This window comes from Eublepharis macularius, chromosome 9 (assembly GCF_028583425.1).
Source record: "Eublepharis macularius isolate TG4126 chromosome 9, MPM_Emac_v1.0, whole genome shotgun sequence".
Classification (NCBI taxonomy): domain Eukaryota; kingdom Metazoa; phylum Chordata; class Lepidosauria; order Squamata; family Eublepharidae; genus Eublepharis; species Eublepharis macularius.
The window spans coordinates 25,101,954-25,174,042 of NC_072798.1; the positions used below are offsets into that span (position 1 = coordinate 25,101,954).

The window sequence follows — 72,089 nt, forward strand, 5'->3', positions numbered from 1 at the left end:
GCCCTTGGAGAAAATGGTCACATGGCTGGTGGTCCCGCCCCCTGATCTCCAGACAGAGGGGAGTTTAGATCACCCTCTGTGCTGCTCGGCGGCATGGAGGGTGATCTAAACTCTCCTCTGGAGATCAGGGGGCAGGGCCACCAGCCATGTGACCATTTTCAAGAGGTTCCGGAACTCCGTTCCACCGCGTTCCTGCTGAAAAAAAGCCCTGATGAGAATGAACCAGGAAGTCTTTGGGCTCATATGTTTTGTTTGGGTTTCTTTCCAGCCTGCTAACCTAAAGAATTAAACAATAGTGTAGTATCTTTGAGTGTAGGTAAAGGAACAAAGCCCAGTTTTTAGTTTTTCTTGATTTGGACATTACAACATACTGCCAGTCAACTTAGATAAGAAAGGGGAGATGGAACTTGCAAGCTGAAGGTTTTCCTGGCTCATTCTTGTGAACAAACTTTGGTATGTCCATCACATGTGAATGCTGCTGTAGTAGCTTGCCCAAGGGCATAAATTAATAAGAACTTCCTACACTTCTAGTTTGGTTCCCAAGATAATACAGTATTGGGTGGGAGGTAGAATGCTCTATGGAGGAGGTCTGTATAGATTTTTGCATTGCCTAAACTTGGGATTGTCAACTTGTGATACTTAAAACAAAAGTATCTGTTTTCCTGGTACTCCCATCCAGTTTTAATAAAAGTGGATGTGTGAGAGAAATTGCAGTATTCAGAGAAATTTTTTCATTATAGTTTGTATATAATACTCCTGCAGATGAATTTTCAATGACTGTATTCAGAAGATTTTTTTTAAAACCCAACCTTTACAATATATATGGCCTTCAAGGAAACTTAACACAATCCATAAAACAGCATGACAAAATTAGGAAAACAGAACAGAGCGAAGAGCCATAAAACAATTACCAAGGAGACTTACATTTTGAGATCAGACTTCTTAATTAGGTTTCTCTGAGTGTCATGTGGTATTCATTAATGACTTCTGAGCACTCCAAATCCCAATAAATTAACCCATGTGTGTTCTTGTGCTGCCTCATGGGAATTTTTAGTCCTCTCCACATATATCTGCAAAAATCTTGTTTTTAAAACTTGGATACTAACAAAAACAGGTGTGTTTGGGGGCTTGTTTTGAACAAGTAGCAAAAGTGCCCTGTTTGGGATGAATTTGTGAAGGTTTGTTCTTGCGCTGGCAATGCTGTAGATCATGTACCACTTCACTTGTAGAATGCCCTACCCTTCTGCATGAAGACAAGTGAAATGGGTGTTGGATGTTGTTGCTTAATAACCCTGTACCTATCTCTGGATCTATCACTGATTTGTTGCAGATGGCTGCATTATCTTGATGAGAGCATAATCCCAGGAAAAGTACAGTAGTCAGTAAACACTGAAATAATATAACAAATAAGATGTCTGTTTCACAGTGGAATGATCAGGAGGCTCTGTTCTTTGATTGGTGCTAGTGTTATGCACAAAGGCTGCTATTCAACACAACCAGTGTCACCTCCCCTGAAATCTTGTACTTAACTCTGGCACAGTTCAGGCATAACAACAAACCTTGGTTTGGGTCCCAGATGTACACAAACGGTTTGTGCTTCCTAGGCTAATCTCTTTAGATACTATCCCAAAATACTCAGTGTCGCCCCTCCTACGCCTATATTAATGGTGTCCTTCCACCATAAAGGGTACCATAATAAAAGTCTTGGAGGAGAGTTTGGGTGGGTGAAATGTTTCAGCAGGTCACTGATCAGCTCTCCAGATGATCATTTTCTTTTAAAAAGTGACAGGGGAAAGAAGTGCCAAAGAGGTTTCATTCTCTCTCTCTCTCCTCAGCAAGCCTCCAAAGGAACAGTGATGAACCAAGCCATGGTTTAATGGTGGGAGTGTATTGTGTATCCCTCATTCCTAGGATGAGAGATCCAGTAATGCTTTCATATTAAGGAGCGTGAGTTTATTATGAGTGTAAACCCCTCCCCAAGATGTTACTAAATTAAGTGAACATACAGTTTCAGTTCACAAGTTCCAGTGTATACCATGCATCTCCCTACTTGGAAAAACACACACACACGTACCCCAGCATCTGAAAACTGATAGAAACAGAATCATTAAAATGTATGCCTGTTCATTGCACATCATGATGATGCCCTAAATATATGTCCTTCCAATGTATAATATAATTATTAGAATACCAGGGTAGAAGTAGAGGATCTGAGTTCCAATCCCCATTCAGTGACTGGGTGACCTTATGTTAGTTACTCTTTCTCAGCCTATCCTACCTCATAGAGTTGTTGTAAGGATAAAATAGAGGTGGGAAGTAACATGTATACCGGTCTGAGCTCCATAGCGGAAGGAAGAGAGGGAAGAAAATGTAGCATATGGAGAAGAATGAAAATGGCACAAAAACAGTAGAAAATCAAGCACATTACTTAGGAGCATCAGCAATAAAAATGGCAAAATATATAGATGGTACCTAACGCCGAAGAAAATAGCATATGGGAACAACAAAATGTCAGACAAGTGTTGGAAATGTAAAAACCATGAAGGTTCATTATATCATATGTGGTGGACCTGTGAGGTAGCAAAGCAGTTCTGAGGTGATATTACAGAAGCTATGACTGAAATTTTACATATCCCAATAAATAAGAACCCAGAACTACTGTTGTTAAATTTGAAATTAGAAGAGATTCCCAGGCAACAAAGAACTTTATTATTCTATATGACAACAGCGGCAAGAATTTTATATGCTCAGAAATGGAAGACGCAAGAAGTACCATCTATTGAAAATTGGATACAAAAATTGCTGTACATGGCAGAAATGGACAAAATGACAAGAAAGTTGAGAGAACAGAATCCAGAAGAATTTTTTAATGACGGGGGGAAGTTAAAACAGTATTTGGAAAAGAAGTGGGACGTAAAGGGAGAATTATGGTTGTTAGATAACTATTAAGCTTACAGAAAGGAAGAGATACTGATATTTACAAAAGAAGAGGGGAGATAAGTTAGAAATATAATGTAATTGATAGTTTGATGTTAGGTTTTGCTTAATTCAATATATATTATCTATCTCAGTAGCGTATTAAGACAGTTAAGAATAGAAAAGGAGATATAAGTAGTAGGTTTAGACAGTGGGTTGGAAAACTATTGGAAGTCTTAGATTAAGGGGGGGAAGGGTGGGAGAATATGGAAATGAGGGTTTCAATTGAAAATCTGTAATATTAATCTTTACTCACCCAATAAAAATTTCTTAAAAAAAAAAGCAATAAAAATGGCAAAACAAAAACGTTCAGAATGGCAGCATGAGAAGATAAGAAAATGATAAAGAGTGTATTCATACATCACAAATGACCCCTGCCCAGGTTGCCGCCAGAAGGTTGCTGTTTTAAAACACTGAAAGTAAAGCTTTCCATCTCTGCTCAATTTTTGCAGATCACAATAATATCAACAAGTTGAATAATTTTTTTATTAGCAAGCAATTTCTACAGTAAAAACATTTTCACTAGCAACAAAAGAGTATTTGGTTAAATGAATGATCTAGTGGAAAAGCAAAAAAAATATAGTACAATTATGTGGATTAATGTGGGGTTCTAGTCCATCTTTTTCTTTACATCTCGCTCACTTATTAAAACAGCACACATGTTCTAAAGGAAAATTTGTCGATCCAGAAGCTAAGTGTGGCCAGGTTCAGGGCTAGTTTAAGCCATGCTGATGCCCTAAACTCCGCCAAGTTTAACAGGCCCTACAGTATTGCCCCAAATGATAATTTATTCATTTTCTTTATTTTTATTCTTCGAGGCTCCTTATGAGACCTAAACTGTGGCTTACTTATTTTGTTACGGCTGCCAGGTAGGTTTCGGCGATCTCCTGGAATTACAACTGATCTCCAGACGACAGAGATCAGTTCCCTTGAGGGTGGGGGAAATGGCTGCTTTGAAAGGTGGACTTTATGGTGTCCACTGAGGTTGCTCCACAGGCTCCATCTTCAAATCTCAAGGAATTTCCCGACTCAGAATTGGCAACCTTATAGCTTGTGCATAAACCTAGCCTTGGCCAGCATTTGAACAGAGACACTCTTTTGTATGAAGAGATGCCTCAGAATGAGCTGCAAATTCTCTTATGGCAGTAGCTCTGAAATTGGAAGCAGTGGTTCATGAACTGCCATCATGCAGTCATGACACACGAAGCTGCCTTATACTGAGTACGATCATCAGTCCATCAAGGTCAGTATTATCTATTCAGACTGGCAACAGCTCTCCAGGGTCTCAGGCAGAGGTCCTTCATGTGTCCTACCTTTAAAACACTTTTTCTCAGGGATTGAACCTGGAACCCTTATGCAGATGCTCTATCAATGAGCAGTATTTACCCTTTCTAAATGGTGCTAACCTAGGCCCATCTCTCATACTTTCTTTTTTTGAAATGTCCTTTTCCTGTTAGGGTGTATCCAGCACCTTCTTCCTGCTGTATCTGCAGAAAGTGTCCAGAGGAAATCAGGTATATTTTTGAGGCCATTCCTTCCATAGTGTGACTCAGGAAGCTATCTGTGCAGATTGAAAGTGGTAATAGTCCCGGGCTTCTGTGTGGACTAGCATGAACTCAAGCCTCCTCTAATGTGAGGTTTAGATGTGTGTGCAGCAGCTTTCCACCTGACCAGAAGCTTTCTGCTGTAGCCAAAGTACCATTTTACTGGAATCTTAAATATATTAGAATCTTAAACAAATTGCAAAAAGGCTTCAAAAATGCAACGAATGGAAAGATTGTAGGATAGGTTTGAAAACGACAGGCATAATGAAACCTGATCAGTAGCTTTCCACCTGGAAAACTAAGGAACTGTTCTACTGGAACAAGACTGTTGAGAAGATACACTTAAGGACACTGCTGGTTCTCTTCAACCAAATCCCTTCTACTTTTCATTGAAATCTTGGAAGAGACCAACTTCCCTCAACCAAGTACTGTAGTCTATAAATATCTGTGTTAATACCATGCAGCTCAAACTTTGTCTCCAAAACCATTCTCTAGTACCAGACAGCTCACTTGGAAGATGAGAAACAGCTAATTTATCGTTCCAGTATTTTTAACTGATGGAGTAATTCAGTCCCTACTAGTCTTGCTGGTCCATAGTACCAATGGTGAGTGGCAGGAACCATGAAGTCTGCACAGGGACCTTTCTGCACTCATTAGGCGACTGACTGGAGGAATGAAAGATATCTACCTTTCCCCAAAGCTCCCAGATGCATAACTTAGTGCCAGACCAGGAGGAAAGAAAACAACTATCTGGAGGAGCTTATAAAAAGAACCACGCTATTTCAATACCACAGAGTAATTAGTAAATAGAGTAACTAGTAAACCATATACAATTTTCTACTTTTTTAAAAAAAATGTACAAATACATATAAACATATCCGTTAGAACCAACTTGATAAATGTAGGATGGTAGCCCATTTTTAGCTACATGAAATCTGAGATCTGGACTAGTGTAGCTGATAGTACATATATGCCAATAAGTAACACAGAAAGACTGCAGAGCAAAAGTAGGCTTTCTTTTGAAATGAAAGATGAGAGCTGGTGAAGCCAAAAAGCAAGTTCATTCCGTTATAGTTAAGTTCATTCCATTATAGTTTTGAGAGCTAATGAAGTTTAATAAAGTTTTTACTTGAGCACTAGATGGTGAAGGGAAGGTATGATCTTTGGGAGAATCTCCAGTAGAGTTTCTGCTTGGTTAGTTTGGGTTATTGGAACTATGTACACTCAAGTTTCTTCCTTTCTTTAGGTATGTGCAATTTAAATAAACATATGTCGCTCTAGTTTGCTGGTGGTTGAGCAAGTGTCACAGTTGACTATGATGGGCCAGTGACGTTGCTGACTATTGCCCAGTCTGGAAACGTATTCAGTTGAAAGAGGCTAATTCCCCAAGTATTTATTGCCACCATAACAACCACTAGACCAATCAGATTGACACCAAAGCCAGCTTTGACCTATGATGAGAAAGAAAACACAACATATTAATTAGGATCAAAACAAAGGTTCTTAAATTGGGGAAATAGGCTGTGTATTTGAGACACAGATGCACATATTTTCCAGGTCCCAGGGAATGCTTCGTTGGTTTGGCCAGAGTTGTGGGTCTTTTGGTACCTACTGAAGTGCAATAGCCAAAGGGTTCTTGCTCTTTTAATGGTCATTACTCTTACGTAAGTAAGCATGTGATACAGTCAAATACTGCTCATGCTTGCTTGGCAGTAAATCCCACTGGTTTAATGGCTGTTAGTGTTATACAAGGGTTACAGTCAAATCCTAGTTACGTTTGTTTAGAACTAAATCCTGCTAGTTTAAATGGAAGTTATTGTTATGCAAGTATGCATGGGATACATTCTCCAGTTAATATATTTCCACACTCCTGGTATTTCACAGGGGTTTTGACTTCTGACCACACAATTACAAAACACTATCCACTTTCAAACTTGAAGGGGAGGGGAAAATGTTTCAAACCTACAGCAGACAGTCACATTGTGAAACTCTCATTGTTACTGCTGCATTGAAGTGGAACACTCCATTCTTTCTGCATTGAGCTGGATTCCAGTTGCATCATAGGTAGTACTTACCATGTCCTTGATCTGGCAATGCCCATAATTGAAGACAATGGCATTTGGGGGATTGCCCACTGGTAGCATCACCGCAAAAGAGATACACATTGCAACTGGGATCAGGGTGTACAGAGGGTTGATTTGCAGGGTTTCTGACTGAGGGAAAAGAGAGAAGGAAATTGTTTGTGTATAGGTGATAGGGAAAAAAGACCCTAACAAAATTGCACTTCCCAAAACTCCTTGGAGGAAACTACAGCATTTAACTCTCCTCCACAAACTGCTATCGCTTCTACCAACAGTATAATAACAAAAGTCACCTGAAAATCTCTCATTTTTCTCAGGGGAGGTGGAGTGGCAGGAAGGCTGTAGAAGCTTTAATCAAAACACCGTGAAGGGGGATTCAGAGGTTTGTAATAGATGGGGGGAGTTGGCAAAAATCTCCCCCTCACTTTCTGTTAGCAGCATTTTCTGTTGGAAGCAGCAAGGATTGTTCAAAGACACACAGCTCAGTTCTGTCCCCATGCTAAAGCTCCCAGCATTTCCATGGCTTCACTGAACCAGGCAAGGGCTTTAGGTTAGAGCGCAAAGGATCAGTTGAAAATAGGGATCCCATTCCCCTGGTGGGGAAAATAGGGATCCCATTCCCCCGTGGGGAATCCCCCGCCTTCACCCCTCCACCCCCCTGCGGGGGAGAAGGGCGCAAGAACAAGGCTCCCAGGCGCACTCCCAGGGGCGGAGCAATGACGTCACTCCTGAGAGTGATGTCATTGCATCACTCCGAGAGTGCACGTGTGCTTTGCTGCAGGCCGAATTGGACCCATTTGAGGCCCAAATCGGCCCATTGTGAAGTGTGTGCGCGCTCCTGCACCCGTGTGATGATATCACCTGGAAGTGATGTAACCAGAAGTGACATCATCCCACGGGCATGGGGCCGGGTATGCACGAGTGAAGCATGCAGAGGCCACCAGGTCTCCAGCCTTCCTCCAGGACAGTAAGGGGGACCTGATAATCCTAGTTGAAAGCTCCCAGCGTCAAAGTACAGAGTAAAGGATCTAACAGTACTGGAAGCTCTGAGGCTAATCCTATGCTTTCTACGAGCATGCATGGCCAAATGTAGGATTGACCTGTCATCATCATAAAATTAGGAGTGCAGTGGCTTCTTAAAAACTCCCATATATACCACGTTATATTTAAATATAGTTATATTTTCTACCAAATTCATGTAAGTCCAAAATGTGTACTCACCATACTGCATAAAATAGGCAAGAAGATAGTTATGGTTGCTGGGTTACTAACAAACTCTGTCACTATGGACACCAGGATGCAGGCTAGCAGAGAGACGGCCCAAAAGGGAAGGCTACTTAGGGACAACATTTGCCGTCCGATCCATGCAGAAAGGCCAGATGTCTGGAAGCAAAGACATTGGTTTCAAATAAAAACTGACACGAAACAATGCTGTGGGCTCTACAGAACCTGGATCCTTCTATACTGGTAAGAGAGCCAGTTTGGTGTAGTGGGTAAGAACAGCAGGACTCTAATCTGGAGAACCAGGTTTGGTTCCCCACTCCTCCACTTGAAGCCAGCTGGGTGACCTTGGGTCAGTCACAGCTCTCTCAGAGCTCTCTCAGCACCACCCACCTCACAGGGTGATTGCCGTGAGGATAATAATAACACACTTTGTAAACAGCCCTGAGTGTGACATTAAGTTGTCCTGAAGGGTAGTATATAAATCAAATGTTGTTGTTGTTGTTGTTGTTGTTAATTGACTTTCCTGTTCTCCCCAACTTGGTCACTGCCCAAAGCTTATGTGACAAAACATTAGGTTTCTGACTTTGATCAGGTTGCATAATTTCAATCAGCAGTTGCTGTGACATTTGGAGACCAGAAAGAGGAAAGGAAAGAGGAAATGTGCTTGCAGCTGAATAGCTTAGGTGGCAGCAGAGGGCAGGAGAGGAAATGATCTGAGAGCCAAACTACAAGTGACGCCTGACACAGGTTGGACACTTGTCAGCTTCCCTCAAGTTCTGATGGGAAATATAGGCAGCTTGGCAGAATATTGGACAAGTGACAGTTGAAAAGTCCATTGGACAGCAGTCGGAGAGCCAAGCTGCAAGACCAGGACGCCTACATTTCCCATCAAAACTTGAGGGAAGCTGAAAAGTGTCCAACTAGTGTCAGGCATCACTTGTAATTTGGCTCTGAGTTCAATCAGTGTTCCTTTATGGAGCAAGGCACTGCTAGTAGGAAGAGAAGTACATTCAGTTTCATCATAGAGAGTCTCCACTTACCAGGAAGCAGCTATATTACCTTGCATCCCGCTGCTAATGCGTATCCTCCTCCAACAAGCACTACAATCTCCCAGGGCATGGTTTTCTGGAAGTCCTTCCAGGTGATAATCGGCTCTGTTGAGTTATCATCTTCAGAATTTGCAACATCTTTTGTGTCAAAATAAAATACAGGTGGAAAGATAAACTTCTTCCCACATCTCTTGGCATACCGTGTATGATGAACTTAGGCTGGTGGGAATCACGTATCCAAGAATTTTCACAGAGAAACGTATACTATTCTTAAACAGGAACAAAACAGCTTAGACCATCGTGCCAAATTAAATTCTTATCCAAATCTTCCAGTAGTATCAAAATTTAAATGGAAGTGCATATTAGAGCTGGGATAAAACTTGTTTCTGCACTCTACAAAATGCCAACACGGAAGGGGGAAAAAACTGCCACTGCTCTGGCTTCAATTCACTAAGAGGAGCATATGCTACATTTGTCATAGAATTTAATCGAAAAGAGTCCAGTAGCACCTTTAAGACTAACCAACTTTACTGTAGCGTAAGCTTTCAAGAATCACAGATGCACGCATCTGACGAAGAGAACTGTGATTCTCGAAAGCTTACGCTACAGTAAAGTTGGTTAGTCTTAAAGGTGCTACTGGACTCTCTTCAATTTTTGCTACTACAGACTAACATTGCTAACTCCTCTGGATCATTGAATTTAATGTCACTCATGTATATCTGTGTTTCCCAACCTGTGGGTCCTTCCTGACCCCAAAGTGGCTGTAAAGCCTGTGAAAGTGGGTCCCAGGCTTTTGCATTTCACTGGTTTGGCCACGCTTTGGTTTTTTAAGTGGGTCACCACACCAAGTAAATATGGACTTGTGGGTCGCCATATCAAAAAGGCAGAGAACACTGATGTAGGCTACATAATGCCTCTGTGCTTTTCATTGGTTTCATTTTATTTAGTTAGCATAGGTAGGCCTGAAATTGCATGGTTCACAGAATCTGATGATGAAAGTCCCTGGAAAGTTACAGTCGGGCATTTTTTCTCTCACTGTTTCAGCACACAGCACACAATTATTGCTTGCTACATTGTGAGTTCACAAGATAAACTTGAGTACCTGCTATTCTGAATTGCTGGAGCTACACCAAATGCTCTATGATGACAGATTATTGCTTTTTACTCACCTTAAGCAAATGCCGCAAATGGGAACCAATATGGGAAATAGCTCACTACATTGCAACTAATACTGGCCATTTGCAGGTGTGAACTCATCATGAGACGCTGGATAGGCTGAAGACTCTCTTAAGGAAGAGAGATGCATAAAGAGTCATTATTACCTGTTGAATTCCTCATACCTGTCCCTTTCTTCCCAAAGCAAGGTTTCTTTGCAGGAATCAAGAAGAGGAGAAAGCCAAGGAAGACAGAGACTGTGGCATCAGTCCGGTAGCCTTTTCTAGGGAAGAGACATGGAATTGTTTTATAAGAGAAAGAAATAACAGGTAATAATAATAATAACTGTGCCTATATACCGCTCTTCTAGACAGATTAGTGCCCCACTCAGAGCAGTAAACAAAGTCAGTGTTATTATCCCCACAATACAGCTAGGGAGTTTGGGCTGAGAGCAGAGGTTTAGCCAAGGCCACCTACTGAGCTCATGACAGTAGTGGGATTCGAACCAGCAGAGCGCTGATTCACAGCCAAACCACTTAACCACTGTGCTACTCAGTACAAAGGCAATCATTTTCCTTCTGTGTTATGCTTTCCTAGGGACCCATATGTTCCAGTTCATGTTTAATGACTGGCTTTTATATTTACAAAATTATTTTTTTCCTTCTCTGTCCCAGTTACCTCCACTAGATCTTGAAATCTGCTGTGAGCACAGCTCCATCTAATAGGATTAAGTCTGCAATACTTCCTGATAACTATTGCAAGAAGACCATGAGCAGCAGACACTGAGCTTTTCCATCTTGTCCTAAAATGTATCCCCACTCCTCTTTCAGGTGCTGAACATCTAGTTTTATGTTCTGGGAAACAGAAAATTTTGCAACAATTTGGTCCTAATGAAAAAGGACTGCTCTGTTGTTATAGTTATGTAAAGGAGCAGAGAATTCACTCCCAGAGACCTCCAGATTCTTGAAAGAATGTTTTTCCTGTGTTAATAATAATAACATTCGATTTATATATCGCCCTTCAGGACAAGGTAATGCCCACTCAGAACAGTTTACAAAGTATGCCATTATTATCCCCACAACAGAACACCCTGTGAGGTGGGTGGGGCTGAGGGAGCTCTTAGAAGCTGTGACCCAAGGTCACCCAGCTGGCTTCAAGTGGAGGAGTGGGGAATCGAACCCGATTCTCCAGATTAGAGTTCTGCGCTCTTAACCACTACACCAAACTGGCTCCCAGGGAAGCCAGATGATAGTGTTACAGGGAAGCCAGATGATAATACAATACAACTACTCGGCATTCATAGGAAAAGTGTTCTAGATGAAACGCTCAAAGAACTTTACATAACAAGCGCATTATATGATTGAGTGGGTTGAAATCTCATACCTTTCTCAGTAAAACTTCTACCACCTTTGTAAGCTGACAGTTTTATTATTTCCAGAAGCAGCCTCAGTCCAGCATACTTAGATGGCCACTGCTTAACAATGTGAACATATGAAGCTGACTTCAACTGAGCCAGACTACTAATGCAATAAACTCAGTATTGTCTCCTCTGACTCAAAGAAATTCTCCAAGGATTCAGGAAGAGATGTCTTCCCAGCTGAGCTACCTGAGATTCTTTTTAATTGGAGATACTCTACCATGACAGCCCTTATATCTGTCCTGTTACAGACTCTGAGATCGACCAAGGATGCCCTCAGCATAGGAAGGCAACAAAGACAGGAAATCCCACAGTGCTGCTACGGTCTTCAGGGTCTAGCACCACACAGGTGTGGCCAGTTATACAGGTCCTCCTCATCTGATTCTCACTCTCATTCCCTGCTGGAAATTTATTGCCAGAAGTCCTAGTCCAAGCAAATCCACTCACATGCCACAAGGTAGGAACTTACTTTTCAAACAAAGATGACCAGCCCGGAACAAACCCTGGCTCCCTAGTAAACCAGAGCAAGGTCATCAGGATGAAGAAGAATGCAGTCACCATCTCAGGATAGCTGGAAATATTTTTTTTTTAAATGAGAAAAACAGGAAAGTATTCAGTACAAGAGGACGGTATCTATGGATTCTGCTAATTCATTCTGTGATGGATACATGCTGTCCTGACAGTATTTTATATTAACTATGACATTTGGATTTGATGGATCTCAATATCCAAGGCCAGCCTGCTCTTGTTGATCTCAGAAGCTAAGCAGGGTCAGCCCTGGTTAGTACTTGAGTTGGAGGCCATCAAGGAAGTTTAGGGTCGCTATGCAGAGGCAACGGCAAAACTACTTCTGTTCATCTCTTGCCTTCAAAACTGCAAGGAGTTGCCCTAAGTCAACTATGACTTGGCAGCACTTTCCACCAGCACCAGTTCTTGTTTTGCGAAGAACATAAAAGCTCAGTTCAGACACTGCAAAACCATGATTTAATTAAACTCATTATGGTTAGTGTCATTTTATGAATACAAGCCATTCCACTAACTGTGGCTGATTAGTCTGGATCTGAAGTTGATTTATTAACTGCAATTATGAATCTGCATGATGTTTGAATACAGATATCCTGGCTTAATCCTGATTTGCTGTTGAGAACAAGAAAATGAAACCAGCACTTCTTGAGGCAAACCAGGATTTGAGAAATTATCTGTAAGGCTTCATGACTTCATGAACCAGCCACAGTTAAAGTTAACCATGCGTTGATGTTGTGTCTGAACTGAGCCATTGACTTCTGAGTCATTTTCACTGTCCCTGGTAACACCCAGAAGCCACTGATATCTTGACTGTTCGTTCTCTGCTGATAGTCAAGGTGGCAAGTGTCTGGTTGTTATGGGACATCATCTGACAACTGCAACAAGCTTATTATGTGAGGAATGTATATGAGGGTGGGCAGATTTGAATAGAATAATAACAACATTCGATTTATATACTGCCCTTCAGGATGACTTAACACCCACTCAGAGTGGTTTACAAAGTATATCATCATTATCCCCACACAACAAAACACCCTGTGAGGTGGGTGAGGCTGAGAGAGCTCTAAAAGAGCTGTGACTGACCCAAGGTCACCCAGCTGGCTTCAAGTGGAGGACTGAGGAATCAAACCTCGTTCCCCAGATTAGAGTCCCACACTCCTAACCACTACACCAAACTGGTGTAGTGAACCAGAAGAGAACCATGGGCTTGGTGGAGGGGAGAGAAAGCTGGGAGGGACAGACAACATGAGATTTGAATTAAAGCTCAAAGCTTTAATATATGCTAATATTTTCTGTAACTACATAATTTAACGAGGCCTACTGAAAGTAAACAAAATGGAATAGGTCTCCTTCTTGTGAAGTTTAAGTAAGTACAGACAAAAGAATTGGGCATCTTTTGCATAAAACACTTTCTTCAGCTTGCCTACGTATCCTCAGAAGGGCTATATGTGAGATTTCTAGTCCAAGGTTGCAAGTCAGCCCCTTCAGAATCTTTTTGACCCTAATGTCCACTTTTTGACCCTTTTTGACCCTGATCTCCACTTGGCTTCCTAGTCCATAGTCACATACACAGTCTATAAATTTGCTTTACCTGATACTTCCCAGTTTCTCATATTCTTCCTGGATTCTCTTCTCTGACATCTCCTCTCGCTTGGTCTTCTTCTTCTTGCTCACGGAACACGTCTCTTTGAAACTGAAGATAATTTGGAACATGGCGACAGAAGGCAATTAGAAGATAGTATGAGGATCCTTGTTTTCTGATTTCAGGATTTGCCTTGAAATTCACACATTGGACACAGTGAATTCTTGACAACATACTCACTAAACATTTGTGACATTTGTGTCGTTCTGAGCATCTTTCTGTGTCTGTGGTGGACAGTACACCTTGGTGCCTCTCCCACCTTTGCTTTCACTGCCCTCACCTTCATTTGCCCTCACAGACATTGTACGTGACTGGCTGCAGAGACCAACGTGGTTACTTATGGTGCTGTGCATCATAAGATATCACAGGTGTCAGCAAACAAAATGAGTGGCTCGCAACAGCCCATCAAGTTTAGTAAAGCATCAGAGAGGACAAGTGAATCCAAGGGCAGCAAAGTCAAAAGAAACACAGAAAAAAATGGAACAAGGAACAGCATTATCAAGGGGAAACGAAAGGGCTGAACACGGTCAAAATGTGCCAAAAGCACTCCCCCCCCACAAACTCTACACATTTTTAATACAAACATGAAATTAGGTTAGTAGTTTTGCAGCTCTACAACTGTTGGATGCTACATCCTATGTAAACAGGCTGATAAAGATTATCAACTGAACAAATTTTGAATATTTTTGTTGATTTTTATTGATTGTACTATGTGACTGTTTATTATGTTTATGGAGCTTTGGTTCTGCCTTGTATAAATAGGCATGTGGTTGTATTACACGAGGTTTATTATGCCTTTGTTGGTTTTTTAGACTACTGCCTGTTAATGTAGTTTGCTTGTTTTTAGTGCTGATTACTATTATTTTATTGTTGCTTTTATAAATGTGGCTTTACTGATTTTATTGATGTGTGATTATCAGTCTGAATGCAGGCCATAAATGTCATTATTTATTATAAATTATACTTCAAATGATTAAAAGTTGCCTTGCATGTATGTAGAGGAGAAGTGGAGACAAATATAGCCAATAAATATCTGCCAGATTAGTTAGCTAAGTGTGAAGCCTCGATTGGAGGAGGAGGCGGGGGGGGGGCGGGGTTTGCAGGAGGAAGTCTCTTTTTGCCACAGGAGAGCACGCCACTTAGCTGAATAGAGTAGTTAAGATTCAGCCTATTATTTGATACTTTGAATAATAAGCTATCAATGGTATCCAGAATGTAATATTCTTGTAAAGACAGAAATCTTTCTGTGGCTACCATTTTCTACTCTGATCCTGTAGTGATTCCTGGATATTCAGAGGTGGAGCCTGGGGGCAGAGTTTGAAGAGGGGAGGGAGCTCACCCTCTAAAGCTGCCATTTTCTCCAGAGGGATCTATAGTCTGGAGATCAGCCATAATCCCAGGACAACTCCATACCCCATCTGAAGGTTGGGAACCTTAGCCATTTACTTCCCAAGAGCAGATTTTATTCAAGGGCTATAATCGTCCCTCCAGCATGCAATCCATTAGGAACATCAGCTGGACAAATCCCTCAGAAATGAACGGGGCTTGCACAAGAATAGCCCCTTACATCTTGCAATGGCCCTATAAGGTAGGCCAGTGTTGTTATTCTCGTATTACATATGGAGGCTGAAAGAAAAAGGGATTGCCTAAGGCCACTTGGCAGTTGGTAGATGAGATTAGAAATAAAGTAATGAAATCCTCCATCACAGCTATGCTGTGCACGTGTGCTTCAAATGGAGTGATTTGCTCAGGGATCTGGCTGTTAAGAAGTTTGGAGCAGTACCTTCCCAGGCTGGCCATCTAGCCACATCACTACACTGTTTCCCAATTAAATCTTCAAATAAACACATCCAACAATAGTCAAAGACTGAGGTTATAGTCTTGAGGTCCATCAGCTGATGCCACTGCGAAGGTCTTTGTGCACCGAATTATTGTGCTGTGCTGTTCGACAAGAAGGTTATCAGAGGCTGCCCGATCTGACCTAGACTATTTACAGGCATGAGCAAGTGAGCTGTGAGTAATTGAAAACTCCACTTCACTGTAACTGAAGGGTAAATGTCACAACCAAACAGCTTCTGCCTTTTCCACGCCAGCAAGTAAATTTTATGCTTCTATTTACGAAAGGCAATAACAAGCACATTATACGGTTGAATGGGTTGAAATCTCATCTACATATATATGCAAATCAGGAGCATCCCTTGAGATCAAGGAGATCATCTTTGTGGTATCAAACAGACTGGACATCCCAATTTAACTGAAGCTGCTGCTTTCCTCCAACTTCCTTCGTCTTTCTTTGCCCTTGTGTTACTTGCAATTGTGCCAAAGAACACTGCAGCATTCTTCTCATGTCAGTTTGTTTGAGACAATGACCAATTCACCACCACCCCTTATGGAATTCTTTACGGCCGAGTTGCTCTCCACATTAGCTGCTGGGGTGGTGCGACGGGCCCTCCTGCACTTTACAGTGGGCTGATTTTGGCCCCAAATGGGCCCAATTTGGGGCCCTGCCAAGGAATGGCAATCCTAGTGGGTGGAACCCAAAAAAATGCAGGCCTTCACATTCACATGGTGTCCAAAGGTGCTTTGACTGCCCTCCCCCTTAAAGCAATCTAACAGACTGGGAGACCTGTTTTTGACTGCAGAGGCCTTCAAGGTTTAAATCCCCTCTTCTTCCTGTGCGGCCCAAATCCGAAGTATGGCTCTGCATGCACACATTTTACTTTGTAGAGACTTGTGGAATCCATCATTTCAGTCACACATGTTAGAAAAGTCTTTGTCTTAACTAACAATACTACCTAGTTTTTGGCCCCTCTGTTTTGACGTGAACGCTCCATTTCGATTTTGCTTTTCCTGTGTGCAAATCAAATCTATAGGTCATTATTTTCATGCTATTTTCTCTTTTCTCATGCCAAATTATATTTCCGCAATCTTGAATGTTAGTTTTGTGTCGACTGCCTGTAACTGGAATGTTAATGGTGAACAGCTGAAGCTGCGTTATAGTAGCTCTCTGCACACAACTCCTCTGTGATTGATTGACCATGTGGAGAGAGGGACTGGGCACGAATGCGCTGGTCCTGCCCAACTGCCACATTATAACCAATGGCTCATGAGCACAGTACCTATGCACAGAGGCAGCATCCACACATACGCTGCCTCCATGTGATTGGCAGCCTTCAGAAAGCAGCATCTCTGATCATGGGAGGGAGTATATGCACAGACTACGCCTCTGACTCCGTGCTCGTGAGCCAGTGATTATGTGGAAAGGGGGGGGTGAGGCCAGGATCAACATTCAGTCACCACAGAGAGGGATGTGCAGAGGTACTAAGTCAGACCACTGCTATATCCAGCTCAGTGTTTCTACTATGATGAGTTGTGAGTGACTTTCCAGGTTTTCCGGGCAAGGTCTTTCTTACCACATTCTACCCGATCCTTTAATGGAAGATGATGGGGATTAAACTGGGACCTTCTACATGCAGAGCAGATGCTCCACCACTGAGCCAATGCCCCATCCTATATATGCAAATATAAAGGTGTATATCATATAAATGCCACACAATCGTTGTGGAAAAAACCCCAAATGAACCTGGAATACCAGCAATGAAGATTCTCACAACATACAAAACTATATTTGTGAAGTCATCTTCACACACTTGGAAGGTGGTGATCAAAGTAGGTAGTTCCCTCAATTAATTTAGTAAGAATTACTGCCGCTCCGGCTTGTGCTTTCCCTGGGACTCCCCCTCTGCTGTAGAAAAGGCTTTCCAAGGACATGAGGAAGGCCCCAATTCTGCACAAGTTCCGGTGGCTCTGTGAAGAAGAGCTCTTGTCATGCCTTTACTGAAGTTCCTGACTTGCTTCCCTTTACTTGTGTCTTCTGTCGGAGTGATATTGTATTAGTTTTTAAATTTATGTATGCTGCTTCGAGTCCTGATCATTGGGAGGAAAGTGGGATATAAATATTTTAAATGAAGGAAAAATAATTAATTAAATACAAATAAAAGAGAAAGGGTATATTTGTACATCCTTTGTCTTCTTAGCCCTCACCCCGCCCGAAAAGTCTATGTGAACGTGACCGCATTTAACTGCATTCATCCCTTGTCTGATGTTTATATTTTCTCTTCTCCCTCTGTTCTCCCCCTTTGTCTAAATTTGGACTGTAAGCTTATCAGGAAAGTGGCTTGTTTTTTCTTTATTTTCCTCTGTAAAATATCAGGTACATTGATAATCCTGTCCAAAGAAATAAATGATCATTTATTGCAATCTTCCCATTTGTGGAAAGATCATGCAGTCCTGTGGTTGGACTGGAATCTAATGATTCTGACCTTACTGGGACACTTCAGTTAAGTTTCTTCAAGATTCATTTCCCTACTATGTAAAATACCAGGATCTTTCACAGGGCGAAGATGCAAAATGCAGATACCAAAATATAATCTTAGAAACCGATAAGATTCCATGGATTAGAGTAAGATGAATCCTGGGTTAAAGAAAACACCCTTTGGCTCCATTGCATATCTGCCACGCATGGACTATAAAGAGATTGCAGTGCTAAATTTATAACTGAAAACATTCTTGAATGAACAGCACAGAACAGGAATGAGAGATTAGGAAGCCTTGGAATCTGCTAATGTTTCATAATTAGTTGCTAGCACTTTAATTCTTGCACGTATTTAAAAAAAATGTGAGGCAAATCTTGGAATTGCAATGTAGAATTTAAATGCTCTTTGAGAAAGAGCTGAAAGAACTGTGAATCATGTTTGGACTTGCAGGAGGATTATAAATTATTTCTGATTTATTACAGCTCGTTTTTATTGGGAAACAGAAGACTCGGGAGACTGAACAGTAAAAGCCTACAGAGCAGTTCAAAACCAGATAAAGCTAGCCGTGACCGGAGGTCATTACCATCTTCCAGCTATTCATGTACTAACTAGTGTGAAACTATTTAATATAATTTTAATACCAGTTTTCCACTCAGAAAGCTCTCAGTGTGAGGTACACAGGAGAGACTGAAAAAACACTAAAAATAATGTATACAAAATACACTATTAAAAAATTAATACACCAGTTAAAATCAAGATTAACATCAAAATAGCAAAAATATCAATATTGGTAGCCTGGGAAAGCATGTGTATAGAATACCTATCAGTGGTAAGAGACTAAAGAAGTTGCTAGGTCTCTTTGGGCAGGAATCTCCTTGGGCAGGAATTGTGAAAAATGGATGCCCCACTTTTCATCACAACCAATCTTAGATCTGACAAACGACTATCATGGAACATGTTCTCTCTCACTAATCTGAAGAGGCAGAGAAGAATGTTTTGGAAAAACATTCTTATATCAGAGTGGACCTCGATCATGTAAGGTCATATCCACGGCCTTTTTTCTGGGAAAGGAGGTGGTGGAACTCAGTGGGTTGCCCTTGGAGAAAATGGTCACATGGCTGGTGGCCCTGCCCCCTGATCTCCAGACAGAGGGGAGTTTAGATTGCCCTCTGTGCTGCTCAGCAGCGCAGAGGGCAATCTAAACTCCCCTCTGTCTGGAGATCAGGGGGCGGGGCCACCAGCCATTTGACCATTTTCAAGAGGTTCCGGAACTCCATTCTACCATGTTTCTGCTGAAAAAAGCCCTGGTCATATCATGCTTATCATTTATCTATGTTCTTTTGAAAAACTGTGGTTCTTCTACATGTTATGTAGTGATCACAAGATGTTCTTTTGTGATGGTGTGAACTTCTCCATTCCCTCAGATCACGTTTGTAGCCATCTGCTCTGTAGGCTCCTTCCTTGAAGCTCTTTGCTTATAGCACTAGATTGCTGCTTGACATAGGAAAAGTGCATTGTGGTACCTTAGATTCCCTCCCTGACTTCCTTACGCGCTACAGGATAAAGCAGTGTTCTCCAATGTGGTCCCCACTGGCACCATGACATCTATCAGTATGCCCATTGCACACACATACCAATCTTTTCAGAAAGATGGTGCAGCCATTGTAACCTAGACTTTATTATTGGGTGCCCCTCATTCAAATTAAAGGGTTTTCTATTGAAGTAGTAGGAGGAATGGTAAGCATCAGGGATTTCATTAGTTAATGTGTGGTTCCATTCCTCCTTCAGGCTTTCCTTCTTCCTAGGTGGTGTGAAGGGGGAAGTATTCAGTTTGGCTCTGCCTCCTGCTACAGCCATGTTGGCTCTACTACCTTTCACAGCCATTTTGGAGTGGGGCTCACCACCCCATCTGAAAATTGCTAAGGAGCCCACATGTTCAAGAAATGTGGTAAAGGAAGTGGAAAAAGTGGCCTTTCTTCTTCCCTCTGCCATCCCATTGACCAATGTGGGGAGGCCAAAGAATAGGGCAGAGCAAGGCTAGTTACTCAGCAAGGTTACTCCCCCAGTTCCTTTGCCCTGCACAGAGTAAGGAAGGATGAGGGAACAAGGCATTTTGCTCCAGAGGCCTTCCTTGGAGGTTAATGGAAATGGTTGAAATATGGTTGAGAGATGTTAGAAGGGATATGTAGGGGATACTATTATTTGTTTTATGTTGGTTTATGCTTTTATGCATCTCTGTGTGATATTATTGGTATTTATTTGCAAATGGTGTTTGCATTTGGCAGTTGCCTTGAGTCTTTGGAGAAAAGTCGCATATAATTGCCTTCAACGGATCAATAAAATGCTTGCTTGGATTATTTCAGCTGTTCTAGGACTAAGATCAGTTAGTCCTTCATTCAAATTTTACCCTCATTGTTTGTCAGCAAAAGCTAGGAAGCTGCCACGTGGTCTGCTATTCTGAATCAGGGACTCTCATGCATATTTTGCACAACTTACTTACTTGCAACCCAGGAAAAGCCAGTGCATCCAGACCCAGGTCAGCACCAACATGATGAGAGAGATGGGTAAGCTGAATAAGAACCAGGTCCCAAAATTTACCACTTCAGCATTGGGATAATGGCTGTAAAGCAAAGAACCTTGTAAGTGATCGAGAAAAGTCATCTTGTGCCCACATTTCATTAGTGTTTTCCCACATCTGCCTAATAACTTCTGAGCTGTTTATTAGAAGTTTATTAGAAGCTGTTTATTAATGTTTGTTTTTTCTGCAAGTACAAAATGCACTCAGGGTAAAATGAACATCTTTACAGGATCCTTAAACATAAAAGGCAAACCGTGTTGCTGACAACGCACATTTTATCCTGGTGTGCCTGTGCAGGAGCACCAGGATAAAATGTGTGTCATGGCCAATACGGCCTCCAGAGGGTGCTGCGGTGGTGGCGGGATGGCCAGGCAAACCATCCCATCCCTGAGGAGACCGGCGCTACGGCAAGACCACTAGGTGAGCCATCCCGTCCCTATGGAGGCTGGCACAGTGGCAGGAAGGCCAGGTGAGCCGGTCTGTCCCTCCAGAGGCTGCGCCATTTTCTAGGGCCAGTTTTTTTTTTTTTAAAAACGGCTCTGTTGCTAGTATACATATATTCTGCTTATACAGAAATTGCCTACGAATGGTTGTCCCATGGTGGATACATCACAGTCACATGCCTGAGTGATTTGGCAGCTGAATCTGCAATAGATTCCCCTAATAAGTATATCAGAGGTGATGTGGATTGATATGCAAGTACTCATTGTGGTGGTCTACCTGATATTATCTTTCATACATGCATGCCTCAGTTGGAGACAACTCTCAGAGGAGAAAAAGGCAAAGCAATGTGCAAAGATCTGTACACTCTGTTTTTAAACAAGTCCATAGAGATGGGGCATCGGGGGATGAAGAAAAAAAACAAAGAACGAAAGGTCAAATGAGACAGGCTGCTGGGACTGTCATATTTGGAACTCCCAAGCATTCCTCTTTGTAAACAGCAAACATGGGGGCGGGGGGAGGTTGTCTGATTCTTACTGGGATCACTGCATGGGTAGGGTCTTTTTTCCTTTCATCCTGATGCTTGCTGACAGTCTGCTGCTCTTTGTCCTATTGGAGTAATCATAGAGGCTTTTTATTTGTCCCAACAATTTGCCCTGGTTCTCCACAGGGCAGATTTAGTGGCTAGACTGCTATACTAGAATCTGAGAGACCTGAGCAGAACCACAAGTGACAAAAGGCACAGATTGGACACTTGTCAGCTTCCCTCAAGTTTTGATGGGAAATGTAGGCAGCTTGGCGGAATGTTGGACAAGTGACAGTTGAAAAGTCCATTGGACAGCAGTCAGAGAGCGAAGCTGCGAGACCAGGATGCCTACATTTCCCATCAAAACTTGAGGGAAGCAGACAAGTGTCCAATCTGTGCCTTTTGTCACTTGTGGTTCTGCTCCTAGGTTCAGATTTCCCAGTTGATCACAAAACTTACTGAGTCTGCTAGGGCTACACACTCTTTTTCAGTCCACCTCACTGGATTGTTGTGATGATAAAAAGGGGGTTGGTAGAACCATGTATGCCACCCTGAGTTTCTCACAGGAAAGGTGGGACAAATAGATTCCTCATTCCATAATATAATCGCAAGTTAAATTGAGCCCAAGTTGGTGGTGGTGGTCTTGGATGCTTCTCAACTAATTTGACCCCTATAATGCAAACCTGACAATCAAAAGCTGGCATCCCGAAATTACTGGCCATTAACTCTAACAAAACTGGGAAGCTAATGGAGATATTAGTGAAGCCCAGAAATATAAAATGCAGTGGTGCAGAAGAAGATGGGATAGATACAGCACTCAGAGGCAAACTGCTCATCACACGCAGGTGAGTGTAAAAAAAATATTCCAACTTTTTTTTTAATTGAAAAGTAGCCTTGGGAGGGAGTGGGTGACAGGCCAAGTTGATACTTAAGTCCTTTCCTGCTGGCTGTTTTTCTACTCAAAATAGCTCTTAGTTCCACCAACCTGCTTTCTCCCACCCTATGAGTTGCAGATAAAAATGAATTTTTGTAAACAAGTTCCTTCAGTGCTGTGGAGACTTGGGGATGTGATTTTCAATGGGGAAATGGCCCGCACGAAATGTAATTCATGGACTCATGGGCTCATGGGCTAATCAATTTGTTCCAGCATCTTTCCTCTTCCTCCCACCTCGTCTAAACACAATAAGTAGAATTTTATGCTTGGGGATAGGGAGGAATATGGGTGGATCGGATTGTTCCTTGCACAGCAACAAAACTTGATTTTTCACCATCAAAATTCATCTTGAAGCTAAGCAGGGTTTGCCTTGGTTAGTAATTGGATGGGAGACCTGACCAGGTTTGCAGAGGCAGGCAATGGCACACCACCTCTGTTAGTCTCTTGCCATGACAGCCCCACCAAGGGTCACCATAAGTCAGCTATCACAGTAAATAGCCAAGGGCTTGCTTCCTGTACAGATACAAGTGAAATAAGGGCAGCCAAGGCCACCATTTAGAGCTCTAAAAACTTGGGGGAACTCATAGTTTTGCAGAAATGTCAAAAGATGGATCAGGAAGAGGCAAGAGCAACCAGAAAAGATGGAGAAGTAAGGAGAACTGGATTCTCTACCCTACATAAGTCTTCACGGGTGTCCCCCCAACTTGTAGCAATAGTAAGGAGGTCAGATTAACCTATATAGAACATGTGATTTAAAATTCCTGCTTGCCATAGATGTACTTTACATTGTATATCTACACTATATATTTCATATACACACATGTATATATGTACTATCAAGTCACAATCAACTTATGGCAACCCCAGCAAGGGGCTTTCAAGGCAAGTGAGAAGCAGAGGTGGTCTGCCATTGCCTTCCTCTGCAAAGTCTTCCTTGGTGGTCTCCCAACTATCAACCCTGCTTAGCTTCCAGCCTACTGTGGATCAATCCCCATCTTCTCACTTCTAGGCACAGAAATCAGCTGTAACATCTGCAGCTGTGGCCACAAGCCCCCACCCAATTATTATTTGGGATACTAAGATGACAACTACCAGAACATTGAGTTAACATGTTTCAAGATCGGCAATATAAGCATTGTTTAGGAACTTCATTCCACCTGGCTGCATCAGCAGGAGGAGCAAATCAGTGAGAACCTATCCATTTTCTGGCAACTGGAAAATGGCCATTTGACACCTCACTTTTCATAAGCATTTCCTTTTGTGTCCATTCTACCTCATCATTATTCAACCACAAATTTGGAATTGAGAGGAGGGAACAAACAGAATCCCATTCTGTTCGGCAAGCTTCGGAGATGTGATGAGATCAGACTATACCATACTTTCCCTCCCACATCCATCCATCCATCCATCCATCCATCCATCCATCCATCCATCCATCCATCCAATATACAGTATTTTATGAGACAGCAGAGATAACATTCCTTCTAGCTGTATAAATGTGCACTGAAAATCTAGCATGAATTCTATTTTGTAGAGCTCTCAGTAATATTTTAAAGCATCTTATTTAAATTCTACTGCCCTTCTAAAGCTTTTTTTTTTAAAAAAAACCCTCAAAGTAAATTTGCTCAAAAATGTTTATAAAACCAGATCATTTTTCTTCTGAATTCATTTAGGCATGCCTTTGGCTTTATTAATTTTCATTTAATTTTCCTTGTATTGTTTGCTACATTAAAAACATAATGATGTTGCACTTTGAAGATTATTACTTTGCAGGGGGAACAAATCACTAGAACAGATGGAGCCATCTAAGAAATAAAAGGAGCTGTCCCCCCACTTCATTCCAGAGCCTGTAAAGATAAAGAACTGGACGAAAGTGTACATAGATGTTTTAAAGCTGAAGTAGTGTACTTATAAGAATGGCAAACTGCAAATGGAAGTTGCAGTGTTTTCAGGGTTCTGGTTAGTTGTGAGCCCTGACCTGGATAGCCCAGCTGAGCCTGATCTCATCAGATCTTAGAAGCTAAGCAGAGTCGACCTTGGTTAGTAATTGGATGGGAGACTTCCAATGAAAACCAAGGTTGCAGAGCCAGGCAATGGCAAACCACCTCTGTTAGTTTCTTGCCATGAAACCCCAGCCAGGAGTTGTCTTAAGTCAGCTATAACTTGATGGCACTCTCCACCACATCACTTAGCCATGAACCTATTGGGTTAGAGCCAAACTAGATGTTATGAACAACAGGAATCCGGATATGGGCGCCTGACGTAGGTGTAATGACTCATGGATAGGTTTAGGCACTTAAAGTGGGTTTATACATATAAAAAGAACTCCATTGGGCTATAGAGCGCTGTGAGGGGGGAGGAAGGTGTTCCAGCAGAAATGTCACAGTAGGGAATCTTGAATCTGCTCCTCCACCCTCGTAGAGGTCCAGAGCCCAACGGAGCAACAGAGCTCTTTTTAGGTGAATATACTCACTTTATACGAATTGGTATGTGTGACTACAAGTCAAGTTAGGCATCTGTGTCTCAAATAGTGTTACTCACAACTTCTAGCAGGGGCGGACTGAGATGGGAAAACAGTCCTGGAAAAACATCCCCCAAAGGAGAGGGAGAGGCAACCTGTCTGTGCTGTTCTAGCCCCACCACACCTCTGAAAGAAGGAGAGAGAGAGAGAGGTAGCCCCCCAGCCCACCTCCCCCCAAAGGAGGAGGGAGAGGCAGCCTGCATAGGGCTTAGGTGGGTCAGGAGCCTCCACTGGGTGGGCTTGGGTGAGCCAGGAGCTGCCTTCCTGGGCCATGCAAGCCTTGGCCATGCCGGGAGCTACCACCCCTGGGCCATGATGGCTTTGGGCAGGCCAGCTCATACGGGCAGGCTGGGTACCACCTCCCCTGGGCTATCCTGGTTCATCCCACAGCCATCATCCCACAGGGAGAAGTGCCAGTGGCCCCAGCATCTAATTTGGCTATCAGTCTTGAGATGTCACTCCTCTTCTTATTTCCTCTCTAACTCACTTTTTGAGACCTACATCCTATCTTCTAGCCTCTTTATGCCACAGTGACTGTGCATGAGGTCTGCTGGAGGAACAACAACCTGTATCTTAGAAGTCGTCATCACAAGGCCACCCATTCATGGCTCCACAACACTTCTGATAAATAGCATACACCTAAGTGTGCATCACTTACTTGTTGAAATACTCTAGGAAGATGAGGTTAGTGGAGGTGCCTATGATGGTGGTGAGTCCCCCAATGGTTGCTGCATAGGAGATGCTCAGCGAGAGGCACTTGCAGACCATCTGGTCGTGTTGAGACTGATAGTGGAGTGGACTGCTGAGCTCCAGATTTTGAGGTTTGGGTGGAAGAACAAGGATCTGAGCCTGTAAAGATACCACATGCTGTAAGTAGAAACAATCCTGGCATGGTGAGTACACCTCTCCCGTTTCCAACTTGCTTCCCTCAAATCAGGATAGCTATGTAAATCTATATTTTCAAGCCATCCCTTCTCTATATCCCTATTAAATAAGACTGTGTCACCTTTAGACACAGTACGAGTCCCCCCGCCCCCTCTTGGGCCTCTGGTCCCCAACTATCAGCCTAACGGGTAGAGCTGTGTCTAAATTCTGTGCACAGAAGCACAAGTTCTCGAACTCCCCCCTCTCAACACAGCCCCCCAATGTCCCCTGAAATGCTGCTTCTGGGGGAATCCCAAGATTAACATGAAGTGAGAATTGGTAGGCAGGGGAGGGCAGAGATTGTGCCCCCTCTTGTATATGCAGATCTTTTTTATGAGCTCTAGTATCCTCCACATTCTCTTACTCCTCCCAGTTCTGACAGGACACAGGCTTTCTTATTCCTAGGCTATTGTGATCTTTTAACGTTATGGCACATCAGACAAAGTTTAGAGGGGGTATTCATAGACAAGAAACAGACAACAGCCCAAGGGTATAAGAAATTAAATATGACATCAACTTGGGAAGGAGTAAATACTATCAAAACTCAATTCAACTCCACTCCGCTGTGTGGCAGAATCATTCATATATGGGCTATATAAAATCCATATAATACAGAGCACAATATAACACAACCACAGACAGAGCAAATAATTCCAGATGACTCAGACCATCCTGAAATCATGTTAGTCACTGAGGAAAATTAAATAAGGGATGGTTGCCAAAATTGCTGCTTTAAAACTAGATAAGTAATATATTGCCAGCCTGTCAGAAGGCTTATTATGTATATGGAAAGTCTGGCCTGGCTTGAAAGACGGACTCCCTGGATAGGAGGGGGCTGGGAGGTGTGCTTGGGACACTTTGCTAGGGCCATTCCCAAGCTATAAGCCAATTACCATGATATAGTCTATTTCTGTCACTTCTGAAATAAAATAGAAGTCTTCCTTTCATGACTCAGGGCCTCGCTGAAGTGCCAGAATATCTGCAGATTACAAACTATCAAACTGCATCTGTATTAGAACAGGCAGCTTCTTTTCTGTGGGAACTCAAAATTCTTAGTCTTTTTACCCAGCTAGCCTCAACAGTAAACCACATTTGAAGAGGCCACTGACAATGTCACAAGGCAATTTAACTAGTTATATCAGACCATATAGGTAGAAATGTTACTGTGTTATATTTTGACAGACTCTTGGTATCGGAAATCTTGGGAACATAGTGAAAGGGGAAACTAGAGTAAAAACATCAGCATTCTGACTCTTTTGGTCAAAGGTAATTTCAAGGCAAAAGCAGAAGTGTGAGCGTAAGAATATCAGAGGGGCACTGCTAGACCAGACCAGCACTCGTTTCAGCCTCCTGTCTATGGAAGTGGCAACCCAGATGCCCATGGAAGTGCCACAAGCAGAGTACAGAAAACAAGGCCTCCGCCCATTGTTGCTTCCAGGTGTGCTTTCTCTCTCTGGACAGGAGTATTGTGTTCTTACCTGAGGTAGGTGCTGACCATTGGTTTTGGAGTTCACGGTTCCAATTGTGTTGGCTATCACGTGTACACCATTCATGTTCTAAGGGAAGATAAATGGCCTTTAATTAGATGTACATTTGTTCAAACACTACATAAAAAATAATCTGTATCAAGATGTAATAATCATAAAGATTTTTTGCTGTTTTATCTGTGCGCAACTGCATATTACCAGTGCACACTTGCATATTTATCAGTGCATACCTGCATATTAGCAAGTTGCTGGAGGTGGGGGGAAGTGCCCTTGTGTCTGCTCTGGAAGTTACAACTGGTCCAGAATGCAGTGACACGTATATTGACCGGAACTTCCTTCTGGTCACATATTACACCTGTTCTGCACCAGCTGCACTGGCTCCCAGTAGAGTTCCAGGTAGAGTTCAAGATTCTAGTCCTAACTAGAGATGGGAACGAACCACAAAAAAGCCGAACCATGAGGTTTGTGGTTCGTGGATTATCACGAACCAGGAACCATGAACTGGCACAAACTGGGGCCAGTTTACAAACCAGTTTGTGGGGTTTAAATGCCCCTTTCCAGCTGCTTAGCAGTGGCAGGGAAAGGGGCATTTGACAGTTTAAAGGGCCCTTTTCTGCCCTGCAAGTGGCAGGTCCCTTTAAACTATCAGCTGGCAGGTGGTGGCGGGGGGGGGGAATCCCCTCTCGCCACCTGCCAGCTGATAGTTTAAAGGGACCTGCCACATGCAAGCGGCAGGGCCTTTTAAACTGCCCAAACCCCAGCCCCACACTTACCTTGGCCTGCGGGCCCGCGGTGTCTTCCTCTCCTCCCACAAGGGGCAAGAAGGCCGTTTTTGGCCTCTTCTGCTGATGCATGGGCCCACAGGGTGGTGGAGGAGGCCAAAACCGGCTTTCCTGCCCCTCAAATGACGCCTGCGGCAGCCATTTGAGGGGCAGGAAGGCCATTTTCAGGAAGGCCAAGGTAAGTCTGTGGCTGGGGCTGGGGTTTGGGCAGTTTACAGGGCCCTGTGGCTTGCAAGTGACAGGTCCCTTTAAACTACCAGCTGGCAGGTGGCAAGGTGGGGGTCCCCCCTGCTGCCTACTAGCTGATAGTTTAAAGGGACCTGCCACTTGCAAGCAGCAGAAGTTTATATGGCCATTTCCCTGGGAAAATGGCCTTTTAAACTGGCACTTTATGACCCAAATGAACCAGTAGACCAGTTCATGGAAACGAGCTTCCACGAACCACTGGTTCATGAATCACGAACCAGCCTGGTTTGTGCATTTTTTTGGGTCATAATTCAATTCGTGCCCATCTGTAGTCCTAACTTTTAAGACCCTTAGTGGACAGGGACCGACATACCTATGGCCTCTCACCTTATATTCCCTGGAGCCTGCTCCGATCAGCAGATAACTAACTACAGGTGATCCCTGGCCCCAACGAGGTTTGCTTGGCCTCAACCAAAGCCAGGGCTTTTTTGGTCCTGGCACCTACCTGGTGGAACTCTCTGCCTGTGGAGGCCCCGTCTCAACAAGATTTGTTATCATTTTGCCAGGCTTGCAAGATGGAGATGTTCCACCAGGTTTATGGAGGCTGAGACAGATTAATCGTCCCACTGGCCCTTCCCGGGGGGTGGGGGAATATGTGCCTAACCCTACACTGATTGCATTTTAACCACCCTGCCCTGTAGGCTCGAGGGGCTGAGATGTAGGGTGCAATATGAGCTGCCTTTTATGTTTAATGCTGTGCTATATGATTGCTACCAATGTTTTAAATTGTTCTTAATTGTTTTTATGCATTTATGATGTAAATCCCCTCTGAGCCCACTCACAGAGAGAGCTAAGTATAAATTTAATAAACAAACAAACAAACAAATAAATAAACTGAAATCTGTAGCAAACCACACATGCTTTCTGTACAAAATGTGAAAGGAAGGAAGATAGGAAACATCTATGGCAGCTGCATGAGCTCTGGGTGGAACTTCTTTCCTTTTCTGTTTGCAGGCATTGCAGGCATTCGGTGCTGCCAGATGGATGAGTTTCTAGCATAAGCCAAAGGCAAGACCCTTAGGGCCAAACTATGGTACACAATATGTTTTCCACATTACAATGTGTAGTATACAATGTATTTTTTGGTGAGTCAAGTCATTTTCCCTGCAGCTATGCAGCAGCTGTAGGAAATGTCACTTTAAACGTCAGTGGGGGCTCAATTCATCTTGGAACTGTAACATGGGAGTGTGGCTCCTGCCTTCCCCCTTTGCAATTTTGGCTCAGGAACCCCTCCTCTCCCCAAGGCCACAACTCTGAGCAGCACTGGGCTCCTACCGATTCTCAGATCTGCTGGGGGGCTGGAGGCGGGAATGAGTTGATTGGACCCAACTTGACAAAAAACATCTTGTGTAGTTTGGCCTTAAGTGAGTCAGGCCAGTGGATCCAAGACTGGGACAAGATTTGTTGTACTGTATTATTTGCTCAGATCCCGACCTCTGTTTGTTTATTTAAATTGTATTTTCGTATTTTGTAAGTCGCTTTGGGTCCCCATTGGGAAGAAAAGTGAACAAAAGTATTGAAATATATACAGAGAATGGAGCAATCAAGGGATTTCTATTGCATTGACTCCACTTCAGTGGCAAGAGAAGGTAATTTGACTTCAGTGTACCTGGAAGGGTGTAACTCTGCTTAAGTCTGCAGTGCAATAGGATCAAAAGAGCAAGAAGGAATCAGGTTCAGCAGCTCAGGTAAAGAAGCCTTACGTTAATCCACACTGCTGAACCCAAAGTTCAAAGAGCAGGAGCCAATATAAGGCATCACTCTGAAGAGACAACAGCTCAGGTTCACCTAATAAAAGTTACTGTCTGGCTTGCTTTCCTTCCAAGCCTTTTAAAACTGAATTTTTACATTGTCTCAAACATATTGCTTGCCAATTGGGACAGTTTGCACATTGAGTTGTGAGTCATCAAACATGGAAAGACTAAGTTATTATGAATCAGCCGTCCCATATTCCAAGACCAAAAATGGGACCAACATCCCTTTGACCCCTTGATGCCATTAAATTAAAGCGCCAGCACCAGCCCTTGATAAGCATTTACAGCCACATCACACATTCATATAAGCATGGTGTGCCTTTAAACACAGAGTGCGGCATTGCTCCAAACTGGGTGAAAAGATGGAGAAAATAGTAACATCATTATCGCAGTACTTCAGAATTGCTTTCTATCGTAGAGTGTCATTTCACAAAGGACTAATATGGCCTCTCGGACTACCTTGGAATGCATCAGGGAGCTGAAGTCAGCAGTTGTAGCACTAAAAAGAGAGAATAAAAAAGCAGATGTTGATTCACAGCTATTTCACTGGAACACAGCTATGGGACATGGGCATTTTATAGTAGAAAAATGGCAGGAGGGTAAAGGATACTTAATCCTTTCCCCATTTGCTTTATTTATGGTTCTAAGTAGATTTACTCAACATGGGCTGATTCTGCACAAGTTGGATAATGCACTTCCAATCCTCTTTATAGATCATTTGTAACGGATTTTTTCGTGTGCGGAACAAAAAATCCACCTCAAACGATTGATAAAGTGCATTGAAAGTGCATTATCCAACGTGTGCGGAATCAGCCATGGTTCATTATTGAGAAAAAATGTGCACTGGAAATGTGCAGGGAGAAAATTGCTGCCAGGGGATGGGGGGCAGAGAAATTATGAGCAAGGAAACGTTCTGAAACCACCTCAGAAGATTTTAAGTCAGACTGAGTAGGTATTTTTAAAGAAATGTAAAATAAATATTTACTAAGTAAGCGCACTGTGCCACTTCTCTAAATTCCCCTCGCCCATATCTGATTTTTTATTTTTTAAAAATGGTACTTGGGGTATCTTATGTGTACTTTTATATGAATGTTTCTATTTTTTTCCATATGTTCTCATTGCGAACTCTCTCATTTTGGCTATTTTTGTTGCTAGTATCCCCAATTCCTTTGTTTCTTTGATGAAATATTATGCTATTATTATACCATTTATATGCAACTGGCACAAAAATAAAAACGCTAATAATAGGATAAATTTTATGTGGGGAAAATTCAACAGATGGAAACAGAAAATAGTGCAAAATTCACAAGGAAGAAATAAAAATAAATGGGGATTTTTTAAAAACTTAGAACAGCATGGCTATAAAATTTGGGGGCATTCCTAATAAATAGTGCAATCTTAAGCAGAGTTGATTTCAATGGGCTTAGACTGGAGTAATTCTTCTTAAGATTGAGCTGGAAGTATAGTTAGCCTCTATGTCAAAACAAATTGATCATACATCATCAAATGTAAGAATTTCTTCTTACTAAAGCCTTCCTTCATATAATATGAAAGTGCAATATATGCAATCCTCTCAGTACACACAGCCACCATTTTTATAAATAGGGTAACAAACACATTTTCCAGTTTTGTTGAAGATATGCATTTGTGTATGCATTGCCCTATTCACACAAATATTCACACAATGCATGCATTGCCCTATTCACACACAACGGTAGCTGCAGATACTGGGAGAATCATAGGTCTTGATAACTGCTCCCATTAACAGACCCAGGAAGCAAGGTAGAAACATCAAAAGCTTAACCATTGACAAGGACTCAAGAAACCATGGATTTCTTTTGCCGATGCCATGGAGGGCCATAAAGACAAATAAGTGGGTTTTAGATCAAATCAAGCCTGAATTCTCCCTAGAAGCTAATCTGACAAAACTGAGGCTGTTGTACTTTGGTCAAATCATGAGAAGACTCTCTGAAAAGTCAATAATACTAGGAAAAGTGGAAGGCAGTAAGGAAAGAGGAAGATGCAACATGAGATGGCTTGACTCTCATGTCTTACAAGCTGGAGGAGATGGAGGAAACCATCGAATTCATCTTGTAAGATCTGAGCAAGTCTGTTAAGAATAGGGCATTTTGGAGACCTTTCATTCATAGGGTTGCGGTAAGTCAGAAGCACATAACTCACAAACATTTGGAATAACCTATCCCTTCCACTGTAGTGATAATTAGACTGGAGAAACTATTTATCCCCCACCCTCCTCCACCCAGCTCCCATTGTCACCCACATACAACAAGTCACCTTTTGCATTTCAACAACAATGAACATCATGATAACCAAGACCCAGCCATTCCTGCTTCATGTAATGCATCCCATCACCCTCCCCATAAACTGAATGCTCCCAGTCTTTGTAATCTGATATTTGCATCTCCTGATGTTACATTTTATCTCATTGTGACCTTTAAGGGTTCAAATGTCCATTAGAGATGGACAGGCTTCGTTCTTACTCCTCGTTGATGAAAATAAGCTCCAAGGATGTTTGGCCATGTTTTTCATCAATACCTGCAGAAGGATAAAAGGTGGGAGGGAAAGATGTTTCTCACACAGTCATTTCAGAATTTGGCAGGCAATATAATGAGGGCAGAAGAGAAAGTAAACACAATTCATCTATCTTGGACAATCCCAGTGATGTGACACATAGCAGATACTGCCAGAAACAAATCTCAACGGGATTTCAAGTTGGGAGAAATGTCAGTATTGTAAATTGTTGATTTTGAATCATTGGAGATTTCCTAGAACTCAGAGGTTTGGCTACGTTTTTCACACACAAACGTAGCATACAAATAAATCTACCGTTCGCTGCAAAATGGGCGAGCAAGAATTTTGTAGGTATGACATTTGCAGATAGGTTCTTCAATGTTGAGAGTTTAAACCCATTTTTAAACATAAAATTCCTTTTACCTTGAATTATTGCCCTATATAGATTGCAAACACATAACTAAATATCATATATTTGGAGTGGACTGAAACTTGGATTTGAAACAACAGAGTCCAATGGCCATACTGCTGAGAGCTATGAAGGTGCAAGATCATTGCAACATGGATGCATGTTTGAGACTTCCATGACATTTTACTCTAGTTCTATTTCCTTTGACCATACCATAGGTGACCATGCTGAGTAGCTGCCTTCTTGGATCAGACCAAGGTCCATCTAGCTTTCTCCAACAGATCACAGCCAGAAACCACTGGAAGCAGGACATGAAAGTGAAAGAGATGGACATGGCTCGGGGTGCAGCATCTGCAGAAGCTGCCTTACATGCAGAAGCTGCCAGGTTCAATCCCCAGCACCTCCAGTTAAAATAATGTGAAAGACCTCTGCCTTGGGGAAGGGTTATATGGCTCAATGGTGGAGCACATGCTTTGCATGAAGAAGGTCCTAGTTCATCTCCAGTGAATGATCTCAGGTAAAAGGTGTTGGAAAGGTCCTTTCTCTACCATAGACCCTGGTAGACCCTCTACCATAGACCCTCTACCATAGACTCTGCCAGTCAGAGCGGATAGCACTTTATTTTTTATTTAATCATTTTTCTCCCAGTTTTCTTCCAAGGGGCACCAAATGACGCTTACAAAAACACCAAAATACAATTCAAATAGGCAAGTAATTTACACAAACAAAATACAATTCAAATAAACAGAAAACAAATCCAAATACACTACACTACATCCATGGCTGGGCCCATTCAAGGCTACAGGCAGTGAGCCATGGGTTATGAGCCCAGGGCCAAGAGCCCTTTGGTTCTTGTCCTTCATCTCATGACAAAAAGCTCACACCTCTAGCCAGGTCCAGGCTCAATACATGAGCTAGAAGAACTGATGGACTGATGTGGTATATAATAGCTTCATATGCTCTCTTTGCAGCAACTAAGTCTGTGATAAGAAAGTCAGGATGGTGTTCACCATGTACCTGTGTTTTCTTGGTCTTCTTGGACAGTGCTGCCCACGGTGCCATTCACTTCATGGTCTTCCTCAACATTAACTAGCTCCTGTAGCACTGCTTCCACAATGGGCATCACCATAGCTGTGGTGGATGTGTTGGAAAGCCACATGGACAAGACAGTTGTGCAGCACATAAAGCAAAGGAGCAGCCTGAAGTGCAGGATAGAGAAGACCTTTTGAAGCATGCTTTCCAATGTCTTTCCAACATCTTGACAGATTGTAGGCATTTCCCCTTATTGTTACCAAAATACCACACTACAGAATTCATTCTGTCCCCTAAACAACCTACTAAGTACAAAAGGCATCATTAACACACCATATTTATAACAACATAACAAAAATTTAGGACCTTCTGGTTTCTATCATGAGCTCTGAAATCTATTGTGTAAAACCAGAAATTTAGAAGAGGCAAGAGTCAAACTATACTGAGAACAGAAATAAAAACAGAGGGAACAGGATAAAGAAATGAAATACTAACAAGAGTAGCAGCAGTAAGGGAAGAGGAGGTATATTTTTCAGACTTGCATTATTCTTCATACTTATCTTGGGGGTGTGCTTTGCTGGCTTTACAGTTCACACATATTAGGAGGATGGCAACCACGTGTAGATCCTCCAGAGTCACCATGTTGTCTGAAAGGGGCAATATTTGGCTTTTGAGCTTTGGAACATATGAACCAGAAACTGGAAAAATTAGTTTCTTGTGTGATGGTGGAGAGTGCCATCAAGTTATAGCTGACCTATGGCGACTTCTGGTGGGTTTTCATGGCAGCCTGCCTCTGCAACTCTGGCCTTCATTGGACATTTCCCACCCAATTACTAACCTGGCCTTCATTAGAAGTCTCCCATCCAATTACTAACCAAGGCCAACCCTACTTAGCTTCTGAAACCTGACAAGATCAGACTCTCTTGGCTACTCAGGACAGGGCCAGATCTCTTGTAATGTACCTATTCATTGCCCCTTTCAAACACTATGGCAAGCACACATATCGGGAAGATTGTGGGTAGTGCACACTCCCAATACACTCAGCTGGCAGGATCCTGATACGTGTGATTATATCACCTGAAAATGAGCAGGATGTGTCTGGAAACTTGCTTCATCATGCTTCAACTAACCTGCGTCTTTAGCTCAATGGGCTTCTGAAGCAGGTAAAGTGCCATGGTAAATAAGCACCACATGCTAATTTTATCAACCTTTTGTGTTCTTCATTTTTAATTACTCCCTTTGTCATTACTGCATATTGAGAAACAGCAGATTCACTCACATGCCTGGCTTTGCTCCAGCCATCATGACCATGCGCAAGGCAATCCGTTTGTGCAGGTTCCACTTCTCAACAGAGGCTGCCACACAAATGACCCCCATGAGAAGCAAAGTGGTGTTTTTGATGTATTCTGCAGCCACCTGCAGGAAAGCCAAGTTGGAGGAGATCAAACACAAGGGACAGGTGAGGGAGGAAGAGACCAACTATTACTGAGAGAAAACACCTTTGGAAATGGAAGAGTCTACCAGTTGGGCAAACGCCCAGTCGTGTTTTGCCTTTTCATTTTACCTCTGCTTTTCTTCATGTTCAGTTTTTTTCATTAATTTTGGAGAACTTTCCTTGTTCAATGAAAAAAATCAACATCCTTGTATAACTCATGCTGTACTTTCCAGTGAGCAGAAAACAAAAAGCCTGAACCAATCACAGAAAAATGAAAACAGGCAGATGCCAATGGTGCAATTGAAGAAGAGTGTTTTATTATCCAGCTACTACTGTTTTTTGGATTTTGCTGTAAGGAAATAGAAAGACACAGATTCCACTGAAGAAATTTTATAGCAAAACGCTTAGGGAATTTTTTACCTCTATAATAAAATACTCTTCTTCACTCACATAATTGGTTTTAGCCTGTTTTCATTTTTCTGTAATTTCCAACGACAAAGGTCATATCTATATCTATATCTATATCTATATCTATATCTATATCTATATCTATATCTATATCTATATCTAGTGTGTCTTTGTGTGTGTGCATGTATAGTGAGTGTGTATATAGTGTGTCTGTATATAGTGTGTATATAAACATACAATTTTTCCCTTCACCATTTTATCTTCACAACAACCTTGGCCCAAGGACGTCCAGAAAACTTCATGGCCAGGGAGGACTTAGAACCCAACCTGGATCTTCCCAGTCCAAGGCCTTAACTATTATACCACACTGCCTTGAAGGTTAGCTTCCAGGCTTAGACTGAGGAAAGGAAACCAGTTATCTATCCCATTTTGCTTCTCCTGTTCTGGGTATTCGACTTGAGAGGAAAGATGCAACTTTTGAGGGAACTCTTGAAATACCAAGTGGTGAACAAGCATTTGCTAGCACCACCTGCAGCCATTCCTATAAGATGATCCAGCCACTATGATATATACTTGGTAAACTCCAACTACAGTAATACATTCCGTGTGAGAGTTCCTTTGCTTACTGTTCAGACTTGCCAATGTTCAGCAGACTGCTTTGTAGAATGAGTGAGCCAACGGAAGCATTAAAAAAAAAACACTCCAGTGAATCCCAGTTTGTTTCTGGCTACAGTTTAGAATGCTGGTGTTGACCTTTGACGTCCAAAATTAAAGTCAGCTTCAGAAGGATCTTCCTGTCTGCCTGGAGACTTTGACTAGGTCTTTCTCCACATCTCATATTCGGCTGAAGGTAGATGGGTGGGAGTGCCTGCCATTATTATTGAATCCCTGGGCTATTTGCAGATCCAACACTGTTGCAGTTTTTAAAGAAAAAAATTCTGACATTTTTTATTCCAACAAGGGACTAGTGAAAATTTTTTAAAACTGTTGGACTAAATATCGCTCAACTGTTTTCTGCTGGAACATTTCATGCTATTTTAAGATTTCTTTTTTGTTTTGGTTATACATTTTCATGTATTTGACTGATTGTAGTTTCTACTATGTTGTAAACTGTCCTGAGGCCTACTGAGGCCTGTATAATAGTGGGGTTGGATAATCCTAAAATAAATAATCAACATTCAGAGTTACCAAATGAGTCCCAAGGAGGATTTTTTTAAAAAAAGAATGTGAGATTGTCACAATTAAAATATCAGTCAAGGACTGTTCCTTTCCTGGCTTGTTCCCACTTTTGTCTCATTAACGTTTCCATTCCCTCCCCCCCTTCCAGGTTAGCCTGTGCAACTATTTTTTAATAAAATGTGTTCTTGAGTGAAAAGCAAAGAATCCTTCAAAACTAGCAACACAAAAGCCTGTATTGTTCCCCTTTATCCCTTTCACATTTTGGGGGGTCTAGACAGAACGTCTAATGTTCTTATAAGCATAAAGCTCTGCGTCACAAGCAACAGGATTGCTCTAAATAGATTGGAGGGAGAACCTTCCTAATGCATTCAAGTGTACCTGATCTAAAACTTCATGTGCTGATGCTATTTCATTGGATGGGCAGACTTATGGCCCAACTCTCAGCATGCTTACTTGAAAGAAAGGGCCAGTTCATGTGTTACCAACAAATGCATGGGAGCTGCTGCAGCATCCGGGCAATGGATAATATGGGATGCACCCACGAATATTGTTCCTATCTGTCATCCCAAGAACAGTTACTGCCTTCTAATCCTATGGATTTCAAAGGATTTAGGACAGTGTACCTCTGTATAAGATCACACTATTAGAAACACCATTCATTTCTTTCAAAGATTACCAGGAGCTGTGTGGGAGAAGTTATGTAGCAGCTTGGATACAGTTCCTGCCACCATGTAAACCAGCTCATGGGCTGAATCCAGGCATCTTTGTATATTGTACCACTCTAATGATCAAGGCTTTTTTTTTCAGCTGGAACACGGTGGAACGAAGTTTCGGCACCTCTTGAAAATGGTCACATGGCCAGTGGCCCTGCCCCCTGATCTACAGACAGAGGGGAGTTTAGATTGCCCCCTTGTTCCAGCTGACCCAAAGTGACGTTGTTGTGTGGTCCTGAGTTCCACCACCTCTTTTCCCAGAAAAAAAGCCCTGCTAATTATTCACCTGCTCAATTGCCCTGTCTGGACCATAGTGCAAGATTCAATGGCATGAGTTTTCTATATAAGACTAAAAGCAAAAGCCATGTAGTAACTTTTATTAAGACCAAGCAAAGTAATACATTGTGAAAGCTTTGGAGTTCTCCAGAACTCTTCATTAGGATGGATGTTAAAAACAATAAAAGGGGATTTTGCTATGGACCAATGTGGGTGGCTGCTCACTTTTTTTGTCTAGCCAAGAATACAATCCTATACATGTTTACTTGAAAGTGCTGATTGTTGTGGATTGAACATTTATATGGTGCAGAAAAGGGACTTCTAGGTAACCTGAATGACTATATCAGACTCTTGTTTCTCAGTCTGTTCCATTCACTGCCCTTGTAGCTAGTCACATCAACATAATTGGTAAGATGGAGCATTTTTGCCAGGCAAGCCTCCCAACACAATACCAGTGAATTAGGGATCACATTGTGAACCTAAGAGCCAAGCTACAAGTGACACCTTACACAGGTTGGACACTTGTCAGCTTCCCTCAAGTTTTGATGGGAAATGTAGGTGTCCTGGTTTTACAGCTTGGCTCTCTATTACAGCTGCTAGACCAGGATGCTTACATTTCCCATCAAAACTTGAGGGAAGCTAACAAGTGTCCAACCTGTGTCAGGCGTCACTTGTAGCTTGGCGCTGAAACACCACACAGTGAATCAAGTCTAATGACATGCTGACCTTCTTGAAGGCCAATGAAACAAGTCTAAGTGAGGGAAACACTTTCAGAATCCTATTATCCTCATTTTGCACGGGTGTGGGCTAGGATGCCATGCCTTCATACAAGTCTAGAGAGGAAGGAAAACATGCCTATCAACCGCTCGCTCTAGAAATACTTCCATCACAAAGGATGCTATGCCTGCCATGTAGTACAGGAACTTCCCTGCATAGACTCCGCTTTTTGCATTCTGCACAACTGGTAAGAAATATGAACATTTCAGTTTTATTTCCATGCTCCATTGTTTTTATCTTTCATATATATTATGTTGTGCTCCACTCTGAGCTCGCTTGCGGGGGAAGCGGACTAAAAATCTTGTAAAATAAAATAAAAACTGTATGTGCAGTGCATTTGGATCAGATTTTTAATTTCAGATGGTGCAGTGTTTTCACAAGCTGCCTGCCATGTTTTTCTGTTCTCTCTCTGTTTTATGTGAATCGATATATATATATATATATATATATATATATATATATATATATATATATATATATATATATATATATATATATATATAAAGGACAACAAGGCTTGCCCTTTAAGATGTCTGAAATAAAAAAAAAGTTTGCCAACAGAATCAGCAACAGTTTAAACTGCCTGTCTGTGCAAAAAGCCACCCATTTGCCATCAGATTGCAAAATCGATTAAAGAACTTATCCAAAAATTATTTAAATTTCCTCAGCGGAACAAATAATGGCTTCCAGGTGCTGTTTTGTTTCAGGAAATCGGTAAAGGGTGTGGGGGAGGCTTAAGTTGCCTTTCCTTAAACACCTTGATTCTGATCCAAATTTGGCTTACTTGGCAGAGAAGTCCCAGACTATATTTATCCATCCAGCCCTGGGATGGATATGGGAAAAATGTAACATGTAATTTGGCTGTCAGCCTAATCTACCTCACAGGATTGTTGTGAAAATAAAATGACGACAATGTAATGGCTTGTATCTGTGAGTCAGCCACCACAGATGAGACTTTCACATTAATCATGGGACCAAACTAGATGTTATGTCACCCCATGGGTCTGACCTGTAAATGCAGATACCATTTTAGAGAAAAATTCAGCCATTTAAAAATGCTGCAAGGGACCAATCTTGATTGTGCCCATGGGGCAGTGAGACCAGTTGATCTTGTTTTCCTCACATACACCTTTTCAAGTGCTGAAACGGCCCCTCTCCTCGTGGAGTTAGTTCCCACATTCACTAGAGAGCCTCTCAGGCAGGGCTCATTTCAAGGGGGAATGTGCAGGAACGCAGTTCTGGCAGTTCCCCAAAGAGGTCACATGTCAGGTGCCCCCCCCCACCTGACTCTCAGCCATTTTGGGCCTGTTTCAGGGCTGAAACGGCCCAGATCGGGCCTCTGACAGGTGGTGGATCACTCTCCCACTCAGCAGTGGCCCAATCCTGACCATTTTGGGCCCCTTTTTGGCCATTTCAGCCCCTTTTTGCCATTTAGAGCCCAATTTCAGCCCTGAATGGCCAAGATTGGGTCCAAAACAGCCAGGATAGGTGATGTCAGGGGTGTGGCATATGCAAATCAGTTATGCTAATGACACACTTCTGGTGATGTCAAGGGGCATGACATATGCTAATGATTTATGCTAATGAGTTCCTCCAGCTCTTTTTCTACGAAATGACCCCTGCTCTTAGGTAAAATATGTCAGTGAGTGATACAGTATCACACTTTGTGCATGCATGTGTGAATTAATATGAGTGATTATGAGAGGACACAGATCTGACCTCACTGGACTTCATGACTCCAAACAGTGGGTAGAGGAAAGCAGGAACAAGGGCTGCCGCCCCAAGTGGTACCGCTTCTGAAACCCAGTACACCGCTGTCACTATCAGTACGTAGGCACATGAGGCTTCCTGAAGGAAGAAAGAAGGGGTTAAATGTCACTTGAGCATTCTGGGCTGCAGCAATATTTGCAGATCTGCTCTAGCTCTTACTCTGTTATCAAAGCTCAGGAAAATTAGCTGTTAGACGAATAATGATTTTTTAATTCATTGATGCTGTTGTCTTGTATATATTATGTCTTTCTTCATTAAAATATAATTGTTGTTATTAAAGCTTCCTCAAAAGTTATAACTGTAATGAGGCATATTTTAAACTAATGATACACATATTTCCCAACATTAAAGGCATTCTTGAAGAATTGCTTATTTTCTTTTATCATTTCTCAGTTCTCTTTCCTCGGTATAAAAGAATTCTGCAAAGGCATTTTTTAAAAAAAATATTAATAGTGTATAACAAATACAAAAGAGAAAACATACACACAGGTAAATACAGAATACAAATAACCACAGAGCAGCAACCCAGGGGAGGGAGGAGGAACGGGCGTTCTGAAGTCATGGGCACAAAGGAAAGGCAAAAGGCAGCGCGGGAGGCTGGGAGGCCGCCCACGCCATTCGTCTTTCCCCAGGACAAGGGGCGCACGGGTAAGCCAGCCGCCCCTTGTCCTGGGGAAAGGCAAAAGGCAGCGCGGGAAGCTGGGAGGCCACCTGCACCGTTCGCCTTTCCCCAGGACAAGGGGCGAGCAGGCAAGCCGGCCGCCCCTTGTCTTGCGGGGCAGGTGAATGGCACAGGCAGCCGCCGAGCCACTCGCGCTGCCACCAGCTCCGCAGTGCACCAGGACAGCCAGCTTGCTGCATGGGCAGGGGAGGGGGACCCAGGAGCACATGCGCACGCGCAAGAGCCTGACTACGGTTGCCCTGGGTGCTGCCAACCATAGATCCAGCCCTGGGAATGTCCCCTCCCTGAGGGGAGGTGGCTTGTTGCCGGGTTAAAAACTCCCCCCCCTCTACTCCCTCCCCTGGGTTGCTGCTCTGTGGTTGGAAGGAAGCCTGCTAATCAAGGAAAGCTGGGCTTCCATTTGTGTTTTGAGGGCAACAGAAGGAGGGCAAACACAGCTCATTCCCCTGGCTCTGTTGCCCTGGGAATAAATTACTGGCGCAAGAGTGTCTGCAATTCCGAACAGAAACTGATACATCCGATCAAGTCCCAAACAAGCAAACCCCTGACTGCTGGATCGGTTGCCATGGACGGAACCGATTAGCTGAGTCATGATGGCGCAAATGCCAAAATCGGGTTTTTTTTTGAAATCGTAATTCAGATCGTGCCCATGTCTACTCCTGACCATAAAAGATCTATGTTATCTGTATCTCTGTTTTTCTGATATGCAGTTGACATTTATAATGGCTTTTAGGGAGAAATTATCTCTGATAAAAGGGTAAGAAGAACAAGAAACCTGCTCTTTGTAATCGGATAACGTGCTTCACTATCTGGGTGATATCCTTATATTTAGGCACTTTACAGCACAACCCTAAATAGAGTGGATCCTCCTAAGTTAATTAAGTTTAATGGAACTGCACAGCTAGATGATCCAAAGGTGAATACTGTAGTGTAGATAATATCGAATCAAATTAATATTTCAAAGAAGCAGGCATAAATTTCAAATTATAATTTAAAACAAATATGTGGATTTTACAACATGCATGTGGAATTGATCAACACTGAATTGGTTCTTAACAGCTATTTTAACAAAGCTTAAAATCACAACAATATTCCAAGTGAAGGTAATACATTTTCAACATAATTCCTTTCTATTGGGGAGATAGCTTCATTGCATCCATGTTTCCTGGTTAAAAGTTTTTTTGAAATCCAGGTGGAGAGATTTTATATGTACCACACTGAAGACTTTGATTTGGTACCCCGAGAACAGCTTCTTTATATAGGCAGCCTGCATTCTTCCCTTTAACCCTTCCATCTTATTTTACTGTACTATTACATTTTGAGCATAGGAAAACATTCATCAAAGCATTTTTGGATATTTTACAACTGGCTAAGAGGTTGCTATAATGGAAGTTCATATAACAAACATGTCTGTCCTTGTGACCAGAGATCTATTAAGGATCTAGCCAGTGTGGTTTTCTGGTGCCCAAGATTTGTAGTAGAACGTGACCAATGTCTTAGGAATATTTTATCACAATATCCAGGGAGATCAGACCAGACCTATAATATTACTTGCTGATAAAAAAAAGTAACATCACAAATGGCAAAGCTTATCAACTGGGTGACAAAGACTCTATCAAAAACATCTATTCCTTGTTTGGATGATGAATAAACGGTAAGTACTATGCTGGGTTCAATGTGTTAATACAGGAACAGTAAGTTGGGTACTAGATCAAATCAAGCCTGAATTCTCCCTAGAAGCTAAAATGTCAAAACTGAGGCTACCATACTTTGGTCACATTATGAGAAGACAAGCTTCTCCGGAAAAGTCAATAATGCTAGGAAAAGTGGAAGACAGTAGGAAAAGAGGAAGACCTAAACCGAGATGGCTTGACTCAATGAAAGAAGCGACGTCCTCCAGTTTACAAGATCTGAGCAAGTCTATTAATGGTAGGATGTTTTGGAGGTCTTTCATCCATAGGGTCTCCATAGGTCAGAGGCGACTTGGCAGCACATAACACACACAAGTTGCCACTAATTTTCTATTTTATTGCTATGATTTAAATTATTATTATGTATTTTAATTTTAAATGGACGTTTTATGAGTTTTAATTGATATTGAGATTGTTTGTATTGTGGTTTTCTCCTGGTGCTGTTTGCTAAGGCTATGAGCTAATGCAATAAAGTTGTTGTTGATGATGATTTTGAGTTGCTACAAGGTGTTTACACAAGGTGAAAGTCAGATTTTACTATACAAGAGACAAATTCAACAGAAGTATTCACCATATAAAGCTGATGTAGTAAAAAACAACATACTGATAATGTAAAAAAGGGACATGATTCCCAAGATGCTTTCTTTCCACCCACCCACCCCACAGTACAGTTTTGCTTCCTGGGACACCTGGCTCTTTTCTGAAGGAATTCTAAGATGAAGTTGAACTAAAGAAAAGCTATCAGACCACAGGCATCTATGAGTCAATATTTTTATTATACTTATTTGTTATAGGACAGCTTTCTACCATTGCACACATGGTTGTTTATAATTTAAAACAGCTGCAGACAATATAATACAAATAACACAAAAGGGAAAAAAGACAGGAAATGATGAGGAAAATCAACAAACTCAGGTATACACTCTGAGATCATTTATAAACAGTTCTAGAATTACTAGACAGATCAGGCTGCTGATGGAAAAAGTTCTGGAGAACTGCTTATTTCCAAATGGGTAACTATGTTAGTCTGTCTGTAGCAGTAGAAAAGAGCAAGAGTGAAGTAGCACCTATACGACTAACAAAATTTGTGCTAGGGCATGAGCTTTTGTGACCACAGAAGATCTTGCCACTGAACTCAGCATGTTTGTTCTTACCCATAACTATTTCAGGTTTGGTGAGAAGAACCTATACCTCCAAATCAGTGGCACAGCCAAGGGCACCTGCCGGGTTCCACAGTATGCCAACATTTTCATGGCAAATCCAGAACAGCATTTTCTGAATGCTTATCTATTGGCACCTATCCTTTACTTGAGATTTACGGATGACATCTTCATTGTCAGAACCCATCGCAAAGAAGCCCTCGAGAGAATTCACCAGGCTTTCCACAACTTCCACCCCACCATCAATCTAGCTATGAATCACTCTACACAGGAAATGAACTTCCTGGACACCACAGTACAGTTACATGAGGGCCACATAAGTTACCACATTATACCAGAAACCAAGAGATTGGCAAACATATCTACATGCCTCTAGCCACCACCCCAACCACATCAAGAAATCCATTGCGTATAGCCAAGCCCTATGCTATAATCGCATGTGCTCCAACCCCTCAGGCAGAGATAGTCACTTGAAGGATCTGCAACAGACATTTTTGTAACTACATTATCCCCCTGACATAGTGAGAAAGATGACTGGAAAGGCCAGGGGCAGCTTGCTACAATATGAGCCCAAAGGAAATAACAACAGAACACTGCTGATGGTCACCTACAGCTCACAACTCAAGCCAGTTCAACGCATTATTAATGACTTACAATCCATGCTGGATTTTGTGACACTTCCCTCACACAGGCACTGGGCAGCCAACCTTTCCTGCTTACTGACAGCCTGCTAACCTAAAACAACTACTCACCTGCAATGATAAACTATTCAACACTAACATGGACTCTGGTACCAAGGCTTGCAACAAACCAAGATCTCATATAGATCCTGGCAACACCATCAGTGAACCCAACATCAGCCATAGCATCTCGGGTTCAAACTCCGCTCATCCTCTAATGTGATTTATGCCATCACACAACAGCAATGCCCTCCCACCCTTTACATTGGACAAACTGGCCAGCCCCTTTGATAAAGAATTAATGGACATAAGTCTGACAGCATAAACTGCAACATTCAAAAACCAGTGGGGGAATATTTTAGCCTTCCTGGACATTCAGTCACTGACCTAAAAGTAGCAGTTGTCCTGCAGAGGAATTTCAAAGGCAGATTAGAAAGAGAGATTGTTGAATTGCAACTGATAAGGAAGCTCAAGACAATGGACTGAATCAAGACCTAGGCTTTCTGTCTCATTACCAAAGCCGATTTCTCCACACCCACTACCCCTTTGCATACATCACCCTATCCAATCATACTTGCCATTGTCATCTACCAGCTATTGTCATTTGACATCTGAAATCACTCCACTCTCCAAGATATAAGGATAGATGGACTCACATTCTAACTGTATCTGAAGAAGTGAGCTGTGATTCATGAAAGCTCGTACCCTACCACACATTTTGTAAGCCTTATAGGTGCTACTGGACTCTTGCTCATTTCTACTGCTTATTTCCACATATCAAGCCTCTATTAAAGTGGCAGGCATTTCTTCCAGACCTGTTGGCAACCTTAAATAGTGGGAAGTTGAATCTGGGTTTGCCCAGGTCCATGGCTGAATCCACATTACAGGTTTTTTCCCGCATTTTGCCCACCTTTCTTTCGTATTTCTGAGCACCATTCACACCACCGTCATAAAGTTCCGGTTTTCTCTCGCATTCCTCACGGTTTCCCCTTAACAGATTATTTGCGGGTTTTTCACGGGGGACATGAACGCCTCGAAGCGGATATTTCGCGCCTTTTTTTCAAACCTTCCTTACCTCCGTATCTCCGGACGATCCCTGCATTCCTATTGGCCAAGTCCGCTAACAAGCGCTCCATAAACGCCGATTTACCATCCACTGTCCAATTCCTCTGCAATCCAAAATCGTACGCTTCCGTAACTGTGATTATTTCACGTCTTAACTCATTATTAAAATAATTGTTTCGGTTGGTTTCTGTAAACTTTTTAAATTTTTTTTTTTGAAAATTAAATGTCATATCGAAATTTCACCATTATGTTCTATCGGAATAAAGATTTCAACGACAGCTACTGTGCCTTTTCGTGTTGTTCGGGGTGGGGAGGGGTGGGGTGTTTTCAAGTTTTTTTTGACTCGATAATTTGGTATAACGATAATATGATAAATAGAAAAAAAACAGAAAAAAATGGTTCCCCCTCAGACTGCGGCTTTCCTGCAATTTAACAACGCCTGTCCAGAAGAAAAATTTAACATTGCCATATCACGTGTGAGACACGTTGCAGTTTTGAGGCACCATGCTTTGAAAAAAATCACGGCCCTTACATGAATGCCCAGCCTAGATACAGTGAGCTCGCCTAATCCTTCTCTCAGCCTATCAATGGTTTGATGGTACACCGCGCTGCAGCAACATGCTCATTCTTCAAAAGTGCATTTGATGTTTGGAGACCTGTCCCTGTGGGGGCAAAAACATGAATCCAGCTCTGAAATAGTGTGTGTTTAATTGATGAAAACACAGCAAATTAGATTTGGGCATAATCCTGCAATCCTGCACATGGACAACAATGTGCAGAGTTACTCATGTTGGGCTCAATTGGGAGCCCAACACTAGTTTTCCATGATGCGCAGCTCCCATTATGATTGTGCTGTGGCTTGACTTAGCTATCATCCAAAGCTTGTTTGTATGTCTCAGCATGAGGACTCAACAGCAAGATAAGTGGAATAAAAGGTGTTTTTTTTTTAAAGATGAAGCTTTCCATCCAAACATAAAGCCCAGCTCATGGATTATATTGCCATGTGTTAACCTTTCCAAGTATGTTGATGTAATGCTAGTGACCATGCTCTGATTCCTGTAAACAAATGATCTGGAGCTTAAACTTTGTGATTGTGGTTTGTCTTTTCAGAGGTGCATTGAAAATTGGAAAAAGAAATATGAACTCAGGTTTAACATAACATGTCCTCTAAGAGCACCTCAATGATACCCCACCTCCTAAAAATGTCCAGGATAGTTGAATATATCAATGCTCAGCGTTCAACCCAATAATTGTATGGATTCACCGACATGTATGAATTGTGCAAACCCACATATGCACACCAATCATGAGATATGATCTTCTCTAAGCCTGTTTTGGGGGTGTTATTGGCTGTCCTCTGCAGCCCTCGAAAACAAGCTCATGTTAGGTCTGAGAGGCTAACCAGGGTCAGCAATTGTGCATCACTTTATGTAAGACCTCCAGCCAAGATCAGGATTGCAGAGGCGGGACATGATCAACCACCACCATTTACCCAGTGACATGCAAACTATGCCAGGGATCGCCATAAGAGGGCTATGAGTTGAGTTGACTCTCAATTGCCAGTGGCTATGCTTCAGGCGGCTTTACCGGTGAGGCGGAAACAGCAGAAAACATCCACTTGTTTCTAATTTTCCATTGACTAGTTGTGGAAAAATGGCCCCAACTCACAAACTCCTTCTTTCCGAATTAACAGATGAAAACTATAAACAATCCTCAAACAAACTAATGACAGTAAGATGTGCGGCTGTGAAATTAAAGGCATCCAAGGCACTGCTCAAATTAGGGTGAGTCAGATGGGGGGTGGGTCTCTGAGCCCAGATTGAACGTCATTGCCACTTGTCTATGGGGGCCCACTTCTTCCAGAGAGAAGTCTGACCAGGTGCTTCATATTTTTACATTAGGATCAATCTTTTTTTAAAAAAAATGATCTTCAAACAGCACAGCAACCTTTGCATGAAGAACATCCCGCTTGAAGGCCAGAATTGACACACTACGTGAGATGCTTATGTGATTCTTTCCCTACAGGGTTGTGTCATGCTGGCACATTCTGATTTAATGGATGTTTGAACCACATGTCCTGGGGGATGTGTCCTGTTTGTGGAGTGATGTGAACACCTGGGAAGGGGTCCACAAACAGCTGCTCATTTGTTTACATGACTGCCAACCCTTTTTTACTTGGATTTCGATTGTGGTTGCAAAATGAAGAGGTGACGGGCAAGAGGTGGTCCACATCCAAGAAATGAATTTTTATTTTTTTTAAAAACTGGTTAAATTCTCAACAATCTTTACAAATGAGCTATGGAAAATCAAAGGATTTATTTTCTCAACTTTTTTGAAATTTGAAAAAACCACCTTCGGAAAAGATTTTTATATTTGACTCTTTGAGGCATGCCCCGAGGCGGATGCACGCTCATGCTGCCGCTCCCGACGTTCCATGGCCGTCATTCGTCTTCCAAGCCTGCTAAGACGACCCTCAGTGCGTGAAACCCTCTCCTGAAGGCTGTTTACTGTGTGTGAAAGGGGGGAAAAAAATTATGAGCTCCAAGGGATTCTCTGCCAGTGGTGGATCCACATGTTATGCACTTACTTGAGGATCCCAGTCTCTCTTCCATCCCCTCCATTGCCACCAAAATATCATCCACTGTTTTCCTTGGGGCTCGGGCTGGAGGGGTTTCCTGCCTGCTGGTGGACGGAACCTCCCCAGCGGGTTGTCGTTGGCTTGTTGTTTCACCTGTTGAAAAAAAGGGGGGAAATAATTGTCCTCTATATGAGAAATACAGACGGTTTGCTGCAGAGATGGGTGCCCTTTTCGCATATGGTCCCACAAAGATTCTCTGATGTTAAGTTAAAATTTTAAAAATACTTGTTATTGCCAAAAGACTGATGGTTGCCACTTTTTCGTGTCCTTCTTTCCAATGATGGCAAGGTCTATCTCCAATACTCAATGGCAGAAATAGGCCTTCCTCTTCCTCAATTCCCCCCCCCACAAGGTTACTGAATACGGGCCCCCATGGTTGCAAAATCTACTGGCGTTCTCTGTATGTCGATTAATGGGATGAGGGGAGATTTCATGGGGGCATGCATGGCGCTCCTCAGGAGTTGTCCGCTGGACAATGAAGGACTACCTGCTCTCGCTTGCTCACTATTGGGACTTGAAAGGAGAGGGACAAAGAATCACTCACGACTCACCGGAGGGAGAGTACCCCGAGTCTTGCACGGTATCCTCGGCCACTGCTTGCTCCTCTGATCCTGCGGGCTGCACATGAGAGGGCCCAGGCTCTCCCTCCTCTGCACGGGCACCGGTCTCTCGGCCACGCATGAGTGCTGTTTGGAAAAGGAAAAAATATTTCGCTGTTTTGCCCCTCTGGAGATGATCCTTACATTTTACACACAATTTCTCCATTCTAATCGATTAGATGCGTTTTCAAGAGGAGAGGGACGATGGCTTTTTACATTTAAAGTATATCTTCTGTTTGGGTGCATGGCACAGGTGGCAAAACTATATTATTTTGATAACGTTTTATCGAGTCATTAATTCTTTGTGGCCATAACGTTCAGTCGGACCATAGAAGTGTTTCCCAGACATTAATAAGAGTAATTCACCGTTAGCCAATGTCTCAGTGCTTTCAGATTGGGATTTTTTAACAAAAAATAAAAAATTTTAAAAACTAAAGCAACAGCTTACCTGCATGTCGCCTGGCTTGCCAGCTGGGTTTCCCGGCGAGATCCCAGAGGCGCATCATCGAGGCAAAATAAGGGGGCTTCCCACTTTGGCGAGGGATGCCCTGCCATGCCTCCAGTGCTCCGTAAAATGCCGCCTTAACCCTCTTGAATTTTGAGCGGCACTGCTCCGGGCTCCTGCTGAACCCGCGATCACACATCTGCCTTGAAAGTCGATGAAAAATCAGCTTGGTGGGCAGATGTGTGCTCTTCATCACACGCTCCGCTTTACCGGAGCGTGCGACCAGGTCCAGCAGGGTCTCCACCTCTTCATCTCGCCAGAAAACTCCTTTGGCTTTGGAGGCCATCCTATCAAAAAACCGGGATACCGAAAATGTGATCGGCAAGGGATGAGCACGCTCTGTTAACTGCCCAGGAAATTGAACAGCAAAATCGTCTGTGATTGGACAAATTCAAACTTTGTGTCCAATGGCTGTTAAGGTTTTGTTAGTGGCGGGAAACTAATTTTCCTCCCGGTATTTTTTCCTCGTTCTTGATAAAACGTTCAATTCCTAAACGTAAACATATTGACCACGCTTTTAATGGCTCGACTCTATTTAACATGCCTAAATTGTGTCACATAGTGACGGAGAAAGGGGCTGGGTGAAAGCTTGAATCAATTTGATGTTGGTTAACCCGGGATGGGGCATTAACACTCCGATTCGCCTCTTGGACGCATAACTTCACTTTCTTGTACACCTGAAAATCAGACCCATCATTGTCCTTCCACCTGTGCCCCGTGTCAATCAATCGCCTGGAGAACATTAAAACATCGATGTTATGGTTCAATATTTTTTTGCTATAACGAAATTTTGATATTTAAAAAAATTACTTGAGAACGGTTTGCAAGTTGTGCGCATGCCACTTACCACTCCAAACCTCCGGCGGGATTTATTTGCGCGCTGCCATTTGAATTTGGTCCGGACGCAGAACGCAGAGGACTTTCAGGACTTGCTTCCAGTTGTGTTTACCCACGAAGCGTGGAAAAAGGCAGAGACAATTCTTTTCAAAGGTCGGTAGAGGAAATTTTCAACTCATTTCACTGTTGAGAGATGGCAGGCGTCGTTCACTGTGTTCCTCGCTCTGCAACATGGAGGGAACGCGAGGTGCTAGACCTGCTATCTTTCTGGGGGGAGGAGAAAATCCAAGAAGCCCTTCGAAGTTCCCACAGAAACTTGGATAACTTTGAAAAGATTGCAAGACAGATGGTCTCCCGAGGGCATCGTAGGACAGCTGTTGAGTGCCGCAATAAAACGAAGTCCATGAGACTGGAGTACAAGCGTGTGATTGCACATAATGCAACCTCCGGAAATGCTCCCATGACATGCCCATATTTCCGAGAGCTGGACAGTATTCTCAGAGGGGACGCAAGTGTGAGACCAAAACGGATTGCGAGAAGCATAAGCATTGATTTCTGCCGCCCACAGAATGACGGTACAGCAATGGTGATGGAAGGATCTGAGGAGCTCTTTACTCATGAGTATGTCACCATAGATCTCGCCCAAGTGAGGAGCTCCTCACCTGCGCCCATGGGAGAGCGTGAGTCAATTTATGAACTTTAAATTTTCATATCTACATAATGAGCTCTCTTTCCTTCTCTCAAAGGAAGCCTTTTAAACAGCCCTAATTTGTTTTTTTTTCTTTACAGAGAACAACTCGTCATCATCTACAGACACTACGGTGGAAGACCTTGACCGTACTATTGATGGCCTTGAGGACAAGGGTGAGCATAGATTGTCATTAATTCCAAGCCTACTTGACGCGCAAGTATTTGCGCTTGCAACAATCAAGCCTTAGTTAACATGGCAATGTAAAAAAAATATTTTGTGTATTTCGACTGGATCTTAGGATGAAGGCTTTCCAATGTGCAGCACCCTATGCAAGCTTTTACATATGCAAATTCATGTTGCACAAGTAGGATTTGTTTTGCACGACAACTCACATGAACCTTCCCCCCCCCCCCAGAAAACGACGACGCACGTGCCAACATGGAGGAGGATGCTGACAGTGACTCCGATCTCCCATTGCACCTTCGCAACAGAGGCGGTGCAGGTACGTGATTTGAATATCTTTGATTTTCGAAACAACTTGTAGAATAAATAGGAAATAGACTGGCATCAATTTCCTCTCCCTCTGATTGAAGAGGGAGTTGCCCCCCCTCTTTCTTAAAATTGGCGCCTTGATTTATGGGAATATCCGACTTTTTTTTCCAGGACAGAAGGAATGGATGTTTGTTCCGGATCAGGGCATGCGTTCTGATTCCATTACTTCAAAGCCCCGTGGTGTCCTTTCAGGGAAATTTTTTAAAATTTTTTTTTCAAAATGCACACAGATGGAGTGAAAGTCATGTTTCCAATGCCTCAAAATTTATGACCAAATTGCAGAATGCCTCTAATTTTGATTTCCAATCAATTTTGCAAACTCATGTTACACTTTATGCCCCGTTGAGAGTGGCATGAAAATAGATTTTGCAAGCGTGGACACACCATTCTAGTGCCAAGTAATCACCATTGCAGCATAAATGTTGTAAATAACAAGAGGTGCACAACAAGCTGTCAAGCGACTGGCAGTAGAATTTGTGGTTCTAACCTTTCCCCCCCCAAAGCATTCATGCGTTGCATGGACCAACCAGTTTTTAAATTGAGTGGATCACCTTTTCTTTCCTCTTGGCATGCAGGAAGAAGCAACACTTGCCTTGCAGAGCTTTCTCCCGGGACAAGGCTAAGCAACATAAAGAACAGGAAGCGCAGGAACGCAGCACTTTATGGTGTTGCGGATCAGATGATGAGCCGCTCCAGGGAGGAACATGAAGCGCACCTTGCTCAATGGCACGTTGACCGTGAACTTATGTGTGGTTGGAAGGCAGAGGAAAAGAACATTCAAAAAGAATTTTTGGAGGAGACGAGGAAGGAAAGGGAAAATTTCTCCCAAGCATGGAAACAGAATTTTGAGGTTATGAGTGATGCAGTTAAAACACTAAGAGCACTTGGAGAAATGCTTGCCCAGCAGCGACAACAGAATGCTGTTCACACTAATGATGTCCAGAGTGCTCCATCCAACACACCAGTTGTTTCCAAGTCTGCTTCTGCCCGGCGCTCATGTGTTGGAAAAGCAAGGGACAGGCTGACACTGTGATTACAAACCGTAAATCTGGGTTTATCAAAATGCTTGATCCAATTGTGCAGAGAACCAGTTCTACATAAATCGCTTGTTATTCCACGTTAGTTCCTTGACCATACTGTGATTCTCCGTCTAGTCTTTTCATGTTAAATCACCAGTTTCAATTACCACATTACAATTGTTTTTTGTGACAACCACTTTTGAATGATGTTTGCAACATCACATGTATAAGCAGAATTCATATTTTTTTAAGCTGTCATAATTTTCGCACATCTGCTGAAAAAATGCTATGCCAGAGACCTTGTAAACGATCTCTTTTGGAATAAACCTGTTCTCGTTAACAATGAATTTATTTGATTTGCACGTGTCATCTCAATGTTGCAATGACATTACAAATGTGAAAATTTTGATTTGAGTCAAATTTCAATTGGTGTTTCAAATCATGCCCGAACGCGTAATTCTTATTTTTCCCAATCACAATTTAATAATTTCTATGACTTTTTTTTTCAATCGGATGTCTGTTGTTCCCAGGAAATCATTGAAAAAATATTAAAAATAAGGGAATACATCCACAAATCAACAGCAATCGTGAGTTGATGAACATGCACACTAACAAACAATTCTGCTCACCATTATTTGAGATCTCAGAGTTGATAACTGTGCCAATCACATGTCCTCCCCATGCTATCCACCCCCTTAGCTTAGGACTGTGTGGAATAACGGGTGATGCAGAGCAACTGTACTCCCAAGATTACTGGCTGCATCTTCAAACAAAAGATGCAGCCCACGGGAGGACCCAAAACACAAGTCCTTTGTCTGGACTCAGACGCACCAATTTTTTCTTATGGTTTTTCATAAATGTAGGCTTTGGGTGATGAGCGGTGATAGACGGGCTCATAATAAATTCCCATCACAGACCTCCAGACCCTTGGGCAGCGGTGCCTGTAGTCCGTGACTTGCATGGCTGCTTTTGGACATGGACCCCTACCACGAAATTCATGCTTAAAAAAACCATCAGAGCTTTGCAATGGTTGTGGAAATGGTTGTTGTGGGTTTTCCGGGCTGTATTGCCGTGGTCTTGGCATTGTACAATGCCAAGACCACGGCAATACAGCCCGGAAAACCCACAACAACCATCGTTCTCCGGCCGTGAAAGCCTTTGACAATGGTTGTGGAAATGTCAGACTATTTCCCACTTGATATTGACTGCTGCCCTTCTCGAAATGACGACCCTTTAGCAAAGTGTCAAGGTATGAAAAGTCAAAGGAATCATTGTTGTGCTGGGGTGGTGTAGTACAAATTAGAAACTGAAACTGAAAATAAAAGAAAACAATTCCCTCAGGTTCATCTCTATGAGGTGTCGATGTTTTTTTTTTTTCCTGAATCAGCGAAGTCCAGTTTCCTCACCACACCAGCACACCATGCTCTGAATCTTTGTAAAAAAAAGGAACACTGTGTCTTACATAAGGCACCCATTCGATAAAACATGCTTGATGATGGGTTCCTTTAAAGACTGGAGAAGCGGTATTTTATCTTGTGGGAAAAATTTTTTTTTATTAACATCACGGTAGTGTAAAACAAAATAATGCACACTAACAGCAATTGGAGGTATGTTATCTAGACAATCAATGCCCAACCACCACATGACAGTAATCCTTTTCCAATGCAGGGTCCTTCAGATCTAGTGCAATACATTGGTGCCATGCATGAATTTTGCAAGTGCATCACGCACCATCTTTCCCTCTTCCAAATGGTGGCGGGCGGTGGTGCTCTGTGGCTCCTCGAGCTGAGATAATAGAATGGGCGCCGGACTAGATCCTCTTCCAATTATTGGGTGCCCTTTGGTTTCACAAAGATTGTGCAGCACCACACACGCTGTCACAATGGTCACCACGTTTTGTTCCCTGACCTGCAGTCTGTGACCCAGGGACCTCCATCTGGCCTTCAGCCGGCCGAAACTACATTCGACCACGTTCCTTGCCCGTGATAACCTGCTATCAAAGCGACGGTGGACTGTGGTTGTGGCTGAACGACCATAAGGCTTCATTAGCCACTTCCGCATTGGGTAGGCACCGTCCGCAATTACCACTGGCGGAATGCGTACCCCATCCACCACAATGCATGGGTTCCCTGGTACCAGTGTTCCTGAGTCCATTGCTGCGCAGAATGCGGAGTGGGCAAACACGAAGGCATCGTGGTTTTTCCCACTCCAGCCCACCTCCGCATCCACAAATCTGCCCTTGTGATCCACTGTGCCCTGCAGTAAAATCGAAGAAAAATTCTTTCTGTTGCCATACTGGTCAGGACGACCACCTGGAGCACAGATCGGGATGTGTGTGCCGTCGATGGCACCCACACAATGTGGAAAGCCAAGCCTTGAAAAGCCATCCATTATCTGTTGAGGAGAAAAAAGGGGAGATTATTAGATAACAGGTTTTCAATTTATCAGCACAATTGTCATTTACACAACCTCCACATGCACCAACTGGTCATCCCTTTGGAAAACACTTGAAATGATGTCAATTCAACTCACAACAGAAGGTTTTGTTACTGTAAGCACCATTTAATGCTTTGTGTTATTGATTGTATTGTATTTCAATGGAAGGCCTGTGAGCTGCCTAATGCTGTTGAGAAATAGGGTGAAAATATCTTAAGCAGCAGGTAAATCTGTTTCTGTTCCTGATGCTTCCTTTTTTTTTGTTAGGTCCAGGAAAAATAGTTAAATGCATTTAATGGAGGCACATTGTGTGGAAAATGAGCAACCGAAAATTTTCATTTCACGTGGGCAAATTGCATCCCATTGCACCTCTATTAAAGGGATAGCACATTTTTTTCTTGAAGTAGATGTCGACCTTGTGCATAACATCCCTTGGCAACATATGCGCAGAACGCCCCCCCCCCCCCCGCATTTTTTTAACTACCAGAAAAAAAAATTGTGAACCCCCTGGACTCAAATTATTCTGCACCAAACATTGCAACAGACAGCTGAGGGTTCATTCACATGTATCCTAAACTTTTACTCGCAGGGCAAAAAGCAAATAAAAGTCCACACTGACATGACACACAGAACCAATGACGAATGCATTGAAAGAGGCTTCTCCCATAAGCATGGCAACCTGCATGAACAGATTCTCTAGCAAAGCATTATTGTGTTTGACAGAACAATGCAGTGTTATAACGATTTTATGCTTCATCTTTGTTAAACATACCTCGCCGATAGCACCTCCGAAGGTTACGGTCTTTGAAAGGAGCTCCATCTCTACCGCGAGGCAGAACTCCACTACTGCCGATGCAACGGTGGATTTCCCAATACCGAAGAGATCACTAGCCACCTGGTAGCTGGTCCCACTTGCTAGCCACCAAATTGCCACTGCGACTCTTCGCTCGACTGATATTGGCCTACGAAGGCACGTTGTTTGTCGCTGAAGCCTCGGTCGTAGAGCCTCAACAAGTTCTAGAAAAGTTGTTTTGGACATCCTAAACCGACGCATCCATCTACGGTCGTCCCAGTACACAAGAACAATGTTTTCCCACCAGTCTGTGCTGCGTGGGTACACCCAGTGCTCCCTCGGCTCTTCTATCTCTGCCAGCAGAAACCAACGATGCATGCGCTTGCGCCTCCACCTTCTGAAACGTGCCAAGGAATAGGTATTATCGGCAGTAGAAAACAGGATTCTGGCAGCGACACGACGCCTCTGAATATAGTATCGCCTGTAGGCGAGCATCATCTGTGCAGTGCACTGCATCATGATCCAAATCACATTAGCCATCAGAGAAATGATAGGATCCATGACTCTCGAAACACCCACTGCCACCAACAACTCCAAAACCAACCAGCCACAAACACCCACAAAATGAATAGTCGCACAAGCACCCATTTTTATAGGCATTTTAAAAACCCCGCCAGAAAACGCGAGCCAATCGTAATGAGAGCGAGCACGTGGTATATCGCTTCAATTATCTTCCCCTTTATGGTTAAATCGAAATTACGGAAAACTTCCCCTTTAAAAATTTTTTTTAAATAAGGGCGGGAACTGATCCGCCCGGTGGAATGCTTTGGCTAATAGTTTAGATGGAATTCTTTATATGGCTGAATCGAAATAACGGAAATCTGGACAGGAAAAAAAAAGGGGGGCGGGGAATAACGGATCCACCCACTTAAACGGCTCTTCCGGAGGTAATGTGAACGGTGGATGGCACAAGATAAACGCATTTCTGGACTGAATGTGAACGGGGAGGAGAAAGTTGCGGATGAGAAACACACGGATGTTTTCCGTTTAAAAAGCGGAACATTGGTGAGTGTGGATTCAACCCATGTTTAAGTCCCACCTCAGCCATGAAACACACTGGGTTACCTTGATAGGGCTATAAGTTGCCCCCTGACCTACTCTTGGACAACTGAGCAACAGGAGGGGGAAAATGAAATTGCAGTCTGCAACACTCTAGGAATTTTCCCAATCTCAGTCTTTACCATTGTGGGATTGTGAGAATTCCTAGAACATCACTAACATAGTGATGTCATCTGGAAGTTATGTCATCACATCAACAATGCTCCCCCCTTCCCACACTCCACCCACCAAAAAGTTATCAGGGGTTGCTGACAAAAAGAACCCTAGACCTTGGGCCAATCATTTTATCTCAGCTTAACCTACCTCACAGGATTGTTGGTGCAGATAAACTGGAGAAAGGAAGAACCTTCTATGCTGATATGAATTCATTGGAGGAAGAAAGCTTTCTGGCACCATGTTCACAGTTTTGCACACTGACTGTATTAAGGAGCAGAGACATTTTCTCAGGTTCCTGAAGGAGAAATGGTAAAATTGGTGGCTGGGGCTCAAAGAAAGCCTGTGAGAGTGAGGGGCTCTGATGCGTGTGCTCAGAAAACCATGACAGCACAAGCTGCCCCACTGCCACCTGTGCAAGTGTAGAACTAGGAAGCACCTCCACATGATCTGTGTAGTCTCTCTAACCATCCAGTTAAACCTAGCACCCTTCCACAATTACTGAGAAATCCAGGCGAACGGAGGTCTGGGAATATGGAGTTTAATGGAATGGTAGGAGGCTACAGACACCTTCCTTCCTATTTAAGGAGGGCCAGCACCTCAGTGGAAGAGCACACACTTTGCCCCCACCCCCCTGAAAAAACCCTCCTCAGGTATAATCTCTGATTTACAGGATCTGTTAAGGAGCAAGGCCTTGGAGAGTCAACTGAAGCGATTAGAGCTTTAAACTTACACTGGAGAAACCCAGGTTCACATCTTTGAGGTCTACTATGTTATTCTGGCCAACTCACATTTTCAGTTTATTTATTTAGATATTTATTCCCCCCTTTTGTCCATGATGGGGACCCAAAGAGTTCTGTTCTCTTCTCCTCCATTTTATTCTCACAAAGTTGTTGCTTAGATTCAAGGAGCGTGAATAGCCTCAGGACATCCAGGAAGCCTCCCTAGTCGAGTGTGTATTTAAACCAGGGTCTTCCAGAGATCCAGGTCTGACTTTCTAACTACCACATAAGGCTGGCTGCTGGATTAACAACCTACAGGGCTGTTAATCCAACAGGGCTGTTGTTAAGACTAAAGGATTGGGCCACCTTCAAGATTAAAGGATGGGGGCACCTTCCACTGTTTATAGAATGGACAAGTTAGAACTGTTCTAAATAAACAGGACTACAAAAATATGTGCAATAACCTTTGAAATTCTTGAGTCATTCCAAGTCTTCAGAATCCTTTAGGGCATCCTTCAGCCCTGGTCTACACGTGTCAGAATAAGGTGGTAGACTTTTGACACTCTAACATTTCAGATTGCAGATTTGGGGGGGGGGGGGGTGTCCACAGTTTTTTGTTACTCCACGGCTGTTTCCACATGTCCTTATAGGGATGGCCCATTCACGGCACACTGGTGGCTTTTCCCCAGTCTCGGAGTGGGGAGGAGATGTCTCTGGAGTCTCTTCAAAACGGTTGCAGGTCGTTTGGTTTCCATTTTTCCAGTGCCGAAAAAACGGAAACCAAACAGCCTGCAACCATTTTGCAAACAGAGATGTCTCGAGTCCTGGGGAAAAGCTGCCAACATTCCGTAAGTGGGTCATCCCTATAAAGACCTGGAGAAACAGCCCATGTAAAAACACATCAGAGTGAAAGATTGTATCCTGGTCTTTTGCTTGCTGCGCTACTTTTCTAACTATATAGAACTTTTAAACTAAGGATGCTTTGAAAAATGGAACCTCTCCACTGCAGTCTGAGGGGGTTCAGTCCATCATTCCGCTGTGTGTGTAGAGAAGGCTTCATTCAAGAGCACACACCTGCTCACACATAGAACTGCCACTAATGGATTGCATTTTTTTTTGCTTTTTTCTATTTTGCTTCTTTCAAAATGTCTTGAATGATGCATCTGAGTAGGAACCTTCTAATTTGCTTGAAATTTCACTTTTGCAGAAACTTAAGGATGACCGTTTAGGAATTTATAGGATTCCTTCCAGAAATTTGACTTTATCAAGCCTCTTTTGCTCAGATTGGTTCTTTTTAAGAGCAGAACCTTTTGGGTAACTTTGTACCCCACCTTTCTGCCTAATGGCGACCCAAAGTGACTCACATCCCTCTTGTCTCCTCCATTTTATCCCCACAACAACCCTCTGAGGTAGGTTAGGCTGAACGGGTATGACTGGCCCAATTTCACCTTGTGAGCTTCCATGGCAGAGTAGGGATTTGAACCTGTGCCTCCCAGATCCTACTCCCCCAGTCTAACCGCTATGCTGCGCTGGTTGTTGCCTTCCTCAGGCTCCATCCCCAAACCTCCAGGAATTTCCTAATCCAGAACTGGCAACCCTAGAAGGGAGACTTAGGGTAATAAGGAGTGAATGCTCTTTAACGTGACAGCCCTGCTCAAGTCAGAGATGCAGTAGAACCACCTTATCTGCCCCTCCACCCCATTTTCAAGTGCTCCCAAACCACTCTGTTCTTATAATACTAAAGGGTCATATGGAAGGTTGTCTAACACTACAATTGCTGTCTAACACTGCAGTAGTTGAGTTTCTTATAGAATAATTGTTCAACTTCTTGTTTTCCCAGCACACTGCAGATTTTTATTACTTTGGAGCACTTAGACTTATTCCTGGTGTACATGATCTGGATATGGTGGCTGGATATTTATATTGGAAGGGAGTCAACAAAGCACGTGGCTTGGCCGGTGTGCATGCCACAGCGTCTGGTGCTTGTTTTCCAAACAGCAGCCACCCTGCTGCTCTGAATCACAAGCAAATTCCTGAAAGTTGGAAGAGTCTTTAAAGCAGTTGGTGATGGGGTAATGAGGAGTGGGGAGGAGATGCAATTCAATAAAAATATGAATGCCTTTTCAATTAAAGAAAGACTTGCTTTGAAGGGATGAAAACAATGAAGGAGACTGACTGCTACTTTCTGAACTTTTCTCCTAAACTGGGAGCCAGTTTAGTGGACTGGCTAAGAGCAGCAGGACTCTAATCTGGAGAATCGGGTTTGATTCTCCACTCCTCTACTTGAAGCCAGCTGGGTGACCTTGGGTCAGTCACAGCTCTTCCAGAGCTCTCTCAGCTGCATCCACCTCACAGGGTGATTGTCGTGAGAATGACAATAACATACTTTGTAAACTGCTCTGAGTGGGTGTTGTCAAATGTTGTCATTATTGTTATTATATCTTCAAAAGTACAACTAAAGTTGCCAACCTGCAGATGGGGCCTGGAGTTCTGGAATTACAACTGATCTCCAGACTATAGAGAAAAGTCCCCCTGGAGAAAATGGTACCTTCAGAGGCAAATGCTATGGTATAAAACAGATTCTAGGTGAAATCCCAAGTTCCGCCCTCCACAGGCATCACCCCCAAATCACCAGGAATTTTCCAGGCCAGAATTGGCAACTTCACTCTTCACAGCCGTGATCGGCTGCTGCTTTTCTGTTTTTCTTTTTTAAAATTGGCTCTTTTTCCTCCTGTTAAAAATAACTTAATTATATAGTTACATCTGATTGGTTATATGTTAGCATCGCTGTTGTTTGGAGGAAGAGGACCTGTTTAAAAACCAAGCACTGCAGAAAGCTGTTTAAAAGACTCTGCCTTTGGAGAAGTGAACGTTACACACCTCCCAAAAGCCCACTTTCCATGTCAGAAATATTTGCCCCTTAACATTCAGTACTAAATACCTTATAATTCCTGCTTTAATAGATTGCTTTCTCCTGACAGGATGGAGTGGCCCCTGCAGGAGGTGTTAATAAAGCTCAAAAAAAGCATCAGAATAAAGTTAGAACTAATGGCAATGGGTTGGGAGAATACATCAACAGGGAATCAATAAAGAAAAAAGAAGTTCAAGCAGTAAAGGATCAGAATAGACTTTGCAGAAGTGGAGTTTCAAGGTGAGATTTGAGACCTGATGTATAGGTCTTTCACAAGCAAATTCAAAAGCTGAAGCAGGTACTTGCCTGGCAAGCAATAATTCACCATAATTGCTATATTAAATTCAAGTAAAACTCAGTCAGCTGTTATTGAACTGTTTAATGATCAAGTAACTGGGCTATTGGATAACTAGGCTGTGTAATGGTCAAGTGCTTGAAAAACTAGCTTGTCTGGAGTGCTAATCTTTGTCAAGTCCATTTAATTTGCTGTTATGGGAGCTGAGGCTGGGGAAGAGTGGGGGGCTTTTACTTCAGTTATGCAATGCCTCAGAGACTGCCAGCCTTCCCATTTTTCCACATAGAACCTGAAAGGATCAGCCAGATTAGCAATTCTTAATTGGTTGGCTTAGTTGCTCCATAGGTCACGGAGGGCGGGACAGGAGCCTTGCAGTTCAGTTGCTATTTTCTCTCCTTCTAGAGATGCAAGCCTTGAGTATTGTCTGGCCCAGGTGCTTGGTGGCATTTTTCTGGGGTGAAGGCTTATTTCCCACACAATCATATCACCTCAGAAGACGATGATGACGACAACATCAAACTGACTGATTTGGAAATCCCTGGTAACAGTTGAACTGAGAGGAAAAAAAGAGACTGAAAAGATAGCAAGATCTAAGTTTTGAAGTTGAGCATCTCTGGAAGAAACATACAACAGTTATTCCAGTAGTGACAGGTGTAATTCCAAAAGGACTAGCTAAATACCTAGGTAGTATCAACATAAACAGGATGTCAACTGTCCAGTTGTAAACAGCTATGCTACTTGGAGCATGCCACATATTCAGGTGATACCTCACGGACTCTTGCATAAAATCGGTAAGGGACCAAAAGTTCCAGGCTAAGCATCTTGTGGACTGTGGAAAATAATAACAATAAAAATACTCTTCTAGACAGATTAGTGTCCACTCAGAGCAGTGAACAAAGTCAGCATTATCATTATTCCTACAAAGTAGCTGCAGGGCTGGGGGAGGGAGGAGCAGCTTACCCAAAGCCACCTGCTGAGCTCATGGCAGTAATGGGATTCAAACCAGCAGTCTGCTGATTTGCAGCCCAACTACTTAGCTACTGTGCTACAGCAGCTCTATGAGAAGGTTGAGGAGAAGACCGTCTTCAAATGCCTCCAGCTTTTATCCTTGCTTTTATTTTAAAATTAATTTATTCTGTCTGAGTTCTCTATTGTTATGAGCTGTTTTCAAGGCCTGTTGTCAGGCAGAAAGACAGCATATAAATACTTCAAACAAGTAAACATAGTAGCACTTCAGTTCCAGGGTCAAGTGAAGTTGGGAAGGAACTCAGAGCAGCATGCATAGTTCTCGTCTCCTACGTTTTATCTTCACAGCAAACCTCTGAAGGAAATTAGACTAAGGGATTCCTCCCAAGAGCTGAGGGTGGCATATAAGGTTGCCGACAAACCAGGAAGGTAACGTTCTCTCCCTTTAACAGCGGTTTAATATGCAGAAATCTGCAGCTGCTCCTTTACATAATACGGAGCTAAATAACATCACCTGAAAAGTTCTGCTGATCACATTGATATTAAAGGGACAGCTAGAAGGACTCATTAAACTTTGGCAATCTTAGTAGTACACTGGCTGTCTGCCATTTTATTCTCACAACATCCCTCAGATTGAGGTAAGAGATTGTGTCACGGATGGACGGAAGTTTGATCACTGGCCTGCTTCGCCCTGTCCTGGCACACTAACCACTATACTACTATCTCCTCTCTGAGTCCCTTCCCTCAAACTCTGAGGACCAGTTAGGGTTGCCACCTGGCCAGGAGAAAGTCCTATCCCTTTAATAGAGGCTTAATAGGATGCTGTTTACCAAGGGTTGCTATTTATCTCCATGCCTCAAAAAACTTCAGCTGCCCATTTTGATGCATATGCTTACTGGCAATTCTACAGACCAGTGAGTTATGTAAAGAGTGCCTCTCTTGTTGCTGATTCAGTGCTTTAGCATTCCGGGGGGTGGGCAGGGAATATCTTTGAGGAGAAAAAAAGCTTGTGAGTGTAGCTTGTGTCCTCCTGAACACTATGTTCTTTTGGTCAAGAATATTTTGAGGCAATTTCAGTTATTTGACCATGCTGAGCCAGAGTGGGAGTAGATACAGTGTTTAATACTTATCTGTGACTTAGTTCTATTGATTGTTCTACTGTCAAGGTTTAAAATAATTTTCTTCAGGGGTTGAGATCCTGATAGAACTAATCTATCTGATCCTGGACTCTGTAATTCTGAATAAAAATACTTACTGTGCATCTATCACATATTTATCCCACCTTTCTTCCAAGGAGCCCCAGGCTGCAGTCCTAGGGACACTTTCCTGGATGTAAGCCTTGTTGAATTCCATAGGACTGCTTTTGAGTAGACCTGCTCAGCCATGCTGATGCTGGATCAGAGCAGTGGTACATAGAGGTCAGCACTGCAGCACCATGTTTTACACAGTGACCCTGGAGGCCCAAACGACATAGAGGCCAAGGCCTTCCTGGATGTTCAGTGCAATCCTGAACAGAGTGACACTATTCTAAGTCTGTTGAAGTCACAGCTTTACTGCCTCTGAATGTGGAGGTTCCCTTAGTCATCAAGGTGAGTAGACATCGATGGTTCTTTTAAAGTCCTTTCTAAAGCCAGCTATGCTAGTGACCTTCACTACTCCCTCTGGTAGTGAATTCTACAATTTAATCAATTTAATCACTTGTTGAGTAAAGCAGAATTTTCTTTTGTCCATCCTGAATTTAGTGTGCATCAACTTCATTGATTACTCTGCATTCTAGTATTTTGGGGCTGGGGGGTGGTGACAGCAACACAAAGTGTAGCATTTTGTGCAACTTTCTTCAGTGCTGTATCATTACCTTTGTGACTTTAGCTGTCTAATGGATGTGTGGTTTGGAAGAACTGAGGGTGGGAAGCTGAGTTAGATCCCTAGGAGGGCCTGTCCTAAGGCAGATAACTTGAACTAGAGGTGGGTGATAGAGAACTGTCATGCTGTTGCAGTTAGTGTTGGAATAGGTCCAAGGAGGCCCACATTGAGAAGAAATTCACTGGCTGGGCTGGGGTCAGGCATACTCTCCCAGCCTAACCTATTTTACAGGATTATCACAAGGAGGCAGGGATAGCCATGCATGCCGCCCAGAACTCCTTGAAGAAAGAATTGGGTTAAAATGCAATACATACAATCGATGGTAGGTTTGGCTTCATATTTAACAGTCTTTGTTTAAGTGATAGACCTTGGCTTGATTGCACAAATTATTTTGTCCCCGGTTGGTATCAGGCACAACATATTTCATTTATAATTTAGAGACCATCGGAGATAACGCATCGTTGCTGTTGTCATGATTAGAGATGGGCACGATTGGCATTACGATAGAAAAATACCCACGATAATGGCGTTTGCACAATCGGGACCTGGCAGGTCGGTGCTGTCCATGGCGACCGATCCAGCATTCGGGGGGGGGGCCCTTCATCGGGGCTTGATTCGGGCCATTAGGATCTGATCGTGGATGCAGACAATCATCCGCCAGTAATCTATTCCCGGGGCAATGGAGCCAGGGGAATGCCTGAGCTGTGTTTGCCCTCCTTCTGTCACCCTGGAAACCCAAATGGAAGCCCAGCTTTCCTTGATTAGCAGGGCTTCCTTCCAACCATGGAGCAGCAACACACTTACCAGTTGGGAGAAGAGACCCAGGGGAGGGAGGGGGAAGGGGGTGTTCTGTAGCCACGGGCACTCCAAACGTTTTTTTGCTTTTTAAAAAAATGGGGCTTTGTAGGAGGAATGGCTGTTTTTCTGTCTGTCACTCTCTGTTTTAAACCTGCTTTTAAAATACTGTATTTTGTGGGAAAACCTCATTCACGGCTCTCTGTGTGTGTTTAAAATATGCTTTTGGAAGACTGGCTGCTTGCTTGCTTTTAAAATCGGGTGGGGAGGAATGGAGGATTCTGTCCCTGCTTTTTTAAAAAAGCTGGCTGAAACATGTTGACAGGGTGTCTCTCTCTCTCTATTTGGAGAGGCAGGGATGGGTTAAGACCACCCCTTCTCTAAGTGTGTGTGTGTGTGTGTGTGAACGTCCCCTCCCTGAGGGGAGGCAGCTCGTCGCTGGGTAAAAAACTCCCCCCCCCTCTGCTCTAAGTGTGTGTGAATGTCCCCTCCCTGAGGGGAGGCAGCTTGTTGCTGCCTCCCCGTGCCCGGCGGTCGCCGCCACCACCCACCTTCCCACATAGCTGGGAACAGCGGGGCGCCCCTCCGCTTTGGCCTCCCCGATCCGATCCACGGATCAGAAACGGGAGATGATCGGTGTGGATTGTGATTTGGGGTCATTGCCAGCGCCTAGCCCCGATCAGCTTGACCGGTAATTTTTTTTGGATCGTGCCCACCTCTAGTCATGATAGCATCTAGGATCTAACGGGAGCCTCTCCCTCAAGCCCTCCCAGGACGGTCTTAGCCACAGGGTAGCTGCTGCAGGCCCTGTGCTGGGGGGGGCACACAGGTAGCCCCCACCTCTCTGCAGCAAGCTACCCAGCCACTGCTCTGAAGCATCTAGATGTTGATCCCTCATCCTGCCTGAGACTCAAGCAGGGGGCAAAGGGTAATGCCCTCCCAACTGACCTACAGTGGATACCCCATCTCAGGTAGCATGCAGGGGGAGAGCAATCAACTGTAAGATGGTTGGGAGGGCCCTCACTGCTCTACAGCTGTCCGCTACCCCCATGTTGCCTGAGTGATTCTGGGCCCTCTCCTAGGATCACTAAGACTGCCTCAGAGCCCTCTTGGAAAGAGAAGTAGCAGGACGGGTGCATAGTGAGACAAACCTATTATGAAGTGGGACCAAACTTGTAAGAATCTAGGCCCAATTCATAAGTTGGGAGCTTTATGTTTGCCTTTCTAACCCCTAGCCTGAAATTAGGCACCAAGACGCGTTTCTGTCTCAGTTGCTCCATCTAGACGCAAGGCAGGGAGCACCAAGAGACACAGCTTGTCTCTTTTGTTATGTAATGCCACATTCCACCATTTTTGCATTTTAGTCCTTTAAAGACGTCAGAGATTTTTTTCTGATTTCAGCTATTGGACAGGAATCAGTTTTGAGCTCCTGATCAAAGGAGGATGCAAGCATCTAGTTTGCTCTCCAAAAGGGAGACTCTTGGCCAAGTCAAACAGGAAAAGCGAGAAAGGGATTAATTTAACTTTTAAAAGCTTTTACAAAAGAATTACAAGAAGCAGTGATGGGAAAGAATACATAAAATTGATTGAATCACATTTTCTCAAGCATATTGAATAGGCTGCTATTTCTGCCTTATGGCCACTCCTTGATTCTTTTTCTCCCAAAATGAATGTCCCTATTTTCTGGTCCCTATCCATGGCAAAACTCTGTTTCTTCTTTTACCTATTGGGAATGCCTTGCATGTTTCGTGTGTGCATGTGAGAGTTGGTAGACTTGTAGTTCCCTTCCCAAAGTCTCTAGATGTGAAATTTTCTTTCATACATGCTGAATAATGCACATTCGATCCACTTTCAATGTACTTTTCAACTGGATTTTATGGTGCGTATTGGGAAAATCCACTTGCAAATGATCACTAAGTGCATTGAAAATAGATTGAAAGTGCATTATTCAGTGTGTGTGAAAGCAGCCCGAATTTGGTCTGAATGTATCTTGGATCCAGCATAAATGCATGTTCATCAGTGCATATGAATGCAAAGGCACCAGGCAGGCAGTGCACAACACACACTGTCACTTCTGAAGTATACTTTGTACTGTTGATGGTATACTGAAGAACATTTTTTTCCTAAACCTAAAAAAGAACAAAACAGTTTATTGTAGGAGTGTGCATTCAGATATACCTAAACTGAAATTATCCCCCACATTAGCTGTTTCACATTGACTCAGGAATACTGAACTGATGTAAAACACTCCCGAAATTCTGGAAGCAATGTAGATTTATCTCTTGGAATTTCAGGAGTGTTTTGGGGAGGTAAAGAAAGGCAGCTGGCCTGGGAAATAGCTGTTAGTCAGCATTGCTCTTCGCTTGGGAGTAGGGTGGGAACTGGGGACCCCCTGCTCCCAGCCTTCTCCCCCTCCCACCACTCACTGGGCTGGTGGGGAAAAAGGCATGGGAATGGGTCTCCTGGTACACATATTACTATTCTGTTAATTCCATATAATGTTATTCAATACCCATTTTTTTTCAAAATGCCCCAACCACTGCAAGGGAGTGCAGGAGTCTGCCTCCCTGTCCATCATTTTCTAGTTGTGGGGCAGGATCTGCCATCTCCAATGACAGCAGCAGGGTAAAGCATCCAGCAGTGCTGGTATGGTGAGGACTGGCTTCCTCTCTTCTCCCACTCCTGCTACTGGGGGAGGAGGATGAAAACAACAATGCTCCTGAATCTTTGGGATCTGAAAGAAATACCTGGAAAAAATCCCGAATGGCGAACCATGCTTCTGAAAAATCAGGATAACGAAACCAGTGCCCTACTTGAAATCTGGACCCAAAATTATGAAATTCTTTGAAATGGACACCCCTAGTTTATTGACTTTTCAAGTATTGCAGTATTGTAGAATATAGCATGAATGTAGCATTCACCAGGCAGAGAATACTCCATAAATGCATAAGAGACGGGGGGAGAGGATTTCAGGCCGTACTTCTTGGTGACTGGAAAATGTTAGAAGTTGTGCAAGACTGGATTCCTAGAATTTGCTTCTGTGCATGGAAGAAGCACACAACATATCACAAACCAGCAACACTGTTGTACTTGACTCACCACTCCCAACACTGTGCCGACTTTAGAATAATGTGAACACATATGATTACATCAAGTGGCAACATTAGAGCAAATGACTTTTTAAAAATGGACAAAATCCTGTATTAATTTTTATCCCACCTTCCTTTGAAAGCTGACAACGGCATGCATTGAGCTTCCCTTAGTGGCCTGCCATTTGGGCACTGAACAGGTCCACACTAGCTTTGCTTCAGCAAGAGTCAGAGCAGAACCACAAGTGACAAAAGGCACAGATTGGACACTTGTCTGCTTCCCTCAAGTTTTGATGGGAAATGTAGGCAGCTTGGCGGAATGTTGGACAAATGACAGTTGAAAAGTCCATTGGTCAGCAGTCAGAGAGCGAAGCTGCGAGACCAGGATGCCTACATTTCCCATCAAAACTTGAGGGAAGCAGACAAGTGTCCAATCTGTGCCTTTTGTCACTTGTGGTTCTGCTCTCAGACATTCCAGGAATCCCCACATTCATGGACAAACATGCCCTTTAAGGCAAGAAAACCAAATGGAATCTCCATATTCAGGTACAGTATATAAGATGACAGGGGAGAAGGGGAAAGGGGTGAAGGGGAAGAACATCACCCTCCTGATTTAATTAGAAGCCTGACATCTGGCTGACCAGGACTGGAAACAAAATGCTGTATTAGATGGGTCTCTCTTTTGACCCAGTCTTATTTCTCAGGCACCTGCCATCCAGTCATGAAACACCATAGTACTTTACACAGAAGAACTAAAATATAGGTGCTTATTAACTGTCCCAGATGTACAATCTACATCTCCAAGAAATAGGCACTCTATTCAAAAGCTGCAGAGATCATAAGTGACTCCTTGAATCAGTCATCTATTGAAAACATCAGAAAGGAAGGATCTAATCCATTCCACCCAAAGACTTTTATAATAATTGCTCTTTACCAGTCACAAAACTAGGCCACCCACAGACAACATAGGTCCTTTTACGTACTTTAGAGACTTCCTAGACATATAGAAAAATGCTATTTTGTAAATAAATCAAAAGAGAAAGGGCACATAATGGCTTCATTAGGACTGGGAATTCTCCTGAAAGCATATAATTTTGAGAGCAATTAAAAATCAGGTCAAAGAAAGATAGAGGAAGCTATAGAAGCTGAAGAAACTGGTTTGCTCAAGCCTCTGAGAACTTGTGGAATCCTAGAAGAGGAGATCTGAGTGTATTCAGTTTATTACAGGCCCCCTAGCTTGTGTATGCTCGTGTGTGTTGAGCATTTGTCCACTATGTAAGTTGCTCTGGGCATTTTTAAAGTCAAATTGCAATGAATAAATATACAAAATGAGTACAATTAATTGCTGGTGCAAAGTCCAGGCCCAAACATGCCTAAGATAAGTGCACTTTATTGAGACCTGGAAGGCCAGGGTACATCTAACTGAATTGCAAGCCCATTACCATATGCCTCTATTTCTTTAATCTCAGAAATATAATTGAAATTTTATTTAATTATTTATTCACTTATTTATAGGCTGAATTTCTCACTGAGACTCAAGATGGATTACAGAGTATAAAGAGAGGAAAAAGTAATCATACAGTACAGGCATCAGACAGATAATACAATATGACTAGTTGTACAAGACGGAACCAAGCAAGCAATAATGTGATCACACAAGATCTATAATAATAAACAATGTAATTGAACAATGCAATAGGAATAGGAATACAAATTAAATAGCAAAGTGAACAACCAACTGCCTATGCCAGTACAGTGTGAGCACTGCAGAATGTAGTATCGCAAAAGTTCAAGTAATGAAATACCCACTCCCCGCACCCATATAAAGGCACCCTTCTGGACCATTCTGTCCTACTCTACATCAATTCCTTAAGATACCCATGGCATGGATCCATGTGGCCAGATCAGCTGAGTCAAGGTAGGGGACCAACTGCCAAGCTAGGTGAAGCTGATAGAATGCTTTTCTTCCCAGCTGCATTGGCTTTCTTCTCCAGTAGCAATGCTGGGTCCAATATAACCCCTAGGCTCTTAATAAATCAGAGGGTGTCAGTTGGACCTCACTGAAAAGGTGGAGTGCAGTTGCCTTCCAGATCTCAGCCTTCCTGACCCTAGGGATCCCAGGTGCCCACCTGGCAGGCAAACTGCTGGCAGTTTATCTTCTTGCCTGGCGTGAGGTTTTGGGCCACCTTGAACTAGCCCATCACAGCAGACACCCCAGGAACACGCATGGCCCAAATGGGCCAGAATTAGCCTCACACAAAGCGTGGGAATACACTTGTGTTCCCGGAAGTTACGTCAGCATGCAAATACCGGGAGTGTGTGTGCAAAAAAGAACACAGACAAGGCATAATGTGTGCCATGTTACCCCCCCCCTCCGGGGGGGGGAGGATATACAGACCTGGCAACCCTACATGACCAGCATTATTTCCATCTTACCAAGATTTGGTTTCAGCTGCTTCATAGCCACTTAACCACCGCTGTAAAGCACTGGTTTAAGACCTCTATAGGATCACAAGTTGATTTGGATATAGAACTAGGTGCCTTCAGCGTATTGATGACGGCCCACTCAAAACCTGTAAATGATTTCTTGTAAAGACTTTACACTCAGATTGAAGAACACAGGAGAGAAGACTGAGCCTTGTGAAACCCTGTATGGCAGCTACCACACTGGTGATAGCTGGTCTTCAACAGCGACTCTATGAGTCCTACCTGTAAGGAATGATTTGCGCCAGTGTAAGGCATGGCCATTAATCCCAGCTTCTTTCATGCACCTCAGTAAAATGGCATGATCCTCTGTTATCAAAGGCTGCTGATAAATACAGTAAGAGCTATAGTTGCCATTCAAATGGAGACCATCAACTATAGCCACTGATGATGTCTCCATTCCATAGCTTGGTCTGAAGCCAGAATGAATGGGGTCTAAGGCATGAGTTATCCAGGAAGGCCTGGAGTTGTTCTGTTACTGCTCTCTCAATCATCTTGCCCTGGAAGGCTATGTAGGAGACCAGATGATCATTGGCCATATTCTTTTCTAGCAATGGTTTTTTCAGGAGAGGACAAATCACCACCTGTTTTCTTGACCTGGAGAATGATCTCTCAGTCAGTGATTGATTTATGATGATGTATTTCAGATCTTAATTGATATGGTGCACATGCTTTCAACAATGAAGAAGCAAATAGGAAAGAATCCAGTAGCACCTTTAAGACTAACCAACTCTATTGTAGCATAAGCTTGCATCTGACAAAGAGAACTGTGATTCTCGAAAGCTTATGCTACAGTAGAGTTGGTTAGTCTTAAAGGTGCTACTGGACTCTTTACTATTTTGCTACTACAGACTAACACTCCTCTGGAACAATGAAGAAGGGCATGGATCCAGGGTACAAGTAGTGCTCTTCACAGATCCTAAGATCTTATTGACATCCATCACGGTTATTGAAACAAAAGAATCTATAAATGGTTGTGATGATGTATGGGGTGTTTTTTTGGAGCATTGCCTTGCCAATGTATTGCAACCAGCATCCAAAAGAGAGATTTTGTCAGTAAAGAACTTCACAAAGGCATCACAACTGATCATTAGTTCCTGAGAATTCAGAGATTCTGGCTTTGGGACAACAATGAATATTCCCAGCCAGTGCTCCATCCTGCTACAATCCCTTTATCTCATACCTGATTTCCCAAAGGCATAAAAGGGACACCTTGCTCTCCTCATGCTTTATTGTCATTCAATATTCAGTGATTAATTGAATAGTAAACATTTGTTATCTCATGGTATATTAATTGGCTATACACAAGCTGATATTTTTGTCTTCCTTCTTCCTTACTTCCATCTTCTTTATCCCACTAGGTCTGTAACTTGTAATTGGATAACTCGTGTCACCCCAAGAGAAGGAATCTCATTCATCTACCTTACTTTCACTCTTAGTTTACTTGTTTAATGAGCCTGAAATTAGTTTTAGCTGACTTCTGCGTTGTCTAATTTGCCCAATTTGTTCATTTGTTCTCTCTAATACCGATAAGCAAAAGAATGCCATTAATTAAACAAGTTCCAAACAAATTAATCAAAAGGTGAATCTCAACTTCATTAAAAACAAATGACATGGAGTAAACAAAGCCAGATTTCGTGAGAATATTTGTAATAGGGGAAACATGAGCTCAGAAGAAAATTAATCTGGAA

The 72,089-nt window shown here is 42.9% G+C and overlaps 2 protein-coding genes across 2 annotated transcripts; one reads left to right on the top strand and one right to left on the bottom strand.

Moving 5' to 3' along the window:
• Positions 1-5,716: 5,716 nt before the first annotated feature.
• SLC13A4 (solute carrier family 13 member 4) lies at positions 5,717-49,959 on the bottom strand. The gene is made up of 20 exons (XM_054988629.1): positions 49,617-49,959; positions 49,121-49,255; positions 48,519-48,662; positions 45,942-46,064; positions 45,131-45,192; positions 40,603-40,731; positions 35,375-35,511; positions 34,081-34,262; positions 32,624-32,678; positions 30,582-30,621; positions 27,332-27,409; positions 25,588-25,778; positions 20,430-20,549; positions 13,563-13,664; positions 11,916-12,017; positions 10,197-10,312; positions 8,885-9,012; positions 7,823-7,984; positions 6,596-6,733; positions 5,717-5,971 (listed from the first exon to the last, which is right to left on the bottom strand). The coding sequence occupies exons 1-20, from the start codon at positions 49,957-49,959 to the stop codon at positions 5,834-5,836; spliced, it is 2,625 nt and encodes an 874-aa protein (XP_054844604.1). The 3' UTR covers positions 5,717-5,833.
• A 744-nt stretch (positions 49,960-50,703) lies between these two features.
• LOC129335821 (uncharacterized) lies at positions 50,704-53,014 on the top strand. Its single transcript, XM_054988630.1, has 4 exons — positions 50,704-51,190; positions 51,300-51,374; positions 51,617-51,703; positions 52,329-53,014. The coding sequence occupies exons 1-4, from the start codon at positions 50,704-50,706 to the stop codon at positions 52,784-52,786; spliced, it is 1,107 nt and encodes a 368-aa protein (XP_054844605.1). The 3' UTR covers positions 52,787-53,014.
• The last annotated feature ends 19,075 nt before the right edge of the window (positions 53,015-72,089 follow it).

Coding starts and splice junctions, on each gene's coding strand:
- SLC13A4 (XM_054988629.1), bottom strand. CDS start 49,959: ATGGCCTCCAAAGCCAAAGGAGTTTTCTGGCGAGATGAAGAGGTGGAG. Junction 32,679..34,080: donor AGAAGACCAAGAAAACACAG/GTACATGGTGAA, acceptor ATCCTTCTGCAG/GTATTGATGAAAAACATGGC. Junction 5,972..6,595: donor ATTGCCAGATCAAGGACATG/GTAAGTACTACC, acceptor TTCTCATCATAG/GTCAAAGCTGGCTTTGGTGT.
- LOC129335821 (XM_054988630.1), top strand. CDS start 50,704: ATGGCAGGCGTCGTTCACTGTGTTCCTCGCTCTGCAACATGGAGGGAA. Junction 51,191..51,299: donor ACCTGCGCCCATGGGAGAGC/GTGAGTCAATTT, acceptor TTTTCTTTACAG/AGAACAACTCGTCATCATCT. Junction 51,375..51,616: donor TGATGGCCTTGAGGACAAGG/GTGAGCATAGAT, acceptor CCCCCCCCCCAG/AAAACGACGACGCACGTGCC.